We start from the raw sequence: 72089 nt of genomic DNA, 5'->3' as shown, positions 1-72089 counted from the left end.
TAGAAGGCATCGCGTCGTGGATCCACTACACCCACGTCAAGCCGGTGGAACCCAGCCTTCGACCTTCTCGGACCCGTCAGATAGCGACTGAAGCACCGACCACGTGGACTGTGGACAAAGCTAAGAACAACCCCTTAAAACTCACCTTGCGCCGGCAGCATAGCTCCTACAAACATGCAGCTAGGTAGTCTAACCCTAATGTTAGTCGCCCTAATGGCCGTGGGGGCTAACACAAACCAGTTTCTAATCCCTTTGTTTGGAGATTCTGGCTTTATGAAAACCAAACCCACCCAGGGCAACCTCATAAGCCCAGGAAATTACTGGCCAGTGCTGATTGTCCCTCCTCAGGGTGCAGTGCCCCAATTTTGCTGAATTTTACTGCTTTTCAGATAGCCAACCAGTGGCACCAATGATATGCTTTGAGTTTGATCAGACTAAACACATTGTAAACACTATTGGTGGCACCAAAACGCAGGCTGCCCCTACAATTACTGTAAGATGCACTCAGTCAGAGGGTGGAACAAGCAATCCGGGTGGAATTTTTACCAACAGGGTAGAGGCGGTATCTATACTTGGATAGTTAAGGACCCTTGGGACCCCCGCTGGACCACGCCTCAACATGGGGCTGTATACTATCCTCTTCCTCCACATGGCCTAGTAGTCACCTCTATCTGTGGCGTGGCCTAGTTCAAATACTGCCCCTAGTCCATGGGGATATCCAGCGACAGGAAGACAGACTAACACAAGAATTACGCCCTTTCTCCTGGCTGGAAGTATTACAAGAAGGATTAGAGCTTGCCAACCTTACGGGACTTCACAGCTTGTCTGGCTGCTTTCTGTGTGCCACCCTAGGGCATCCACCACTAACCGCTGTCCCCTGCCCTGGAATCCTCCACCCAACTAGGACTTTCAGAATCTCACGGACCCCCCATTCTTAATGTGCCACTATACCAAAACCCTAGTCAGGAAAGTTTCCCTACTGTTTTTCAGGCACTAACTCCAGCCTCTGTAGCATCACTGTGCCCCCCTAGTGCCTCCCTAAGAGCCCCGCCGGCATATTTCTTTTGGTGCAATGGACATTATCTAAGAATCTACCTAGTCCCTCTGTTGCCAGCCTACTGTGTCTTCCTGTCACACTAGTTCCCCGACTAACTCTACTAACTGCCAGCAAGTTCCTGGGGTACACCCGTAACTGGACTAGTACTGCCATTCACCCAATCCCTAAACTGAGACCTACATGAGCAATATTTCTCCCCCATTGTAGGAATCTCCCTCACATCATCCCTCATTGCGGCGGGACTGGCAGGGGGAGCCCTAGGTCACACCCTCATAGAAAGCAACAAATTGTACCAACAATTTGCCATGGCTATGGAGGAATCAGCTGAGTCCCTTGCCTCCCTTCAATGACAGCTCACATCCCTAGCTCAGGTGACCTTACAGAATCGGATGGCCCTAGACCTACTCACTGCTGAAAAAGGTGGTACATGTATGTTCCTGAAAGAGACTGTTGCTGTCTACGTAAATGAATCAGGGCTTGTAGAGAACAGGGTCCAACAGCTACGCAGTTAAGCACAGAAATGAGAAAACAGCAGTTTGCCTCAGCTGCAAATCAATGGTGGAATTCTTACATGTTTTCTCTGTTGGCCCCCTTCATTGGACCTCTACTAAGTCTACTATTTCTGTTTACTGTAGGACCTTGTGTTGTTAACAGAATTTGCAGTTTGTCAGAGAGAGGTTTGACACCATACAGCTCATGGTCCTCAGAGCCCAATACCAACCTGTAGACGCTGCTGAAACAGAATCAGACTTATAAGACCCAAGATGGGCTCTAGAGTACTTGAGAAAGGGAGGAGAAAGAGACCAAATGAAATCTACAGGCAGGCAGCCCGGGCAGCGCCTTGAGCCTAGTTAGAAGTTGACCCTACAGGCAGACAGCCCGGGCGGCGCCTTGAGCCTAGTTAAAAGTTGACGCCGGACCTAACCCATAATGTTATCTATAGATTTCAGATGTTGTATAGACAAGCAATGTGAAAGTCCCTGTCTTGTCTTTTTTGTTCTAATTACTAGTGCTTGTCATATATCTCTCAACTTCCTGAGCCCAGTATAAACATATCCCACCATATGTCTCCCCTTCATATATCCCTCAACTTCCTGGGCTCATCCCACCATATGTCTCCCTACCATATATCTTTCAATTCAAAGACTACCATATATCTCAACTTTGAAGGACACCACCTGGAAAATCCCCGATAAGAACACAGCCGTTTGTGAGAGTGCGGGAACCAATAAAAAACTGCTAAATGTATAAACTTAAAATGTTAACCAATTGTAATGCTGTAACCTAGAGAATTCCCTCGTTCCTCTGCAACTTTACAAGTCCTGTTTACATTAGGCTATAAAAGGCAAGCGCACGCATTGTTCATGGCCCTCCTGTATGTTGTGGAACGGAGGGACCAAGTTCAAACTTGCATTAAGATCCTTGCCGCTTGGCTTTGACTCTGGACTCTGGTGGTCTTTTTCGGGGAACAACGGTCTGGGCATAACAGCAGCTGTCTATAGAACTCCCCCCAAGAATGCATTCCTTTCCCAGGGTATTAATATTCCTTGCTAGGAAAAGAATTTAGCAATATCTCTCCTATTTGCATGTCCATTTATAGGTTCTCTGCAAGAAGAAAAATTTGGCTGTTTTTGCCTGATCCCACAGGCAGTCAGACCTTATTGTGGTCTTCCCTTGTTCCCTAAAAACTGTTGTTTTTCTGATCTTTTTCAAGGTGCACTGATTTCATATTGTTCAAACACAAGTTTTACAATCAATTTGTATAGTTAACACAATTATCACAGTGGTCCTGAGGTGATGTACAGCCTCAACTTATGAAGATAACAGGATTAAGAGATTAAAGACAGACATGAGAAATTATAAAAGCATTATTTGTGAACTCATAAATGTCCATGAAATCTTCACAATTTATGTTCCTCTGCTGCAGCTCCAGCTTGTCCCTCTGCTCAGGGTCCCTGACTTCCTGCAACACCTATAACCATCTGATCTTTGACAAAGTCAACATGAACAAGCAATAAGCAAAAATCTCCAAACCCATCTCTACTAAAAGTACAAAGAAGAAGAAGAAAAAAAAAATTAGACAGGTGTGGTGATACATCCCTGTAATCCCAGCTACTTGGGAGGCTGAGGCAGGAGCTACTTGGAGGCTGAGCCAGGAATTAGAGGTTGTGGTAAGCTGAGATTGCACCACTGCACTCCAATCTGGGCAACAAGAGTGAAATCCCATCTCAAAAAAAAAAAAAAAAAAGGAAGAAGAAGGAGGAGGAGAGGGGGAGGAAGGGGAAGAAGAAGGAGAAGGGGAAGGAGAAGGAGAAGGGGAAGGAGAAGGAGAAGGGGAAGGAGAAGGGGAAGAAGGGGAGGAAGGAGAAGAAGAAAGAAGAAGAAGAAGAAGGAGGAGGAGGAGGAGGAGGGGGGAGGAGGGGGGAGGAGGGAGGAGGGAGAAAGGAGAAGAAGAAAGAAGAGGAGGAGGAGAGGAGGAGGGGGGAGGAGGGGGGGAGGGAGGAGGGAGAAAGGAGGAAAGAAGAAGAAGAAGGGGAGGAGGAGGAGGAGGAGGAGGAGGAGGAGGAGGAGGAGGAGGACGGAAGGAAGGAAGGAAGGAAGGAAGGAAGGAAGGAAAAAAAAGAAAGAGAAAGAAAGAAAGAAAGAAAGAAAGAAAGAAAGAAAGAAAGAAAGAAAGAAGAAAAGAAAAAGAAATTAACTTACAGAAAACAATCCCATCAAAAATGGGCTAAGGACATACACAGTCACTTCTAAAAAGAATACATACATGCAGCCAACCAGCATATAAAAATGCTCAACCATTAATTAGAGAATTACAAATCAAAACACATGAGAGCAATTTCACACAAGTCAGAATGGCTATTACTAACATGCCAAGAAATAACAGATGCTGGTGAGGTCTTGGAGAAAAAGGAACACTTATACACTGCTACTGATTATGTAAATTATATCAGGCATTCTGGAAATTAGTTTGACGATTTCCCAAGTAACTTAAAACACAACTACCTTTGACTCAGCAAACCCATTGCTCAGGATATACTCAAAGAAATTGAATTTGTGGATCATAAAAAACATACATACACACATATGTTTATTACAGCACTATTTATACTAACAAAGACATCAAATTAGCTGAGGTGCCCATTAGCAGTAAATTGAATTTAAAAAGTACATATATAAAAATAAATATATACACAATGCAATATGAGACAGCATAAAAAAAGAATAAAATTATATCCTTTCCAGCAATATGGATGCAGCTGGAAGGCATTATCCTGAGCAAATTAATGCAGGAAGTGAGAAACAAATACTGCATGTTCTCACTTATAAGTTTAAAACTGAGTACACTTGGAAACAAGACAATAATGTATACCAGGATCTACTTCAGGGTGGAGGGTCAGAAGAGGCTGAGCAAAAGGAAAGAAAACTACTTACAGCATACTGTGCTCATTATTTGGGTAACAAAATAACCTGTTCACCAAATCTACACAACTTGCAGTTTATCCATGTAACAAACCTGCATCTGCATCCCCTGAACCTAAACTAAATGCTTGAAATCTAAAAAGTCAAAAACAGAAATGAACAACAAGTCATCTGAAGTTATAAAACTCAATGTTAGTAGTAAACACACAAGTATAAATAATGTTACAATTGTGTTGTCCAAACCACTCATATCTTTACTAGAAAGACTAAAGAAGCAGTATGTTAAAACTGATGATTACATTTAAGAGACAGGTAATATACAACACAAGACAACAAAAAGATATAAAGCAGAGAGAATATAAAGTGTAGAGATTTTTAGTTTTCTATGTTTTAAAATTTGATTACACTTGTTTTTATTTAAAATAATTGGTTATAACATGTATATGTAAGCAAACCAGTAAGCATATACCAAAAACCTATACTTGATAAACAATACATAAAAACAAAAAAATTAAACCCTAGAAGCAGAAAAAAAAAATCACATATATAAAATGACAGGAAGACAAGAAAAAAATGACTAATAAAAAACACAAATAAATGTCAGTAGTAAGTCCCTGCTCATCTACATAATGAATGTAAATAAACTTAAAATGTTTAACCAAAGATGTAGAGTAGGTGAATAAATGAAAAAGGGAGGGCGACTACATTCTGTCTACAAGATAACATGTCACCTTGTAAGGACACAAATATGTGGCAATGGAAACCAGAATAGTGGGGCAGTAGCTATACTTATATCAGATAAAACAGATTTTGAGACAAAAAAATGATGATTTAATTAATGTTTTAAATCATAATTAAATGATAGGGGATCAATTCAGCAAAAAGATATCACATTTTAAAATTTACATGCACTCAATGCTGGAGAATCAAAATTTAGAAAGCAAAGATTATTAAGCTAATAAGAGAGATAGACCCCAATACAATAATAACTGTTGACTTCAAAACCCCACTTTAGGCATTTAATGGATCATCTAAATAAATACTTAAGCAACAATAACAGCATGAGTAACAAGCGGCTAAGTGAACCTCCCCTAACTAACACAGAGAAGTGTTGAGTGAATGTACATCCTGGGAAATAATGCTTGATGCCTCCCCTAAGGATCTCTGTAACACTCCAGTTAAGAGATCCTCTCCCGATTCCACTTCACCGAGGCCTTGAGTTTCACCTAAAAAGCTGTGTGAAGTCTTGGCAGAATAGCTGCTTAGGCACACACAAAGTATCAGGAGAGGTTTGCATGCTTTCAGTTCAGGATCACCAGCAAGGTAGATGCAACTCACCTGAAGGTAAGAGGTGAAATTTTTGTACATAACCTTAAGAAGACAGCTGAATCAAGAAGTTAAGCAGCACCCTTCTATGCGCCCCACTTTCATGGCACCTCACAGGATAAGACTCACCAGCTTGGAATTCCAGCCAGCCCCTGGCAACAGTGTTGTGCCAAGCTTGAATGGGGTAGAGTTCTTAGGGGAAAGGGCAGGTTGTCATCCTTGCCGTTTGGATGGCTCAGCTGTTCCAGTCTGCAGGTATAGGAGAGTCCAAACAAAACTCACCAGGGGATGAAAGGGACTCCCTGGCACACCACAGCTGCTCTACCAAAATGTGGCTAGACTGCTTCTTTAAGTGGGGCATTGATCTGCTTCTTATCTCTGGGGAGGGGCCTCCCAACTGGGGCCTCTAGTCACCCCCACCTATATTCTCCAACAGAGTTTTGATTTCTCCCTAGGATGGAGGGCCCAGGGAGGGGGTAGAAAATGATCTTTGTTGTTGGGAAAACTCAGCCCTTCCAGCCTGCTGTCTTAGCAGAGTACAAACCATGCAGGGGCAGACAGTACCCCAGTACAGCACAGTATCTGTATAAAAGCATGGCCAGAATTCTTCTTTAAGCAAGTTTTGGTATGTTCCTCCTACTTGGCGGGACTTCCCACCCAGGGCCTCTAATCACTCCCACTGATGTTATCTGGACAAAAGAGGTTTGAAAACTTCCTGGGAGAGACTTCCCAGAGAAAGGAGAAATCGGCTCTCTTTGCTTTTTTGTCAACTTAGCAGTTCTGACCTGCAGGCTTCACAGAGCCCAGCCTGATGGATTCTGCAGAACTCTGCATCAAAACAGAACATACCTTCTTTCATTGTCACATAGCACTCATCTAAAATTGATAAGATAATTGGAAATAAAATACTCCTTAGCAAATTCAAAACAACTGAAAAATAAAAACAGTCTGTTAGATTACAGCACAAATTAGAACTCAAGACTAAAAAACTCACTCAAAACCATACAATTGCATGGACATTGAATGGCCTGCTTCTGCATGACTTTTAGGTAAATAATGAAATTAAGGCAGAAATAAAAAATTATTTTAAATCATGACAACAAAGATACAATGCGACAGAATCTTTGGGATGCAGCAAAGGCAGTGTTAAGAGGGAAATTTATAGCACTAAATGCCCACTTCAAAAAAGAAAAAAAAAGAAAAGGCCCTCAAGTTAACAACCTAACTTCATAATAAAGGAACCAGATAACCAAGAGCCAACAAATCCCAAAATTTGCAGAAGACAAGAACTAACCAAAATCAGAGCTGAATTAAAGCAGACACACACACACCACACACACACACACACACACAACATGCAAAAGGTAAACAGATACAGAAATTGCTTTTTTGAAAAAAATTAATAAAAGACTGCTAGCTAGAATAATAAAGAAAAAAAGAGAAGAATCAAATAAACACAGTCAGAAATAATAATGAGAATATTATCATTGATCCCACAGAAATACAAACAACCATGAAAGAATACTTTAAACACCTCTATGCACATGCATTACAAAACTTAAAAAAAATAGATACATTCCTGGTCACATAAACCCTCCCAAGACTGAATCAGAAGGAAGCTGAATCCGGAACAGACCAAATAATGAGCTCTCAAACTGCAGCAGTAATAAATGGGTTACCAAGAAAAAAATTCTCAGGACCAGATGGATTAATAGCTAAATTCTATCAGAGGTACAAAGAAGAGCTGGTGCCGTTTCTACTGAACTATTTTTTAAAATTGGAAAAAAGAAACCCTTCCTAACCATTCCATGAGACCAGCATCATCACGATACCAAAATCAGGCAGAGACACAACCACCACCACCACCACCTCAGGCAATATCTTTGATGAACATCTACACAAAAATCCCAAACAAAATACTGACAAACCAAATCCAGCAATATGCCAAAAAACTTACCTACCACGATCAAGTAGGGTTCAGGCCCAGGATGCAAGGTTGGTTTAACATATGGAAATCAATAAATGTGTTTCATTGCATAAACAGAACTAAAGACTCAAACTACATCAATAGATGCTGAAAAGACCAAAGCAGATAGAGACACAAAAAAATTCAGTATCACTTCATGCTAAAAACTCTCAATAAACTAGTTATGGAAGGAATGTTGTAGGAGTTATTAAAAAATTACTTTAAGCAGATAGAGAGGGAAAGGGTCCTTGAGAAGTTTCGTTTCTATTAAGGCAGCTCCAGAAATGTTTCTTGTCTACCTGGATAGCCCCTGCTCAGAGAGGCCGGCAGCAAGCTATGATATGCAAATGCTGGCCATCAGAAACTGGGTCCACCCAAACATAACGATTCCCACCCTTTTCTTCCTTGCCCCTATATGTGCCTAGCAAAATGGCCTCCCCTACATACCCCACATGGGTAGAACATCATGGCACCCTACATTTTCATATTAAAAGGCTAGGGTGGAAGGACCAGGATTTTTCTGGGCTATATGAATGGCATGCCTGGTCAAACCAATCCCCTGAGTCCTATGCAAATCAGACACCACCTCCTCCAGCCTTCCCATATAAGCAGCCACTTTTCTCCACACACAGGATTTTCTTTGTTGGAATCCCCCTCCCCAACCCCATCTCTGTAAGGGGACCTGTTTGATTCTTCCTTGCTTCTTTCTTGACTATTAAAGTATCCACTCCTTAAAACCACTCACATGTGTCCATGTCATTTTATCCATTCAGTGCAAGACCAGGGATCCTAGTGCTACTCAACTCATTGGGGTCATATCAGGAACATATCTCAAAATAATGTAATAAAACTCATGTACAACAAACCCACTTCAAACATCATACTGACTAGGCAAAAGCTGGAATCCTTTTCCTTGAAAACTGGTACAAGACAAAGATATCCTCTGTCACCACTTGTATCCAATACAATATTGAAACTTCTGGGCAATCAGGCCAGAGAAAGGAACAAAGGACATTGAAATAGGAAGAGGGGAAGTCAAATTATCCCTGTTTGCAAACAATATGATCCTATATGTACACAAATCCATCATTTCAGCCCCAAAGCTTTTTAAGCTGATAAACAACTCGAGCAAAATCTCAAGATACAAAATCAATGTGCAAAAATCATTAGCATTCTTATACACCATCAATAGTAAAGCCAAGAGCCAAGTCATGAACAAAGTCTCATTCACAATAGCCACAAAAAGAATAAAATACCTACAAGTACAGCTAACTAGGGAAGTGAAAGACCTGTATAGGAAGAAGTATTAATACAAATCACTGCTCAAATAATTAAGAGATGACATAAACAAATGGAAAACATTCCATGCTCACAGATAGGTGGAATCAATATCACTAAATGGCCACTCTGCCCAAAGCAACTTATAGATCCAATGCTATACCCATTAAATTACCATTAACATTCTTCACAGAACAGAAAAATCTATTTTAAAATTCATGTGAAACCAAAAAAGAGCCTGTATATCCAAGCCAATTTTGAGCAACATAATCAATACTAAATGCATCATGCTACCCAACTTCAAACTATACTACAGAACCACAATAACCCAAACAGCATGGTGCTGATAAAAGTACAGACATATAGACCAAAGGAATAGAATAGAAAACCCAGAAATAAGACTACACACTTACAAGTATCTGATTTTGAAGAAAATTGGCAAAAGCAAGCAATGGCAAAAAGACGTCATATTTAATAAACGGTGCTGATAACTAGCTAGCTATATACAGAAAATTGAAACTGGAAATTTTTATTATACCATATGCAAAAATTAACTCAAGATGGATTAAAGATTTAAATATAAAATCCAAAACTGTAAGAATCCTAGAAAGAAATCTAGGCAAAACCATTCAGAACATAGGCACAAGTAAAGACTTCTTGAAGATGTCAAAAGTAATTGTGACAAAAGAAAAAATTGACAAATGACATCTAATTAAACTAAAGAGCTTCTGCACTAGCAAATAAACCATCAACAAATTAAACAGACAACATACAGAATGGGAAAAAACTGTAAACTATGCATCTGACAAAGGTCTAACATCTATCAGCCACAAGGAACTTAAACAAATTTACAAGAAAGAAACAAAAGAACCTCATTAAAAAGTGGGCAAAGGATATGAACAGACAATTCTTTTTTTTTTTTTTTTTTTTTTTGAGACAGAGTCTTGCTCTGCCACCGAGGCTGGAGTGCAGTGGCCAGATCTCAGCTCACTGCAAGCTCCGCCTCCCGGGTTTACGCCATTCTTCTGCCTCAGCCTCCCGAGTAGCTGGGACTACAGGCGCCCGCCTCGTCGCCCGGCTAGTTTTTTTGTATTTTTAAGTAGAGACAGGGTTTCACCGTATTAGCCAGGATGGTCTCAATCTCCTGACCTCGTGATCCGCCCGTCTCGGCCTCCCAAAGTGCTGGGATTACAGGCTTGAGCCACCGTGCCCAGCATGAACAGACAATTCTTAAAAGAAGACATACACATGTAGGCAACAAACATTCTAAAAACCTCAACATCAGTGATCCTTACAGAAATGTGCATCAAAACCAAAAATGAGATACTATCCCAAAGCTGTCAGAATACCTATTATTAAAAAGTCAAAAAGTAACAGATTCAGGTGAGGTTTTGGAAAAATAGGAATTCTTTTACACTGTTGGTGGGAGTGTAAATTAGTTCACTATTATGGAAGACAGTATGGCAATTCCTCAAAGACCTAAAGATAGAATTATCATTCAACCCCACCAATCCCATTACTGGGTATATAATTCATTCTATTATAAAGAAATATACATATGTATGTTCACTGCAGGTATTCATAATAGCATATGTATGTTCACTGCAGCTATTCACAAAAGTGAAGACATGGAATCACCCCAAATGCTCATCAGTGATAGACTGGATAAAGAAAATGTGGTAAATATACACCATAGAATACTATGCAGCCATAAAAAAAGAACAGATCATGTCTCTGCAAGAACACAGCTGGGGACCATTACCCTTAGCAAACAAATGCCAGAACTGAAAACCAAATACTGCATGCTTTCATTTATAAGTGGGTGGGTGGTGTCATGTGCGTCCGTGTGAAGAGACCACCAAACAGGCTTTGTGTGAGCAACAAGGCTGTTTATTTCACCTGGGTGCAGGCGGACTGAGTACAAAAAGAGAGTCAGTGAAGGGAGATGGGGTGGGGCCATTTTAAAGGAATTGGGTAGGTAAAGGAAAATTACAGTCAAAGGCCATTTGTCTCTGGAGGGCAGGGGTGGGGCCATGAGGGGCTCAGCGGGGAAGCTTTTGAATCAGGATGAGCCAGGAAAAGGAATTTCACAAGGTAATGTCATCACTTAAGGCAGGAACAGGCCACTTTCACTTCTTTTGTGGTGGAATGTCATCATTTAAGGCAGGAACCAGCCATCTGGATGTGTATATGAAGGTCACGGGATATGATGGCTTAGCTTTGGCTCAGAGGCCTGACATTTCTGTTTTCTTATATTAATAAGAAAAATAAAACAATATGGTGTTGAAGTGTTGGACGGCAAAAATGGGGGGGCGTGTAGTATGGAGAAATAGTAGGCGATGTTTCTCAGGGCTGCTTCGAGCAGGATTAGGGGTCGTATGGGAACCTAGAGTTGGAAAGATTAAGCTGAAGGAAGATTTTGTGGTAAGGGGTGATACTGTCGTTTGTTAGATGAAACATTTATCATACAGAATTATTGGTGATGACCTGTATACAGTTTTGTATCAATTGAAAAACTAAATGGAATAAGAGGAGAAAAACAGGTATTAAAGGACTACGAATTGGGAGGACCCAGGACATCTAATTAGTGTCTAAGGAGGTTCACCATAGCCCTGCCAGCAAAGATTATTTATTTACTTTAAGAGGGAGTTAAGAGTGGCAGTTTGGGATAGCACCAGGAGATATTAGCTGTGATGTCTTGGAGAAACAGTGTAAACCGGCAATGTAAATAAGGCAGAACATTTATGAGTAGTTGAGAACAGTAAATAGGAGTATGACTAGAACAGAAGACAGCAGGGCTAAGTTTTTTGAGGCACAGTCCAAGTTGGTCTGGTTTCAGAATGAGGCTGGGGCCTAATAAAAAGGAGCGTCTATACAGGAACTTAAATGGGCTCTACCCTGTAGCATTCTGAGGACAGGTTTGGATTCTGAGAAGACAAGTGGTCAAAGTCTTGTCTAGTTCTTTTTAAGTTGGTAGCTGGGCTTGGTGAGGTGTGTTTTTAAAAGACTGTTAGTCTATTCTACTTTTCTTGAAGATTAAAAACTGTAAGGGGTATGAAAGTTTTACTGAATACTAAGAGCCTGAGAAACTTCTTGGGTGATTTATCTAGTAAAGGCTGGTCTGTTACCAGACTGTAGGGAGGTGGGAAGGCCAATCCAAGGAGTTATGTCCTATAAAGGAAGAAATGACCACAGTGATCTTCTCAGACCCTGTGGGAAAGGCCTCTACCCATCCAGTGAAAGTGTCTACCTAGACTAAGAGGTATTTTAGTTTTCTGACTCAATTTGTCAGTCCTGGGCTTGAAATGTAGGAAAGGGAAGAGGCCTGAACAATCCCTGAGAGGTAGTAGAATAGCAGATGGAACATTGAAAAGTGATTTCCTTGAGGATAGATTTCCAGGATGGAAAGAAAATGAGAGGTTCTAAGAGATGGGCTAGTGGCTCGTAACCCACATGGAAGAGGTTATGACATGACGACAGAATGGAATGGGCCTGTGAGGCTGGAAGGAGATATTTTCTTTGGTCTAAGAACCATTTGCTTTGTGTGGGAAGAGATTGATAGGTGGAAGTTTCAGTGGGGTAGTAGGTGGGAGTGACCAATGAGAAGGAGAAAAACTGGCCATGAAGGCACAGAAATTGGAATGCTAGCTCCTTGTCTAGACACTTTATCAGCATAAGCATTACCTAGAGCAATGGGATCTCATGCCTTTTGATGACCCTTGCAGTGAATGACTCCAGCTTCCTTTGGAAGTAAAGCAGCCTTGAGAAGAGTTTTTTTTTTTGAGACGGAGTCTCGCGCTGTTACCCAGGCTGGAGTGCTGTGGCCGGATCTCAGCTCACTGCAAGCTCCGCCTCCGGGTTCCCGCCATTCTCCTGCCTCAGCCTCCGAGTAGCTGGGACTACAGGCGCCGCCACCTCGCCCGGCTAGTTTTTTGTAGTTTTTAGTAGAGACGGGGTTCACCGTGTTAGTCAGGATGGTCTCGATCTCCTGACCTCGTGATCCGCCCGTCTCGGCCTCCCAAAGTGCTAGGATTACAGGCTTGAGCCACCGCGCCTGGCCTGAGAAGAGTTTTTATTAAAGAGGCATTAATGATGGAGGATCCTTGCATAGTGAGGAAATCTCTTTCAGCCTATGTAACAGCATGGTGGTGCATTGTGATGGTCAAATCAGTAAGTCATGTAACTACAGTATTAGTGAGGACATGGAGAAATTAGAACGGTCTTCCACTTTTGATGGGAATAAATGATACAGATGCTTCGGAGAAAAAAGTTTAAACCCAAATTTCCCATATAACCCGATTCTACTTGTAGGTGTATATACACAAGAAATGAAACTAAGCATGCACACAAAAATCAGTACGCAAATGTTAATACCAACATTATTATAACAGCTAAAAGTAGAAATTGAAATATCTACTTACTGATGAATAAATATAAATGTTCATAATGAATTATTTTGAATAGTGAAAAAATAGATATAATCATTTGAAATAATAATACAGGATAAATTATAACTAATTTTATTAAATAGAAAAAAGTATATAGATAAAACTGGTAAAATGAGAGCAGAAAATTAAGTAATGTAACTTTCGAAACAGGAATATACATGTAATGTAGCATTATAAAGTAATGAAGCCGATAATCTACATGAAATGGATAAACTGTTAAAAAAGAAAAAAAGGAAATGCTAAGAATTATACAATACGAAACAATGATCAAACTGTCAAACGTTAAAGCATTTCCGGCGATGCCCTTCAAAATGAGATCCACCAGATAATTTTTAAAAGTTACCATTTGCATATTTTTAAAAAATACACAGAGAACAACAAGATACTACAATAGTGAATTGATTCTTAAAAAAATAGAATGGCAATGTAGGGTGATTTTTGCTCAACAGGGGTGTAAAATATTGTAAATAAAATTAGAGGCAACGAAGTATAACATCTTGTTTTGATAAACCTCGCAATAAATTGTAACTTCCCTAAAAACAGCATAGATAATTCCACATCAAAAAACAGACCATTAGCGGTGTATTTCTTTTAATTTATGGTACGCGTGTTCAGTGATGTTGAAGGTTTACTGTCATCTGTCCAGTCTTTGCGACCATTTTAAAATTTAGGGAGCTCCTAGGCATATTTAGAATCAATGTAAACATTGATGTGTAGTCCTTTGCAAGAGTGATGGCCTGAGTTAAGGCGATTAGTTCGGCTTGCTGAGAGGTAATGGAGGGTGGCAGAAGGGCAGCCTCAATAACAGGTGTGGAAGATACTATAGCATAGTCTGCCTTTGCTGGTGAGTGGGGATTAGGCCTGGTGGAACTGCCATCAATGAACTAAGTGTGTTCAGGGTGAGGAACATGAAAAAATATGGAGTGAATGTCAGCTGGATCATAGAGATATAGTCATGGGGGTCAGGTGTGGTATCAGGAATAATGTGGGAGGCTAGATTGAAGTCCGGGCCAGGAACAATGGGAATTGTACGAGACTTAACCAGTGAAGGAGCTGGTGAGCAGAAAGCACAGGTGTCAGGTGGGAAGAAAATAGATTTTGGAAGTTATGAGAACTGTAGAGAGTGAGTTTAGCACTGTTTGTGATTTTTAGGGCCTCTAAAAGTATTAAGGCAGCAGCAGCTGCTGCACACAGACATGAGGGCTAGGCTAAAATAGTAAAGTCAAGCTGTTTGGACAGAAAGGCTACAGGACATGGTCTTGGCTCTTGTGTAAGATTTCTGACCTTACTAACCATGCCTAGGAAGGAAAGGAGTTGTTGTTTTGTAGAAGGTATTGGGGTTTGGAAGATTCGCCAGACAAAATCAGCAGGCAGAGCATGTGTTTTCATAGAATTATATCAAGATAGGTAACAGATGAGGAAGAAATTTGGACTTGACTGAAGTAACGGGGGCTGTGAAGCCTTGCAGCACTACAGCCCAGGTAATTTGCTGAGCCTGATGGGTGTCAGAGTCAGTCCAAGTGAAAATGAAAAGAGGCTGGGATGAAGCATGTAAAGGAATAGTAAAGAAAGTATGTTGAGATCCAGAACAGAATAATGGGTTGTGGAGGGAGGTACAGAGGATAGGAGCATATACAGGTTTGGCACCACAGGGTAGATTGGCAAAACAATTTGGTTGACAAGGCACACATCCTGAACTAACCTGTAAGCCTTGTCTGGTTTTTGGACAGGTAAAATGGGGGAATTGTAAGGGGAATGTATAGGCTTTAAAAGGCCATGCTGTAGCAGGCTAGTGATAACAGGCTTTAATCGTTTCAAAGTGTGCTGTGGGATGGATATTGGCATTGAGTGGGGTAAGGGTGACTAGGTTTTAAGGGGATGGTAAGGGGTGCATGATTGTCACTAAGGAGGGAGTAGAGGTATCCTATAGTTGTGGGTTAAGGTGGGGAGATACAAGGGAAGGATGTGAAGGAGGCTTTGAACGGGGGGAAAAGACAGCAATGAGGTGTGGCTGTAGCCCAGGAATAGTCAGGGAAGCATATAATTTAGTTAAAATGTCTCAGCCTAATAAGGGAACTGGGCAGCTGGGCATAACTAAAAAGGAGTGCTTAAAAGAGTACTGTATAAGTTGGCACCAGAGTTGGGAAGTTTTAAGAGGTTTAGAAGCCTGGCTATCAATACTTACAACAGTTATGGAGGCAAGGGAAACAGGCCCTTGAAAAGAAGGTAATGTGGAATGGGTAGCCTCTGTATTGATTAAGAAGGGGACGGACTTACCTTCCACTATGAGAGTTATCCAAAGCGTCTGTGATGGTCCTGTAGGCTTCCAAGACGACTGGGCAGTGTCAGTCTTCAGCCACTAAGCTGAGAAGATCTGGAAAGGAGTCAGTCAGACTTGGGCCAGAGTTCCAGGGGCTCTGGGAGTGGCTGCGGGGGCAGTTGAACAGTTTGACTCTTCGTCAGGTCCCGCAGAGATGGGACAAGGCTTAGGAGGAATCCAGGGCTGCAGGCATTCCTTGGCCTAGTGGCCAGATTTCCAATACTTGAAGCAAGTTCCTGGAACACCTTGCTGCTGGGGTTCAGGCATTTGGAAGTTCTTGTGCACTGGAGATGTGACTGGGGTTTGTCTTAGAAATATGTTGCTACAGCCGGGCGCGGTGGCTCAAGCCTAAAATCCCAGCATTTTGGGAGGCCGAGACGGGCGGATCACCAGGTCAGGAGATCCAGACCATCCTGGCTAACACAGTGAAACCCCGTCTCTACTAAAAAATACAAAAAACTAGCGGGCGTGGTGGCGGGCACCTGTAGTCCCAGCTACTCGGGAGGCTGAGGCAGGAGAATGGCGTTAACCAGGAGGCGGAGCTTGCAGTGAGCTGAGATCCGGCCACTGCACTCCAGCCTGGGCAACAGAGCGAGACTCCGTCTCAAAAAAAAAAAAAAAAAAAAAAAAAGGAATATGTTGCTACTTGGCTGCCTTTACTCTATTATTACACACCTTGAAGACAAGGTTAATAAGTCCTGTTATGGGGTTTGAGGACCAGAATCTAATTTTTGGAGTTTTATTAATGTTGAGAGTAGATTGGGTAATAAAATGTATATTGAGAATAAGACGACCTTTGACCTTTTCGGGCTGAGAGCTGTAAAGCATTTCAGAGTTGCTGCCAAATGAGCCAGGAACTTGGCTTGGTTTTTCATATTGATGAAAAAGAGCCTAAACTAAATGCTAACTAATTTGTGAAAGATCAGATAAAGAAAAAGGAGCATAAACCTTGACTATGTCTTTAGCTCTAGTCACCTTTTTAAGAGGAAATTGCTGGGCAGGTGGGGGAGGGCTCGTCACAGAAGGAAACTGCAAGCCAGACCAGGTGTGAGGAGGGGAGGTGATAAAAGGATTATAGGGTGAGGGAGCAGAGGCTGAGAAAAATTGGGACCTAGCTCGGCCTGGTAAGGAGCAGCCTGGAAGGAGGACGGAGGTAAGATGGTTCTGTAGAAAAGGAAGATTTTTAGAAAGACTCAGCAATGCTTGGGGTTGGGACTGAAGGGACAGGTGGGAGGGAAAGAAGGAAGATTTGGGACAAGTTGCATTGAGAACAGAGACTAGAGAGAGACCCATGTGTTAAAGAATGCCTGGACATCAGGCACCTCAGACTAAGTTTGCCCATTTTACGACAAGAATTATTTAGATCTTGCAGCATGGAAAAATTGAAAGTGACGTTTTCTGGCTATTGGAATCTCTGTCGAGTTTGTACTGGGGTCAAGCAGCACTGTAGAAGAAAATAAGGCATTTAGGTTTTAGGTCAGGTGTGAGTTAAAGAGGTTTTAAGTTCTTGAGAACACAGGCTAAGGGAGAAGAGGGAGGAATGGCGGATGTAAGGTTGCCCATAGTGAAGGAGGCAAGCCTAAAGAAAAGAGAGGGTAGCAACACGGAGAGAAAGGGTCAGTGAGTTCTTGCCCTTCAGAAAAGCGGAGAAGGGGTAGAGACATGGAGAGAAGGGGTCAGGCGTTCTTGCACCCCAGAGAAGCGGAGAAAGGGTAGAGACACAGAGAGAAGGGGTAGAGGGTTCTAGCACCCTAGAGAAGCAAAGAAGGGGTAGAGACACGGAGAGAACGGGTCGGGGGGTTCTTGCCCCCCAGAAAAGAGGAGAAGGGGTAGAGACATGGAGAGAAGGGGTCGGGGGGTTCTTGACCCCTAGAAAAGAGGAGAAAGGGTAGAGACACAGAGAGAAGGGAGTGGGGCATTGGATGTATATTTGCAGGACACGGGATAAGATGGCTTAGCTTTGGCTCAGAAGCCTGACAGGTGCAGCATAGGAGGAGGGAGAGAAGCAAGACATATAACTAATAGATATTAGGCTTAATACTTTGGTGATGAAATAATCTGTACAACCAACCCTATGATATAGTCTAACTTATAAAATAAACATCATATCCTGTACATGTACCTCTGAACTTAAAAAGGTGGCAGAACACAAGATAAACATACAAAAATCAATCATATTTCTGTATATCACTAACAAACACTTAACAGGAGAAATATTTAAAACCTTTCATTCATAGTAGCATAAATAGAATAAAATAATCTGAAGTAAATTAATCTCAAATATATATATATATATATACATACTAAATACTAATATATATAATATACTACAAACTATAAAACTTCATTGCAGGAAACCAAAGACCTAAATAATTGAAATACATGCTTTGTCCATGTATAGGAAACTAGATGGAAATATTTCCTAAACTTGTCATGGATTCAACATTTCTGTCTCAATCCCAGCTTGCTACTCTGTAGAAACCCCAGCTTATTCTCTGTAGAAATAGGCAAGCTAATAAAAACACAGGAAACAAATAATAGCAGTCTCAAAAAAAAAAAAAAAAAAAAAAGCAAGAACAAAGTTGGATTACTCACTTCTCCCAATTCAAATCTTCTACAAACTACAGCAATAAAAACAATATGGCATTAGAATTTATACATACATAAAAATACAGAATGGAATTGAAAGCCCAAGAATAAACTCATACATTTATGGCCAATGGAAAGTTATCAGAAGTGCCAAGAATAATTAATGAAGCAATAATAATGTTTCCAACAAATTCTGGGACAACTAGATGGCAACAGGCAAAAATACTGAGTTGGCTCATTACTTCACAGTGTTTACAAAAGTTAACCCAAAATGTATCAAAGACGTTAATGTAAAAGCTAATAATATAAAGGTCCCAGAATAGAGTATAAGAGTACATCTTTGTGATTTTGGGTTAGACAAAAATCCCCTCAGAGGCAACACTGAAAGTACAAGTGACAATACAAAAAAGTAAACTGGATAAACATCAAACTAAAAACCTTTCTGTTTAAAGTTTACTACTAGGAAAGAGAGAAGCCAGCTGACAGAATTAATTATTTTCAAATCAAACATCTGATAAGAGAATCAGATAAGAATAATTATAACCAAACACAAAAGGACAAACCAATGTGAAAAGAGCCAAAAATCTTGAATAGACATTTCTCTAAAGAAGGTATATAAAGCACATGAACAAGCCAACAAGCTTACAAAAAGATGCTCAACACTATTGTGTCATTAGTAATTCAGGAAGTACAACTCAAACCTCAATAAGACCTCATACACATTGTGATGGTCAAATCAGTAAGTCATGTAACTACAGTATTAGTGAGGACATGGAGAAATTAGAACGGTCTTCCACTTTTGATGGGAATTAAATGATACAGATGCTTCGGAGAAAAAAGTTTAAACCCAAATTTCCCATATAACCCGATTCTACTTGTAGGTGTATATACACAAGAAATGAAACTAAGCATGCACACAAAAATCAGTACGCAAATGTTAATACCAACATTATTTATAACAGCTAAAAGTAGAAATTGAAATATCTACTTACTGATGAATAAAATATAAATGTTTCATAATGAATTATTTTGAATAGTGAAAAAATAGATATAATCATTTGAAATAATAATACAGGATAAATTATAACTAATTTTATTAAATAGAAAAAAGTATATAGATAAAACTGGTAAAATGAGAGCAGAAAATTAAGTAATGTAACTTTCGAAACAGGAATATACATGTAATGTAGCATTATAAAGTAATGAAGCCGATAATCTACATGAAATGGATAAACTGTTAAAAAAGAAAAAAAGGAAATGCTAAGAATTATACAATACGAAACAATGATCAAACTGTCAAACGTTAAAGCATTTCCGGCGATGCCCTTCAAAATGAGATCCACCAGATAATTTTTAAAAGTTACCATTTGCATATTTTTAAAAAATACACAGAGAACAACAAGATACTACAATAGTGAATTGATTCTTAAAAAATAGAATGGCAATGTAGGGTGATTTTTGCTCAACAGGGGTGTAAAATATTGTAAATAAAATTAGAGGCAACGAAGTATAACATCTTGTTTTGATAAACCTCGCAATAAATTGTAACTTCCCTAAAAACAGCATAGATAATTCCACATCAAAAAACAGACCATTAGCGGTGTATTTCTTTTAATTTATGGTACGCGTGTTCAGTGATGTTGAAGGTTACTGTCATCTGTCCAGGTCTTTGCGACCATTTTAAAATTTAGGGAGCTCCTAGGTAATTTTTAAGGGATGTTTATCATATGTGGTAAAGGTTTTATTTAAAAACATTTAGCACTTCTTTACCACGTCCTAAAATCCAAGCTCGAGTTCGTAAAAAAATCCAACGACAAATGTGTCCATTTGAAGTGACTGTTAACGCCAAGTTTACGAGAACATAAATATATCGTACCGGGGTCCTGCCTCCTAAACGTCTTGCGATAGGAAAGTTCTCCAGCCGAGAACCCAGTGAGTCTTCAGAAAGTGTTAGTAAATTCTTTCACATTAACAGAGATCGCCGGCGGTTTGTATCGGCAGAGAAAAAAAGATGCGTTTCCACCGACATTTCCGCAAAGGATGAATATTCTCTGAGAAATCCTTCGTTGAACTTCACCAGACCCTTTTACAGTCCTTCCCTGTAATACGCAGGCGTAACTTGCGCAGTGGTCCCATTTTAAAAAAAGATCCGGCTATACTATTTTTATCTTGCTCTTTCGTTCCGTCGGAGTAATGTTTAATATCAGTCCAGCTACTGGTCTGTGGCTGTTTCCCACTGGTAAAATCGCTCTTGCGTCCTCAGCTTTTATCTAAGGAACAGAAGGTATCACAGGTTTGGAAATAGCCCCGGAAAAATCGATCCGCGGAGTGAGACGGTTCGTACCACACACAGCAGGGCTCACAGGTCAAGATGGTGGTTGCAACACTAGGGGCCGTGGAGATTGGTAAGCGGCTACGGGATTGAAGTAACCCTGAAATTCTAAAGAAAATGAAATTTCCCTAGGCCTTTTAGGAGGAGGAACCAGTTCGTCGTTAAAGACAATGTGATTCTTATTTTCAGCTTAGCATTAAGGCCCGACATGGAACCGGGGTGTGACGAATTCCTGCCGCCGCCGGAGTGTCCGTTTTTGAGCCTAGCTGGACTGAATTCCAAGACCCGCTAGGCTACATTGCGAAAATAAGGCCTATAGCTGAAAAGGCTGGTATCTGCAAAATCCGCCCACCTGCGGTAAGTCTTTGAAACAAAACTAGGAGTAGGCAGACTTGGGTTTGAAGGTTGGGGCAGTTTACCCCTTGGCGAGGCTTTATTTACGTTTATGACCAGAAACCCTTGGCACCAAATTTCTCATTTCACTTTTCTGACCAGAACAAGTTGGCGTCAGAAAATGGTGTCAGATCGCCACGTTCCACGGGATTCTAAAGATTTGACTGCTGTAGGGACAAAAATGTACGATTCATGTATTTTTACGTTGTGCTGTTACTAAATATAGTTTAGGCATACACAAGCTTTTATTATACTTAACCGCAAAAAAAAATTAGCTTAATCAGAAGTGCTTGATCTGTGACAGGAGCAAATTATATAAACTTGTGGTGTTAACCACTTGGACTGAGTTTTAGTTCTTTGATATGACCTTGGATGTATGTAACAAATATAGCAAAGAATGGGAGTGATGTGGTATCCTTTGCCATCAATTAAATTTATGTTAGTAAACGTAGACCGTCTTGGTTTGCTATACTGAAAACTACTGAATGAACCTGGTAGAAGTTTGTCTGAATTAAGAACGTATACTGAAATGAGCCTGTGCTGTCGTCGTAAACAACTAGCAAAATACTCAGAGAAGTCAAAATTTTCTCAGCGAATACAGCTTTTTTCTCATATATTGAGCCAGGTTGCAACGTTGTTTTTAGTTAGATGTTTGCACTTCTCAGCATTCGCAGTGAAACTTTTTCATACTGCTGTGAGTGGGAGGAGATAATGGCTTAGGTTCGAAAAGAGGAAACAGTTTTTTATCTGCTTTACATTTATCTTCATTTTAGTAAGGACTCATAACCCAAATAGCATAGTGTTTGTTCAGATGTGCGTCATTCCTTGGAAGTCGTTTTCTAGGCTTGAGATTATAGAGGTTTCTTTTTTTTTTTTGTCTGTTGCGAAGGACAGATATCAAGGAGAGTTGTGGATTTGCAATTTTTCCTTTTTTTTTTTTTTCAGTTAATCTTGATGATGAAGAAGGAATCATTTGAGGCTCTTGTGTACAAAAAATGGTTACCAGAAGACTTTTTAAAAGAGTGGGAACAAATTATTGTAGTTTTCACTATCTTCATCCTTAACTGTGCCATAGTTACGAGGTTCTTACACTTTCTTCTAGGACTGGCAGCCTCCCTTTGCAGTAGAAGTTGACAATTTCAGATTTACTCCTCGCATCCAAAGACTAAATGAACTGGAGGTAAGATTGGGAGGCACACTTTTGTTAAAGGAGTCTGATCGCTAATCTTACCATTGTAGTTTCATAACAATGTATAGGTTAGGTTTTGAAATCTAATGTGTTAAATTTGAATCCGAGCTCCACCATTTTCCAGAATATTGATCTTGGAGAAGGTTTTCTATAAAGTACATAGTTTATGTCCACTAAAATGCTGGAACACAAAAAAGGCTTTAAATTTCTGAGGATGAATGATGCATTATTTTGTTGTACAATAGTTTCAGGTTAGAACTATCAAAATGGCAGTACCTTTCCCATTTTGTCTTCTCATATTTGCATACTTAATGACTGAATTTTTTTTTTTTTTTGAGGCTGAATTTCACCGTCTCCCAGGCTGCAGTGCAGTGGTGTGATCTCGACTCACTGCAGCCTCCACCTTCTGGGCTCAGCCTCCTAAGTGCCTGAGATTACAGGTGCACACCAGCATGCCCTGCTAATTTTTGTATTTTTAGTAGAGATAGAGTTTCACCGTTTTGGCCATTCTGGTCTCCAACTCCTGACATTAGCTGATCTGCCCGCCTTGGTCTCCCAAAGTGCTGGGTTTACAAGCATGAGCCACTGCATCCAGTGTGACTAAACTTTTTTTAGTTCTTTAACAGAAGCAGGGTTCAGAGAAGAAATAGGATCTTTTAAATATCCAGCAACAGGCTTATGGTATTACATATGTTCTGCTTTAATAAAATGTCAGAGGCAGAGCTTGCTTTTTAAAGCAGTCAACTCAGTCTTCAAAGTTTAGTATTCAATATAGAAAGTATATGAATGATTTGTCATTTTGTTTTACTATTAGAATTTTGACTATGATCAGTAGCTAGAAGCTGCATGTGGGTTAGGGTAAGAAAGCAATAATTCAGAAACTGGTTTCATGTCCAAATTTTTGACATGAACTAGAAAAATATTTTACTTCTTTCTGTTATGTATCAGTACATTCTAAGTTTACATTAAGACTAATGGTGACTTGGAGCCTACATATTTTTGGTCAAGCCACCTTTAAGTCCAAGAATAATTCCTTAAATTTAGATATGATTTTGATTCTAAGACAGCACATTCTTAGCTCCTTGTAGATTAAAGAATCAGCGAACTTTTTGTGGACACCATTGGTGAGATAAGACAGGAAAGCTGGGGCTCCGGCACATTAGTAGAGAAGTGTGGATAGCATAGAATAATACTTGTTCATTTACTTCATACTCAGTGAATTCTGATTAAGGAGTATGCCAGTCTTATAAGGCCTTCTCTTTCCCAGGCCCAGACTAGAGTGAAATTGAACTATTTGGATCAGATTGCAAAATTCTGGGAAATTCAAGGCTCCTCATTAAAGATTCCCAATGTGGAGCGGAGGATCTTGGACCTTTACAGCCTTAGTAAGGTAAGAGTAATCTACTTTCTAAAGGAGAAACAAATAAAAAGCCTTGCATCAAAGATCATCTGTGGTAGAAACACTAGGCAGGAAGGAAAGAACACAGAGCCTGACAGCATTTCTTGACATAATCTTTGAGTCTTAGAATGATTGGTGTTGGGGGAAGGGCACAGCCCCCCATAGTCAAGTTTCATTGCTGTGTTTTTAGCCCTTTCCAGCCTATTCACAGTTCATCCATGTTGTTTCTTATACTTTCAGATTGTGATGGAGGAAGGTGGGTATGAAGCCATTTGCAAGGATCGTCGGTGGGCTCGAGTTGCCCAGCGTCTCCACTATCCACCAGGCAGAAACATTGGTTCCCTGCTACGATCACATTATGAACGCATTATTTACCCCTATGAAATGTTTCAGTCTGGAGCCAACCATGTGGTGAGGGCCCTTAAACTGGTTCGTGGCCTGATGTCATTTTGTTTTCTCTTGTTATTTTCTCTTTGGATTGGACTTTTCTCCTGAGTAGTCAGGGTCTATAGATTATCAATCTCTAGAGTGAAGATGTTCCAGGAATTGGCCTTGGAACATATTTTACAGCTTCTTTATGTGGCATAGTTTTATTTGTGCTATACATAAGTAAGAACTAGAATGACCTTTCTATTTTATGGTTCCCAAGATCTTTTTATGGAGATCTTAAACTAGAAGTTAGAGAAAACCATTTCCTACCTTTAAGTATCTTACATAAAAAAAGATCTTTTTTTTTTTTGAAACGGAGTCTCGCTCTGTTGCCCAGGCACAATCTCGGCTCACTGCAAGCTCCTCCCGGGTTCACGCCATTCTCCTTCCTCAACCTCCCCAGTAGCTGGAACTGCAGGTGCTTGCCACCACGCCTGGCTCATTTTTTTGTATTTTTAGTAAAGACAGGGTTTCACCGTGTTAGCCAGGATGGTCTTGATCTCCTGACCTCATGATCTGCCTGCCTTGGCCTCCAAAAGTGCTGAGATTACAGGCATGAGCCACCATGCCTGGCCGAAAAAGATAATCTTAATGAAGTTCCTAAGCGATAATCTTAATGAAGTTCCTAAGCTTTCATGAGGCTGGGTAGCTTAAAGACAGTTTAGGTTAAAAGCTTGGTACGACTTGGATTTAACTCAGGGTAGGGGAACTGATTTAGCAGGGTATTTTTACGTAGTAAGTTTTTAATTTTTTTTTTTTGAGGCAGCGTCTCACTCGCCAGGTGGTAGTGCGATCTCAGCTCATTGCAACCTCCACCTCCTGGGTTCAAGTGATTCTCCTGCCTCAGCCTCCCAAGTAGTTGGGAGTACAGACGGGTGACCATGCCCAGCTAATTTTTGTGTTTTTCATAGAGGTGGTGTTTGTCCATGTTAGCCAGGATGGTCTTGATCCTTTGACTTCGTGATCCGCCTGCCTCAGCCTCCCACAATGTTGGGATTACAGGCGTGTGCCACCACGACTGGCCAGTTTTTAGGTTTTATTATCCATAAAACTTTAAAATATTTTATAAAAACTGTGTATTTATGTTTATAAACATGTTTCACTTAGTGTACATAATTCTGTTAAAGATTGTATTTTGAGACAGTGTCTCGCTCTGTCACCCAGGCTCTACTAACTTTTGTGTTTTACTGAGATAGGGATTCACCATTTGACCAGAATGGTCTTGGTCTCTTGACCCCATGATCCACTTGCCTCAACTTCCCAGAGTTCTGGGATTACAGGTTTGAGCTACCACACCCAGCCAGATTGAGTATTTTTGTTACTCATTTTTCATCCAGGAGATTGAAGCACAAAGAGAAGTTCAGTATGTTTGCTGAAAGCACACAAAGAATAAGTCTTAAAACCCAGATTGATATCAAGACAGTCCAAAAACCATGTTCTTTCGTGTTCTGTGCTGCTCATTCCTAAGCAAAGGCATGGGAATTTTCAGGGTATGTGTTCTATCCAAAGAACCAGAGTGGACCTGTGTAATTTAGAAAGAACTACAGCTTTATTTGCTGGAGTTGTAATTGAAGGAATGACTAATTACAGTCAATTTCTGATTCTACATTTTTTTCTCTCTAGCAGTGTAACACACACCCGTTTGAAAATGAGATAAAAGATAAGGAATACAAGCCCCACAGCATCCCCCTTAGACAGTCTGTGCAACCTTCAAAGTTCAGCAGCTATAGTCGACGGGCAAAAAGACTACAGACTGATGTGAGTGACTGTTATTTCTCTTATTCTTTCTGTAGCTGAGAAGGTTCATCTAGACCTTGATATTGGGGAAAATTCATTACTAAAAGCATTGTTTTATATATGCCTGGTTCAAGATAAACTTAATTGAAATGAATTGTGGTTATTTTATTCAGAGGTACGGTTTATAATATATTGTCTTTGTAGTTTTGCTTTTATACGCTTTGAAAGACAATGTATTCCTATTGTTTTAAGCGATGCGGTCTTGCCATGTTGCCAGGCTGGTCTTGAACTTCCAGGTTTAAATGATTCTGCCTCCACAGCCTTTGGAGTAACTGGGGTTATAGAAGTTAGCCACTATGCCTGCTTATAAGGTATTATTAATTTCTATGAACCTTAGAATGATTTTTGCAAAGCACACCGTACAAGTTAGTTATTGTTAACTGTTCGTTTTATTCTATGGTCTTCAATGTGGTCAGTAGCTATGACCACAGAGACTCAGGAAAGCAAAGTTTATTATCATCACAGGCCTTAGCGAGGTAGTCACTATATGCTACGCAGTGGTAGAGGGGAAAACCCATCTTGGACATGCAGAAGGAGCAGGAACAAGGAAAGAACCTAGGCCATAGCCTATATTGGGTTTACCAAGGGAAAGGCAAGACAGAGCAGGATAAGCAGTTTAGGACTGGCTAGTTTAAATACTTTTGGCAGGCTTTAGGCTACAGCAGTATTCCCTAGTTGCCTGACTCTAGAATTAAGGCGGAGGAACTTTGCCTTCTGAATTGTATGGGCTGAATTGATGAAGATTAGCTTTGGATTTGTCAGTGAATATATTAAAGGCACATTAAGGCATACTCCTGGGTGAGCCATTTGGTATTTGCAGGAGTAGCTAACCCTGGGAGGGCAGTCCCTCCTAGCCAGAAATGTTTAAGATATTAAAACATCATAATATTCAGAAAATGAAAAATATAAACTATATTTTTAATAACTTCTATGTAAATCTGTTTTCACTGCTCCATATACAACATTTTCATAAGATTTGGATATTTTTATTTCTGAAATACCTTAAAATAAATTAAGACAATGTTGTGTACCCTTAGGTGCTTTCTGGATAATTCTTAACAATATTTAAATTTTGAGATATTGTAATATTAGATATTAGACTGAAGTGAGAAATTTTATCTAGTTAAGATTATTGAAATGCAGACGGATTCTGTATTAGTACTTTAGTTCTTTATAGTAAGAACTATGTCTGGAAAAAACTGAATAAGAAAAATGAACATGTAATAACTAGGAAACTGGTAAAATTTGTTTCAAATTGAAAGTACCAGCAAAGGGTCTAAAAATTTTTCCAGATAAAATGGATCCTTAGACACTTTTTTGGTAGGGGGAGTTCATTGTCCACTTTGCAGGAAAGGTTTTAAAAATTGTTGGGCCAGGCACAGTGGCTCATGCCTATAATCACAGAATTTTGGAAGGCTGGGGTGGGTGGATTACCTGAGGTCTGCAGTTCGAGACCAGACTGGCCAATGTGGTGAAACCCCATCTCTACTAAAAATAGGAAAATTAGGTGGGTGTGGTGGCAGACAATTGTAATCTTAGCTTCTCGGGAGACTGAGACATGAGAATAACTTGAGCCTGGAAGACAGAGTTTGGAGTGAGCCAGAATCATGCCACTGCACTCCAGCCTGGGTGACTGAGCAAGACTCTCTCAAAAACAAAAGCAAAACAAACAGAACATTGAAAATTGTATGGTTTACAAAAATTGATAGTATTTCCAAAATATAAAGAAAAAAAGTTACAAATTCTGCATAAAGCAAGGAAGGAGACATGAGGACTAACACATCTTTTCCATTTAATGCGTGTTTGTAATTCAAGAACGGGTAGTAGACTGTCCGAAATGTACAGTAGTGTGGTATTACTTTATTCTAAAACAAGCAAATATTAATTCTTTTAAAAAGTATTTAATGGTTAGAAATAATTTATGTAGCATTAATGTAAAATATATAATGTATATTGGCTCTTTGAAAAAGTATTTGATGGGCCGGGTGCGGTGGCTCAAGCCTGTAATCCCAGCACTTTGGGAGGCCGAGACGGGCGGATCACGAGGTCAGGAGATCCAGACCATCCTGGCTAACATGGCGAAATCCCATCTCTACTAAAAATACAAAAAACTAGCCGGGCAAGGTGGCGGGCGCCTGTAGTCCCAGCTACTTGGGAGGCTGAGGCAGGAGAATGGTGTAAACCCGGGAGGCAGAGCTTGCAGTGAGCCGAGATTGCGCCACTGCACTCCAGTCTGGGCGACAGAGCGAGACTCTGCCTCAAAAAAAAAAAAAAAAAAAAGGAAAAGTATTTGATGGTTAGAAATTATGTAACTTTAATGTAAAATATATAATGTACATAATGTTTTGTGTGTAAACTTATATATTGCATCTAAAAGTTATAGAAGTACAAAACTGATAGAATCTTTATTTTTTATCAGAGCTTATTTTCAAGTTTCCTTTTCTAGCAGCCATGATGAATAATAAATCAAAAGTGTTTCACCTCTCTTACAAATTGAAAATATACGAAGTAACCACATATCCCTTTCACATAACTGGTTAGGAAAAGGTCAAAATGTGTCAAGGATATGAGGAACTAGGCATTGTGTGCACTGTTTGTAGTAGTTAAGAGTTGTATTAAAATTAAAATTGAAGTTACTAAAATTTTAAATGTTTATGTCCTCCTGCTTAATTTCTGTTAATAATCTTTTGAGAAGAATAATGCAGCAAGTACCTGGGTACTAATGATTTGTGTCTGAGTCTTAATTTATAGACGTGATTCAGTAATGATGAGATGGAGAGGTCAGTGCTAAAAGTTTAATGTTGCTGACTGTTTCTTTCCAAATGAGATGTATGGCATACCACACAGAGCCACAGTAGTCAGTCAGGAGGTAAAAGGTAATTTGAAAGGCACAGATCACAGCCTTTATTTGTATTTCTGTGAGGCAGGCAAGGCAGAGCAGTGTAAATGTCAGAACTGGCTAGTTGACTGGAATAATTCCAGTGCTCTCTGGGGCACACCGGATGCCAGTAGGTTTCTGGTACATGGCTCTGAGTTGGTTTACAGCAGGGGCAGTACTGGCTGTATATGATACTTAAAGCAAATAGTTAAAGGTTTGGACTTGGGGTAGTTTGGTGTGTATGGTAAAGTTACGGTTTAGTTTAGCCAGCTCTGAAAGAGCTGGTCTCCCTAGCCAACAATGTCCCCCAGAAATGTCAAAACAATGTAAGCTATACAAAATAAAAGTTCGATTAATACAGTTAGTTACTTAGCTCCTCAGGATGTCAAAAAGTTGGAAGTGGCCTCAATGTATAATTAAATGATTTCTGTAACAGTATTTTAATAAGCTATGTGTACGCATAGACATTATACAATATACGTTTTTGCTTGCAGAAATTGCTGTAGGAATAAAAGAAAAGCATAAAATATGTTACTGTGTCTCTGTGTGTTTGTATGTGTGTGTGTTTATATAAATAGAAAACTAATCTCTATATAAAAGAAAATTTGTAAGAATAAAGCTTTAAAATAAATGGAAAATATAATTGAGCCCAATTTCAAAGTATAACAAATTATTTTAAACATTCATAAAACATATTTTACAGTGTCATTTAAAAAAATGCTGAAAATGGTATATAATATATATGGCATATGATTTGTATTTTGATACTGGGTTTCCATTTTCCCAGGTTTGTGATTATATTGTGGTCTGAAAGCCATTATGGTTCTAATGATATCAGTCTAAATAGAATAGATTTTTCCCATCTTACTGTTTGCATCTTCAGCTCAATTGGAGAGGGGGGCTTATTTATGATTACAAAAGTCTTTACTATAAGATATAAACTTCTGACATTTAAGCTTCACTAGCCTTGCAAGCCCAGGAGTAGTCATTTTTTTCCTACCATGAAAAAAGTTGAGAAACTTCATTACTTTCTAGATTTATCCATTTGCTCCTACCTGACCATACCATACTCAATAAAAATGTGATTAATAACCATTCAAAATTGGATAAAAGCTGTTAGTTGATTTTAGTCCATGTGACTTGTCTAGACCTTTCCTATAAAGTATTTATGCCTGTATAGGTAAAGCTGACTTCATTGTTTGAATCTTCTTTGAACAGCTAGAGCCTACAGAGGAGGACATTGAGAAGAATCCAGAGCTAAAGAAGTTACAGATCTATGGGCCAGGTCCCAAAATGATGGGCTTGGCCTTATGGCTAAGGATAAGGATAAGACTATGCGTAAGAAAGGTGAGGAACTTTAATAGGCTGGGGGAGTGAGAGGGGTAAAATAGCAAAGTTTCATGTGAGAAGTAGTTTGGTAATCTTGATGCAGGAGAGGATTGTTTTCAGAGTTGTTTTTCACTTCTTTAGTCACATGCACCCCGGCTGTTACGGTGAAGGACCAGCGAAGTAGAGATGGGAATGTGTCATCAGCATTGCTTAAGCAGCACTATAGCCTAGAGCCCTGCACTAAGACGACCATGCAGCTACGAAAGAATCACAGCAGTGCCCAGTTTGTAAGGACTCATGATTTTGTAATACTCTACTTTGAACTGTCAAGATTAGATTGAACCTAAAATTATTTCATCATACTTTTCTTTTTTCTTTCCTTCTTTCTGCTTTTTTATGAGCCCTTTTATCTGAAGAGACAAGTGACTAGAAAAGGGAGGAAACTTATTCAAGATACTAAAGTCAAAAGCAAATTTTTTATGTCTTTTTAGATAAAACTTTTCACAAAACTATTCTGTTTTTCAATTCTATCAGCATTTTCTGAACTTCTACAGCTTAATATAGGAGATAACGTGATCGGATATAAATTATGTCAAAGAGCTGTTTGTTTTTGGCAAATTCTTCCAGAGTCTCAAAGCATCACATTTCATACGGTAGTGACAGTTTTCTATTATCTTGTTTTACTTTTGTCCCTTGTATGTTTACATCTTCTTTTACTCTTCCTACATCTCACTTGGAAGATTTTTATAATGTCTTACATATTTAGGTCTGCACTACAAGAAAAAAAAAAAGACAAAATTTCCTGCCTTCCTCCTTACTCTTTAACTAATTTCACCGTTTTGATAATTTTTGTTTGCTTTTCCTTTATGTAAATGCTGGTTTCAGAAATTTTGTTCTCAGACTTCTGTTTGGAGCTGCAAATTCTTGTGTTTCTTAGTCTTTTCCACCTAATGCTTGGGAATTTCCACCTAATTTACCACCCCTGTCCTGTTCCTACTTGTCTCACTAGTTTTCATTTTATGGACACAAGGTAGACCTGTCATCAAGATTGAAGTCTGGGAGTGAGTCATTGATCACTACTTTCTTATCCCTACAGCTAGTTGTTCACTTAGTTCTATTGCTTTTGTTTTTATTTTGGTATATCACGCATACACAAAAATATCTGGATTAGTTTTACTTGTTTGTGTACTTCTAATTAATCACCCCTTTTATATTGACTTCTTCGTTCAGTGGTTCAAAAAATCGTTTATGTGGTTCTATTAAAACTCTTGTGTTCTACTAAGTGTAATTTTGTTAGGCATAGCTTTTTTTCCATCTGTTTTACCATTCAACTTTTAGTAGTTACCAATTTTTGGCTATTTCAAATAATTCTATGAATATTAAAGTATATGTTTCTAGGTAGCATATGTAGACATTTCTGTTAACTAGATATACAGGATTGAATTGCTGTGATTGAGACTGTGTATTTTCAGTATTGGATTATTGTCAGACTATTTTTAAAAATAGTTGACTAGTTTATCAGCTAGTATTGGATACCAGTTCTTGTTACATGTCCTCACTAACACTTAGAATTGACAGTTTTGTTTTCATTTCAGCCATTCTGGAAGATGTATAGTATTTCATTGTAATTTTTATTTGCATTTCCTTGGTTTACAATTTTTGATATTGAGCATCTTTCATAAGTTTCAAAGTTTTTTATTTTATGAAATCTTTTCCTGATAATTCTGTTGAATTTTCTTTTTTTTTTTCTTTTTTTTTTTTTGAGACGAAATCTCACCATCACCCAGGCTGAAGTGCACTGGCACGCTCTCAGCTCACTGCAATCTCCGCCTCCAGGTTCAAGCAATTCTCCTGCCTCAGCCTCCCAAGTAACTGGGACTATAGGTGCACACCGGCACACACTGCTAATTTTTTATTTTTATTTTAGTAGAGATGAGGTTTGACCTTGTTGCCCAGGGTGGTCGTGAACTCCTGAGCTCAGGCAATCCTCCTGCCTTGGCCTCCCAAAGTTCTGAGATTACAAATCTGAGCCACCCCACCTGGCCTCTTATATTTATAAGTATTCTGATTTGTAATATGCATGTTTGTAGATGCATGCATATATATGTGTATATATGCATGTATATATACACATATATAATTTGTGTGTGTATGTTTATGTGTGTGTATATTTAAAAATATACTTTCACACAGTTTCTTCTGCTTTTGAGTTATCTTTATTTTCTCTTTATTAATCAATTTACTTCTAGATTCTTGTAGAAAAGCCCATCCTACTTGTTGGAGGTAATCTTTTCAAAATATGACTGTATCCTGCTAAAAACTTTATCACTGCATTTTCTTTTTGAACTGGTAATTGTTACTAGATTTTTTTTCAATTGTATCTAAGAATCAAGTTATTTAGCCTTTGCTTCATGTTTCTCTTCTGTGACATGCTATGTGAATGACTATTTAATTCATCACCTAATCTGAGATACTGTTTAGAATGAAAGTAGACATCTCCCAAACTTTTCACAAGAGGAACAAGTGTAACTGGACAGTCGGTCAGTTGGCCTTTTTATGTTCCAGTTGCCCTCTGTGCCAGTTAAATTTTTAACTATATGTAATCTCTGAATAATCAATGCTGCTTTATACCTTTATGATTTTTGATTATGCCATTGAACCTCTATAAAAAGTCTACTTTGCACCCATGGTTTCTTTGTTAACTTACTGTATTACACTATAATTGTTTCCTGTCATAGTTTGCACTAGGTAGTAAACTCATAAATACAACATTGTATGGTTACTGACTAATGATAGGTGTTCATGAATGGTCTGGAAACCTGGGATAAGGTATCATGGAACAAGCAACTAATTTTTTTACTTTGCTATTTTTTTTGTAGATTGACTCGTATATTTGCCAAATATGCTCCCGTGGGGATGAAGATGATAAGCTGCTTTTCTGTGATGGCTGTGATGACAATTACCACATCTTCTGCTTGTTGCCACCCCTTCCTGAAATCCCCAGAGGCATCTGGAGGTGCCCAAAATGTATCTTGGCGGTAAGATCTGTCTATCACAGATGCTTTATTTTTGGTTCTTGGTGATTTTCTGTAATCTAACCTTCTGGATTTTAGGGAGGTAGTTTCTGCCCTTTTAGAAGTTAATACTTTTGTTAGGTTTTGATTAAGCTATCAGTGAGCTACTATGCAAGAATGATTGGACACACTAACTGTAGAATAATAGAGACCTGAGTGAACCAGAGGCAAGGGGACATAATCCAAATGGCATGAAATATATTAGGAAAGATTAGGAAATAATGTTTAATACCTACTGATGAAACAAACCTATCTGGAAACAGGAAAATGAAGAATTATCACGTGAGATACTGAATATAACATGAAAAATTTATCTCTCTTTAGCTTTCCTGTTTTTTTGGATCTTCATTCCCTTTGACTTGCTGAAATATATTTTATTTCAGGAGTGTAAACAGCCTCCTGAAGCTTTTGGATTTGAACAGGCTACCCAGGAGTACACTTTGCAGAGTTTTGGTGAAATGGCTGATTCCTTCAAGTCCGACTATTTCAACATGCCTGTACATGTATGTGATCTGAGGGCTAGACTGTAATGATTCTCTTGTGGTGCTCTTAGTTCTCTGGCTCTTGGAGACATGGGTCCAACATATAGGGGACTGTGATACACTTGTTTTCACAGATGGTGCCTACAGAACTTGTAGAGAAGGAATTCTGGAGGCTGGTGAGCAGCATTGATGAAGATGTGACAGTTGAATATGGTGCTGATATTCATTCCAAAGAATTTGGCAGTGGCTTTCCTGTCAGCAATAGCAAACGAAATTTATCTCCTGAGGAGAAGGTAATACTGTTGGTAGTTCATGTTAACATTAACTAGGGAAATACATTTTGGCATGTAAAATTACTTTCAGAGGTTCTCCCACACAGTGTTGTCTTCACATATTTGGGATAATGATGAGGTTTGATGATACTGAATGATCTGTCAGTGAACCAGAATATGGACAGTCATCATTTTTTTTTTTCCTTAAAACTCTGATGGTGATAAATAAAAGGAACAGTGGAAATCTTTATGCTATCAATGAAGAGCTATAGTGTTCCTTTGCCTTTCCTTAAGTCTAAATATTGGAAGCTTACCACCTTTATACGAAAAACAAACACTATGACCAGCTTATTTTGAAATATTTGGAAGGGCAGAAAGAGGTGCCTTTGTTAAGTGTATCAGTTTGTGTTCATGTCGAACACATGGAGCAATGCAGAAACCACTGATTTCATTCTGTATTACATGGTAGTTTCTTGTATTAATCTAAGAAACCCATATAGCCATCCTAAATTCTGGCTCATCACATTTGCATTTCTCCCATAGTGGAGACCAAAACAAATAATGCCTGAAGTAACATAATTTGGGGAGATGTAACCATCTAAAAGCTAAAGTATAACCATCCTTATGCATTATTTGAACATTTGAGAAATTAATCCTATTATAACTTGCTGTTTTACCATGTTGGCCAGAACCAAAAGAATTAGTATTTGGCATTGTATATAGATTAGTCTAACAACAAGGTTGATCTAGACAGAAAAAAAAAGTGGTTTGAGGGTAAACTTAGCTAATAACTGTGACTAACATTTTTAGGAAGCCTTACTTTGATTTTTATGTATGTATACTGTATTTATGGAGATGTCTGTATCCATATAACTGCTATTACATAGTCGGTCGTATGCTGCATAACAGTTTGAGTTTAAAAAAGGAGCAATACTGTACTTTCACTATATCTTTTCTATGTTTAAAGGCATAGATACTTAAACCATTGTGTTACGTGGCCTACAATATTCAGTACAATAATGTCGCACTAATTTGTAACCTAGGAGCAATAGTTATATACTATATAGCATACGTATATAACTACAGTGGATTGTTTCTTCTTGGTTTGTGTGCGTATACTCTATGATGTTCACATAAGGACAAAATTGCCTAAGGACATGTTTTTCAGAATATGTACTTTTGTTAAGAGATGTGTACCTGAGCATGATAGTACTTAAAAGTCTTTGTTACAGATACTTTGTTTATCGTTCTTAAAATAGAGGTAAGTTAAAATTACTGAGGATTGAAACTATAAATCAAGTATTAGAAAGGAATCACCTATAGCATCCATTGTTGACATTGGTCTTTTTCTAATTCCCTTTTTGAAACAACTCAAAAAAACTGCGGTATTTTGAAGCCACAGACAAGTCCTGTTGTCAGTATAAAGCATGGTATTGAGTAATATCCATGAACTAACTTTTGAACAGAAGAACTGAAGTTTTGTGATATAATATCTCTCTACAGGCTTTTCCGCTAGTCATACCTCCTTCTTTCTCTCCACTAACACCCAAATGTTCCACTGTCATGGGTTTGTCATAATAAAAAAAAAAGAGTTTAGTGTTTGATTACATATGTATTTTTACAAAAGGTATTAATTTTCAAGCTTTAATGTTGTGTGCGCTCTGATTTTTTTGTCAGTATTGTGTTATGAAAATTCATGTATGTTGTTGCTCATAGCTTTAAATTATCTGTTTTTTCACTATTATGTAACATTGCATGCTGGTATTGCATCTCATTTATCTTTCTGTTGGATTGCTTCTGGTATTTAGCTATTACTAATAGTGTATGAGCATTATTTTACAGGTGGTCTGAGGCAACAATTTCTAGGTTTTATGTTTAGAAGTGGAATTGAAAGATACTCTGAATTGTTTTACAAAAGGATTCTGCTGACAGGTTACACTGAAACTAATGAGGGAACTAGTCGTCCATATATATAGCAAAGCACTTCATACTGTTACCTAATTTTATGGATATGATATATTTTCACGTAGCATTACTTTATATACCTTGGTCTCTCTATCCTGCCTGTTGGTCTCATTCCTGCTAGTTTCCTTTGGCTCCTAGATTTAGTTTATCTTTCTGTATATATAGACTTTAAATGTTTAACTTGTAAATAATGCACAATTTTTTTAATCCTGTGAGTTTTTATTTTTTAATTTTCATTTATTATAACTGATGATTGCATCCATTTTTTTGCTATCTTGTTTTGAACTTAGTTTCTGCTGCCTTTTCTGTTTTCCCTTTTTTTTTGCCTCTTATTCCATTTTAGCCACTTCTAAGTTTAGCAACTTTTATATGCTAGTTTTAATATTTTGTTTTAAAGATAAGCTAACATTTACTTTTGTTTACTTCTCTCAAGTAATATTAGAGTATATAACTGTTACTCTTCTGTTCAGTTCTCTTGTGACCCATGAAATTTTTGTGCATGTTTTTAAAGATTTTTTATCAACAAAATGTATATTATTTTTGTTTTCATACTGACTACAGATTATCCACACTTCATTTTTTCTTTTGATTGTTTGCCATTCTTGCAACCATTTTTCTTTGTTTCTGAAGTAAATTTTTTAGAAATTTCTTAAATAGGCCGGGCACAGTGGCTCATGCCTGTAATCTCAGCACTTTAGGAAGTCAAGGCAGGTGGCTCATGAGGTCAGGAGATTGAGCCCATCCTGGCTAACACGGTGAAACCCCGTCTCTATTAAAAATATACAAAATTAGCCGGGCATCGTGGCGGGCGCCTGTAGTCCCAGCTACTCGGGAGGCTGAGGTGGAAGAATGGCATGAACCTGGGAAGCGGAGCTTACGGTGAGCTGAGATTGCACCGCTGCATTCCAGCCTGGGTGACACAGGGAGTCTCTGCCAAGAAAAAAAAAAAAATTTTTTTAAACAGAGGCATTTGTAAATTTTTCTTTGACTTGTTAAATATGTGTTTTACCTTTATTCTTATAAAGGTATTTCTCTGTATATATACAAATGTGGTTTGAGAATTGCTTTTCTCAGTACGTTAAAAATCTGTTTTGGCTTTTCAGAAGTCAATTCTGAATCTTACATTAGTTTGTAGTAGTGTATTCTGTTTTTTTCTTTTTGACTGCTATAATATCTCTTTGTTTTAGTGTATTGCAGATTTTCTTGATGTATGAAATGTGACCTTTTTACTTAATATTTCTGGGAATACATAGGAATTCTCAAACTTGAGAATTCAGCTTTTACCAGTTCCAAAAAATTCTTGGTCATCAACTTTTACAGTCTATAATTTGTTTATCCTGTTAACTAGAACCTTATTAGTCTCTTCTGTATGTTTTTCCACCTATCTTTCAATTTTTTTTATTCTTTTGCTGCTATTGTTTTTTTTTTTTTCTTTCTTTTTTTCTTTTTTTTTTTTTTTTTTTTTTTTTGAGACGGAGTCTCACTCTGTCGCCCAGGCTGGAGTGCAGTGGCCGGATCTCAGCTCACTGCAAGCTCCGCCTCCCGGGTTTACGCCATTCTCTCGCCTCAGCCTCCCGAGTAGCTGGGACTACAGGCGCCCGCCATCTCGCCCGGCTAATTTTTTGTATATTTTAGTAGAGACGGGGTTTCACCGTGTTAGCCAGGATGGTCTCGATCTCCTGACCTCGTGATCCGCCCGTCTCGGCCTCCCAAAGTGCTGGGATTACAGGCTTGAGCCACCGCGCCCGGCCGCTGCTATTGTTTTTTAAGTAACGTACTTAAAACAACTTAAAAATGCACCATTTTTAAAATACCTAATCTACTAAACCACTTAGTTTATAATTTTTAATGTTACATTTTTATCTTTAGAATTTCTGATTATTTTTCAGACTTTCCTAATGTTGAAAACCTTTTTCTTCACATTTCTTTTATCCTCTTATTAAATTAAACTGATTTTACCTTCAATACCTCGTTATTATAGCATATTCTGAGAACTAATTACAGCTTGTTTTCTCAGCAAATTTTTACTCATTTTACAACTCCCCTTCCATATTTTATGGCTTGATTTAATTAATGTTTTTGTTGTTGTTTTTGTTTTTTGATGAGCTTGTGTTTCTTTGAACCATATATATGGGAATTTTTTCATAAACCTAGATTTTAATGTCAAGCTAAAGAATAGACTGTTTCTGTTAAACGTCAAGGATTCTCCCAAGACTATATAAAAAATTATTAGCTTTGCATTTTCAAGTGAAAATGAATACTTGTGTTTTCAAGTAACTATGAATTCTTGTGTGGATGGCTGACAGGTAAGAACTCTTAGGAGTATCTTTCCTTTTCTTCTTGTGGAAGCAGTACCAAGATAGGGAAAGTATTTAATACCTATTTCTTCAGGATGTTTTCCACCTCCTTCAATTTTACAGCTCAACGGATAATAGAACTGTTTTATGTTAAAGACCCTAATATGACCTTCTTTGGAAGCTCCAAGTTTTGTCTTTTATGGTTGACCCAGATGTCATCAGTTTCAGAACTGTTATTTGTACATGTTATTTCTTAGTTTTATCCTCTGAGGATTTTCCTTATTTTCTAAGCAGCTGAACCAAAACATTTAAAAAATAGGTTTTCTTATCTAGCATGTTGAGGTACTTTGTGATTCCTCAACATCTAACCACAATGTAGTTGAAAAGTGAAGTTGTATGTATTAAACTTGTAATTCAGAAGTTTTTGAAACTGTATTGTTTTATAATACTGCAGATAAGTATAATATAATTTTCTTAGCTTATATATTTAGCTTTTTTTTTTGGATTTTTTTCAAATATATTCCTGGGTCATGTTAATTATTTCAAATAATAAACATATTGAACTTATGATACTTTTATTAAGAGAAATATAATCTGGCCTTTTATTTGACTAGAAATTCTCCTATTATTCTGTAGTTTATTTACGTTTTAATTATACTATTAAGTTCTGGGTACATGTGCAGAACGTGCAGGTTTGTTAAATAGGTATACGCATGCCATGGTGGTTTCCTGCACCTGTAAATCCATGATCTACCTACCTTAAGTATTGTCCCTGTTGCTATCCTTCCCCTAGCCCCCCAGCTCTGACAGGCCTGAGTGTGTGATGTTCCCTGCCCTGTGTCCATGTGTTCTTATTGTTTAACTCCCACTTAGGAGTGAGAACATGTGGTGTTTGGCCTTCTGTTCTTGTGTTAGTTTGCAGAGAATGCTGTTCCCGGCTTCATCCATGTCCCTGCAAAGGTCATGGACTCATCCTTTTTTATGACTGCATAGTATTCCATGGTGTGTATGTGCCACATTTTTTTAATCCAGTCTATCACTGATGGGCATTTGGGTTCATTCCAAGTCTTTGCTATTGTGAATAGTGCTGCATTAGACATGCGTTTGCATGTGTCTTTATAGTAGGATGATTTATAATCCTCTGGGTGTATACCCAGTAATGGGATTGCTTGATTAAATGGTATTTCTAGTTCTAGATCCTTGAGGAATCGTCATACTGTCTTCCACAATAGTTGAACTAATTTATACGCTCACCAACAGTGTCAAAGTGATCCGGTTTCTCCACATCCTGTCCTGCATCTGTTGTTTTTGATTGTAATGATTGCCATTCTAACTGGCATGAGATAGTATCTCATAATGGTTTTGATTTGCATTTCTCTAATGACCAGTGATGATGACTTTCTAAAAATATATTTGTTGGCTTCATAAATGTCTTCTTTTGAGAAGTGTCTGTTCATAACTTTTGGTCACTTTTTGATGGGGTTGTTTTTGTCTTATAAATTTGTTTAAGTTCTTTGTAGATTCTGTATATTAGCCCTTAGTCACATGGACAGATTGCAAACATTTTCTCCCATTCTGTAGGTTGCCTTTTCACTCTAATGATAGTTTCTTTTGCTGTGCAGAAGCTCTTTAGTTCAATTAGATCCCATTTATCAATTTTGGCTTTTGTTGCCATTGCTTTGGTGTTTTATTCCTGAAGTCTTTGTCCTTGCCTGTCTCCTAAATGGTATCGTCTAGGTTTTCTTCTAGGGTTTTTATAGTTTTAGGTCTCATGTTTAGTCTTTAATCCATCTTGAGTTAATTTTTGGATAAGTGTAAGGAAGGGATCCAGTTTTAGCTTTCTGCATATGGCCAGTCAGTTTTCCCAGCATCGTTTATTAAATAGGGACTCCTTTCCCCATTGCTTGTTTGTGTCAGATGTATTAAAGATCAGATGGTTGTAGATGGGTGGTGTTATTTCTGAGGCCTCTGTTCTGTTCAGTTGGTCTGTATATCTGTTTTGGTACCAGTACCATGCTGTTTATCTTACTGTAGCCTAGTTGTATAGTTTAAAGTCAGGTAGCGTGATGCCTCAAACTTCATTCCTTTTGCTTAGTATTGTCTCTTTGCTACACACGGGCTCTTTTTTGGTTCTCTATGAAACTGAAAGTAGTTTTTTCCAGTTTTGTGAAGAAAGTCAGTAGTAGCTTGATGGGTATAGCATTGAATCTGTAAGTTACTTTGGGTGGTATGGCCATTTTGATGATATTGTTTCTTCCTGTTCATCAGCATGGAATGTTTTTCCATTTGTTTGTGTCCTCTGATTACCTTGAGCAGTGGCTTGTAGTCCTCCGTGAGTAGGTCCTTCACATCCCTTGTAAGTTGGAATCCTAGGTATTTTATTGTCTTTGTAGCAATTGTGAATGGGAGTTCACTCATGATTTGGCTCTCTGTCTGTTATTGGTGTATAGGGATGCTTGTGATTTTTTTCACATTGATTTTGTATCCTGATAAAGTTGCTTATCAGCTTAAGGAAATTTTGGGCTGAGACGATGGGGTTTTCTAAATCTACAAGCATGGCATCTGCAAACACAGACAATTTGAATTCCTGTTTTCCTAATTGAATACCCTTTATTTCTTTCTCTTACCTGACTCCCCTGGCCAGACCTTTCAATACTATGTTGAATAAGAGTGGTGAAAGAGGGCATCCTTGACTTGTGCTGGTTTTCAAAGGGAATGCTTCCAGTTTTTGCCCATTCAGTATGACATTGACTGTGGGTTTGTTATATTAGCTGTTATTATTTTGAGATACGTTCCATCACTACCTGGTTAATTGAGAGTTTTAGCATGAAGGGGTGTTGAATTTTGTTGAAGGCCTTTTCTGAATTTATTGAGATAATCTTGTGGTTTTTGTCATTAGTTCTGCTTCTGTGATGGATTGTGTTTATTGGTTTGGTTATGTTGAACCAGCTGTGTATCCCAGGGATGAAACTGACTTGACCATGGTGGATAAGCTTTTAAGTTCAGGGGTACAAGTGTAGTTTTATTACACAGGTAAACTTGTGTCATGGGGATTTGTTGTACAGATTATTTTATTACTCAGGTATTAAGTCTAGAACCCATTAGTTATTTTTCTTGATCCTGTCCCTCTCCCCACCTCCCAACCTCGAAAAATCCCAGTGTCTGTTGTTCCCCTCTATGTCTACGTATTCTCTCATCATTTAGTGCCTACTCGTAAGAGAGAACATACAGAGAGGGCGGAGCAAGATGGCTGAATAGGAACAGCTCCAGTCTCCAACTCCCAGCGCGAGCGACACAGAAGATCGGTGATTTCTGCATTTTGAACTGAGGTACTGGGGTCATCTCACTAGGGAGTTCCGGACAATCGGTGCTGGTCAGCTGCTGCAGCCCGATCAGCAAGAGCTGAAGCAGGGTGAGGCATCGCCTCACCTTGGAACCGCAAGGGGGAAGGGAATCCCTTTTCCTAGCCAGGGGAACTGAGACACACAACACCTGGAAAATCGGGTAACTCCCACCCCACTATTGCGATTTAAGCAAACGGGCACCCAGGAGAATATATCCCACACCTGGCCGGAGGGTCCCATGCCCACGGATCCTCCCTCATTGCTAACACAGCAGTCTGCGATCTAACCACAAGGCAGCAGCGAGGCTGGGGGAGGGGCGCCCGCCATTGCTGAGGCTTAAGTAGGTAAACAAAGCCTCTGGGAAGCTCGAACTGGGTGGAGCTCACAGCATGTTAAGGAAACCTGCCTGTCTCTGTAGACTCCACCTCTGGGGACAGGGCACAGCTAAAAAACAAACAACAACAAAAATGCAGCAGAACCTCTGCAGACGGAAACGACTCTGTCTGACAGCTTTGAAGAGAGCAGTGGATCTCCCAACACGGAGGTTGAGATCTGAGAATGGACAGACTGCCTGCTCTAGTGGGTCCCTGACCCCTGAGTAGCCTAAATGAGAGACATCCCCCACAGTCTGACACCCCACACCTCACAGGGTGGAGTACACCCCTGAGAGGAAGCTTCCAAAGTAAGAATCAGACAGGTACACACGCTGTACAGCAATTTTCTATCTTCTGCAACCTCTGCTGCTGATACCCAAGCAAACAGGGTCTGGAGTGGACCTCAAGCAATCCCTAACAGACCTACAGCTGAGGGTCCTGACTGTCAGAGGGAAAACTATCAAACAGGAAGGACACCTATACCAAAACCCCATCAGTACGTCACCATCATCAAAGACCAGAGACAGATAAAACCACAAAGATGGGGAAAAAGCAGGGCAGAAAAGCTGGAAATTCAAAAAATAAGAGCACATCTCCCCCTGCAAAGGAGCACAGCCCATTGCCAGCAACGGATCAAAGCTGGTCAGAGAATGACTTTGATGAGATTAGAGAAGAAGGCTTCAGTCCATCAAACTTCTCAGAGCTAAAGGAGGAATTACGTACCCAGCGCAAAGAAACTAAAAATCTTGAAAAAAGAGTGGAAGAAGTGACAGCTAGAATAATTAATGCAGAGAAGGTCATAAATGACAGAGATGAAATCCATGACACGAGAAATACATGACAAATGCACAAGCTTCAGTAACCGATTCGATCAACTGGAAGAAAGAGTATCAGCGATTGAGGATCAGATGAATGAAATGAAGCAAGAAGAGAAACCAAAAGAAAAAAGAAGAAAAAGAAATGAATAAAGCCTGCAAGAAGTATGGGATTATGTAAAAAGACCAAATCTAAGTCAGATTGGGGTGCCTGAAAGTGAGGGGGAAAATGGAACCAAGTTGGAAAACACTCTTCAGGATATCATCCAGGAGACCTTCCCCAACCTAGTAGGGCAGGCCAACATTCAGATTCAGGAAATACAGAGAACGCCACAAAGATACTCCTCGAGAAAAGAGCAACTCCAAGACACATAATTGCCAGATTCACCAAAGTTGAAATGAAGGAAAAAATCTTCAGGGCAGCCAGAGAGAAAGGTCGGGTTACTCACAAACGGAAGCCCATCAGACTAACAGCACATCTCTCGGCAGAAACTCTGCAAGCCAGAAGAGAGTGGGGGCCAATATTCAACGTTCTTAAAGAAAAGAATTTTCAACCCAGAATTTCATATCCAGCCAAATTGTTTCATAAGCGAAGGAGAAATAAAATCCTTTACAGATAAGCAAATGCTTAGAGATTTTGTCACCACCAGGCCTGCCTTACAAGAGAACCTGAAGGAAGCCCTAAACATGGAAAGGAACAACTGATACCAGCCATTGCAAAAACATGCCAAAATGTAAAGACCATCGAGGCTAGGAAGAAACTGCATCAACTAACGAGCAAAATAACCAGTTAATATCATAATGGCAGGATCAAGTTCACACATAACAATATTAACCTTAAATGTCAATGGACTAAATGCTCCAATTAAAAGACACAGACTGGCAAACTGGATAAAGAGTCAAGACCCATCAGTCTGCTGTATTCAGGAGACCCATCTCACATGCAGAAACATACATAGGCTCAAAATAAAGGGATGGAGGAAGATCTACCAAGCAAATGGAGAACAAAAAAAAGCAGGGGTTGCAATCCTAGTCTCTGATAAAACAGACTTTAAAGCATCAAAGATCAAAAGAGACAAGGCCATTACATAATGGTAAAGGGATCAATTCCACAGGAAGAGCTAACTATCCTAAATATATATGCACCCAATACAGGAGCACCCGGATTCATAAAGCAAGTCCTTAGAGACTTACAAAAAGACTTAGACTCCCATACAATAATAATGGGAGACTTGAACACTCCATTGTCAACATTAGACAGATCAACGAGACAGAAAGTTAACAAGGATATCCAGGAATAGAACTCATCTCTGCACCAAGCAGACCTAAAAGATATCTATAGAACTCTCCACCCCGGCCGGGCGCGGTGGCTCAAGCCTGTAATCCCAGCACTTTGGGAGGCCGAGACGGGCGGATCACGAGGTCAGGAGATCGAGACCATCCTGGCTAACACGGTGAAACCCCGTCTCTACTAAAAATACAAAAACTAGCTGGGCGAGGTGGCGGGCGCCTGTAGTCCCAGCTACTCGGGAGGCTGAGGCAGGAGAATGGCGTAAACCCGGGAGGCGGAGCTTGCAGTGAGCTGAGATCCGGCCACTGCACTCCAGTCCGGGAGACAGAGCGAGACTCCGCCTCAAAAAAAAAAAAAAAAAAAGAACTCTCCACCCCAAATCAACAGAATATACATTCTTCTTAGCACCACATCACACTTATTCCAAAATTGACCACATAATTGGAAGTAAAGCACTCCTCAACAAATGTAAATGAACAGAAATTATAACAAACAGTCTCTCAGACCACACTGCAATCAAACTAGAACTCAGGACTAAGAAACTCAATCAAAACCGCTCAACTACATGGAAACTGAACAACCTGCTCCTGAATGACTACTGGGTACATAACGAAATGAAGGCAGAAATAAAGATGTTCTTTGAAACCAATGAGAACAAAGATAAAACGTACCAGAATCTCTGGGACACATTTAAAGCAGTGTGTAGAGGGAAATGTATAGCACTAAATGCCCACAAGAGAAAGCAGGAAAGATCTAAAATTGACACTCTAACATCACAATTAAAAGAACTAGAGAGGCAAGAGCAAACACATTCAAAAGCTAGCAGAAGGCAAGAAATAACTAAGATCAGAGCAGAACTGAAGGAGATAGAGACACAAAAAACCCTCCAAAAAATCAGTGAATGCAGGAGTTGGTTTTTTGAAAAGATCAACAAAATTGACAGACCGCTAGCAAGACTAATAAAGAAGAAAAGAGAGAGGAATCAAATAGATGCAATAAAAAATGATAAAGGGGATATCACCACTGACCCCACAGAAATACAAACTACCATCAGAGAATACTATAAACACCTCTACGCAAATCAACTAGAAAATCTAGAAGAATGGATAATTTCCTGGACACTTACACTCTCCCAAGACTAAACCAGGAAGAAGTTGAATCCCTGAATAGACCAATAGCAGGCTCTGAAATTGAGGCAATAATTAATAGCCTACCCACCAAAAAAAGTCCAGGACCAGATGGATTCACAGCTGAATTCTACCAGAGGTACAAGGAGGAGCTGGTACCATTCCTTCTGAAACTATTGCAATCAATAGTAAAAGAGGGAATCCTCCCTAACTCATTTTATGAGGCCAACATCATCCTGATACCAAAGCCTGGCAGAGACACAACAAAAAAGAGAATTTTAGACCAATATCCCTGATGAACATCGATGCAAAAATTCTCAGTAAATTACTGGCAAACCGGCTTCAGCAGCACATCAAAAAGCTTATCCACCATGATCAAGTGGGCTTCATCCCTGGGATGCAAGGCTGGTTCAACATTCACAAATCAATAAACGTAATCCAGCATATAAACAGAACCAAAGACAAGAACCACATGATTATCTCAATAGATGCAGAAAAGGCTTTTGACAAAATTCAACAGCCCTTCATGCTAAAAACGCTCAATATATTTGGTATTGATGGAACGTACCTCAAAATAATAAGAGCTATTTATGACAAACTCACAGCTAATATCATACTGAATGGGCAAAAACTGGAAACATTCCCTTTGAAAACTGGCACAAGACAGAGATGCCCTCTCTCACCACTCCTATTCAACATAGTGTTGGAAGTTCTGGCTGTGGCAATCAGGCAAGAGAAAGAAATCAAGGGTATCCAGTTAGGAAAAGAAGAAGTCAAATTGTCCCTGTTTGCAGATGACATGATTGTATATTTAGAAAACCCCATTGTCTCAGCCCAAAATCTCTTAAGCTGATAAGCAACTTCAGCAAAGTCTCAGGATATAAAATTAATGTGCAAAAATCACAAGCATTCTTATACACCAGTAACAGACAAACAGAGAGGCAAATCATGAATGAGCTTCCATTCACAATTGCTTCAAAGAGAATAAAATACCTAGGAATCCAACTTACAAGGGGTGTAAAGGACCTCTTCAAGGAGAACTACAAACCACTGCTCAGTGAAATCAAAGAGGACACAAACAAATGGAAGAACATACCATGCTCATGGATAGGAAGAATCAATATCGTGAAAATGGCCATACTGCCCAAGGTGATTTATAGATTCAATGCCATCCCCATCAAGCTACCAATGACTTTCTTCACAGAATTGGAAAAAACAGCTTTAAAGTTCATATGGAAGCAAAAAAGAGCCCGCATTGCCAAGACAATCCTAAGTCAAAAGGACAAAGCTGGAGGCGTCACGCTACCTTTCTTCAAACTATCCCACAAGGCTACACTAACCAAAACAGCATGGTACTGGTACCAAAACAGAATGGAACAGAACAGAGTCCTCAGAAATAATACCACACATCTACAGCCATCTGATCTTTGACAAACCTGAGAGAAACAAGAAATGGGGAAAGGATTCCCTATTTCATAAATGGTGCTGGGAAGATTGGCTAGCCATAAGTAGAAAGCTGAAACTGGATCCTTTCCTTACTCCTTATACGGATTAATTCTAGATGGATTAGAGACTTAAATGTTAGACCTAATACCATAAAAACCCTAGAAGAAAATCTAGGTGGTACCATTCAGGACATAGGCATGAGCAAGGACTTCGTGTCTAAAACACCAAAAGCAACAGCAGCAAAAGCAAAAATTGACAAATGGGATCTAATTAAACTAAAGAGCTTCTGCACAGCAAAAGAAACTACCACCAGAGTGAACAGGCAAACTACAGAATGGGAGAAAATTTCTGCAATCTACTCATCTGTCAAAGGGCTAATATCCAGAATCTACAAAGAACTCAAACAAATATACAAGAAAAAAACAAATAACCCCATCAAAAAGTGGGCAAAGGATATGAACAGACATTTCTCCAAAGAAGACATTCATACAGCCAATAGACACATGAAAAAATGCTCATCATCACTCGCCATCAGAGAAATGCAAATCAAAACCACAATGAGATACCATCTCACACCAGTTAGAATGGCAATCATTAAAAAGTCAGGAAACAACGGGTGTTGGTGAGGATGTGGAGAAATAGGAACACTTTTACACTGTTGGTGGGATTGTAAACTAGTTCAACCATTATTGAAAACAGTATGGCAATTCCTCAAGGATCTAGAACTTGATGTGTACCATATGACCCAGCCATCTCACTACTGGTTATATACCCAAAGGATTATAAATTATTCTACTACAAAGACACATGCACACGTATGTTTATTGCGGCACTATTCACAATAGCAAAGACTTGGAATCAACCCAAATGTCCATCAGTGACAGACTGGATTAAGAAAATGTGGCACATATACACCATGGAATACTATGCAGCCATGAAAAAGGATGAGTTTGTGTCCTTTGTAGGGACATGGATGCAGCTGGAAACCATCATTCTTAGCAACTATCACAAGAAGAGAAAACCAAACACCACATGTTCTCACTCATAGGTGGGAACTGAACAATGAGATCACTTGGACTCGGGAAGGGGAACATCACACACCGGGGCCTATCATGGGGAGGGGAGAGTGGGGAGGGATTGCATTGAGAGTTATACATGATATAAATGATGAATTGATGGGTGCTGACGAATTCATGGGTGCAGCACACCAACATGGCACAAGTATACATATGTAACAAACTTGCACGTTATGCACATGTACCCTAGAACTTAAAGTATAATAAAAAAAATAAATAAATACATAAAAGAGAGAACATACAGTTTTTGGTTTTCTGTTCCTGTGTTAACTTGCTAAGGATTATGGCCTCCAGATCTGTCCATGTCTTAGCAAAGGACGTGATCTTTTTATATGCTTCTTGGCCACTTGTATGTATTCTTAAGATGAGTGTCTGCTGATGTCCTTTGCCCATTTTTAATGGGGTGATTTTTTTGTTTGTTTGTTAATTGTATAAGTTTGCTATGGATTGTGATAGGCTTTTATCAGATGTATAGCAAATATCTTCTTCATTCTGTAGTGTTTATTCTGTTGACAGTTTCTTTTGCTGTCATGATGTTGGTAGTTTGATAGAAATAGCATTGAATCTGTAAATTGCTTTGAGTGGTATCGCCATTTTAATGATACTGGTTCTTTCAATATATGGGTGTGGTATGGTTTTCTATTTATTTGTGTTATCTCTGATCTTTTTTAGCAGTGTTTTCTGGATTTCCTTGTAGAATTTTTCACCTACTTGGTTAGCTGTATTTCACGGTATTTCGTTTTCTTTATCTTCTGCTCATTTTTAGGTTTTTTTTTTTTTTTTTTTTTTTCTGTGTAGTCAGTTTCTTACTTTTTGGATATTGACCTTTTATCGGACCCATAGTTTGCAAATATGAATATATTTCATATATAATATGAATATATTGTAGGTCGTTTCTTTATTCTGTTGATGTTTCCTTCATTGTGCAGAAGCTTTTTAGCTTAATGTAATACCATTTGTCTGTTTTTACTTTTATTGCTTATGCTTTTGAGGTCTTAATTCAGAAAATTCTTGCCAAGATTAATGTCATGGAGCTTTCCTCTTATGTCTTCTTTCAGTAGTTTCATAATTTTGGATTTTACATTTAAGTTTTTACTTCCTTTGGTGGTTGATTTTTGTACATGGTGAAAGACGGGTAAAGTTTCATCCTTCTCTGCATGTGGATATCCAGGTTTTCCAACAATAGATGCTGAAGAGACTGTCCTTTCCTCTGTGTTCTTGGTGTCTTTGTGGAACTTCTTTCGACTAAAAACGCAGAGATTTATTTCTGGGCTTACTTTCCTTGTATCTGTGTGTTTTGTTTTTATTGGCAGTACTAAGCCCTTTTAGTTACCATAGCTTTGTGATATAAAATTAATGTGAATACTCTCAGCTTTTTTGTTTATTGTTTTGTTTCACATATTTCTTTGGATATTTTGAGTCTTTTGGGTTCCATATCACTTGCTTTTTCTAAAATTTCTGTGAAGGATGCTGTTGTTTTTTGACAGGGATTAAATTGAATTTCTAGATCAGTTTGGATATTATGGACATTTTAGCAATATTAATTCTTCTAGTCTGTGAGGACAAGGTATCTTAAAATTTATTTGTGTCTTCGGTTTCTTTCATCATCATTTGTATAGTTTTCACTGTAGTGATTTTTTTACCTCTTCAAATTTATTGTTAGGAATTTTTTTTCAGCTGTTACAAATGGAGCTTTTATTTTTCTTTCAGATAATTCTCTACCAATGTATAGAAACACAACTGATTTTTATATTGATTTTGTATCCTGCAAATTTACTGAATTTGTTAGTTCTAACAGCGTTTTCATGGAGGCCTTAGCATCCTCTTAAAAAGAAATGTTTTCTTTAAGACTTTCTTATAAATCTTCAAACAGGAATAACATAACTTTTTCTTTTCCAATTTGAATGCTTTTTAAATTTCTTTTCCTGCCTCATTGCTCTGGCTAGGACCTCTGGCACTTTGTTAGTTGACAGTGGCAAAACAGGGCATTATATCTGAATTACAACATAGACCTCTTGAATGATCAGGCATACCAGTAGGCAGCATGCTGTAAGATGCAGTTGTCTTCTTATTTTGCTCAGTTTGCCTTTCCTCACCCTATCCTACTCCCTACTCACTCTGGCAAATCTCTGACCCAACAGGAATATGCGACCAGTGGTTGGAACCTCAATGTGATGCCGGTGCTAGATCAGTCTGTTCTCTGTCACATCAATGCAGACATCTCAGGCATGAAGGTGCCCTGGCTGTATGTGGGCATGGTTTTCTCAGCATTTTGTTGGCATATTGAGGATCACTGGAGTTACTCTATTAACTATCTGCACTGGTGAGCATAACCCCAAAGACTGGGATGGATATCAAGACTGCCTTCATATGCAAGGATGTGTATAGACTTGATGTGTTTTCTCTCTGTCTGAGCAGGGGTGAACCGAAGACCTGGTATGGTGTACCCTCCCTGGCTGCAGAGCATTTGGAAGAGGTGATGAAGAGGCTGACACCTGAGCTGTTTGATAGCCAGCCTGACCTCCTACACCAGCTTGTCACTCTCATGAATCCCAACACTTTGATGTCCCATGGTGTGCCAGTGAGTACCGAGGATCAAAAGAATTTTAATTTTCTTCACTGAGGTGAGAAGGGAATGAGAGAGAACTTAGTTCTGGAAGAAGAAAAACCATATCCATTTTGCTGTGGAGATTAGGCCTAGCATCACACCTCTTTGCCTTCCCTTGCTTACATCAAGTTGCAGATCGGTACTGTTAGCTGGGACACCTAAGAGAACAAGTAAAAGGGAGATTAGATAATTACTTAATAGGATAGAAATTAAAACTTGGATCCTGGCCTTTTTATCTGCCTCCTAATCGAGGATTGGTATTCTCTTAATGTTTCTGAATATAATTCTTATTTTGCAAAACCCACGTAAGGATGAAGGGCTGGTTTCAGAGTTTTGAGTGTTTCTAGGATTGAATTATATCAGCTCCTTTTGCTAAAAAGTAAGTAGGCAATATGTACATGGTACACGGACTGGGTCACTATCTTGTAACATTCTGTGCCTTTTTTCCTTTGAAATTCTGTAAGCTTTGAGTTAACTCTTTATAAGCTTTTATAACTTTTTTGGCCATCTTCCTCAGTTTTCTCATCTGAACAAAATGCACTTTGTGTCTCCAGAAGCCCTCTTCCTTTCCTTACATTTTATACATTTTATGAATTCTAACTTGTACCTTTTTTTTTCTAGTATTCCTCTTGTCTCACAAGAAAAAGATATTGATAAGAGCTCATCAAGCAATCTAATTACACGATTTGTCTTGCTTTCTGATTCTAGTTCTGAACTATATTTTTTGGTCTCTCATGTGCTATATATGTAATACTGACTTTTATATTTTTTATGGGTGCCTTTCCCAGGCGTATTGCTTTCTTTATAAAGCTCTGAATTACTCAGTAATATCCTTTCATGTCAGCCTGAAAGAGTCCTTCTGTATTCCCTGTAGGCATGTCTTTTGGAGACATACTTCCATAATTTTTATTCGCTTATCAATTTATTTATTTATTTCTCCCATTACATGACTTTAAACATGTCATCCAACTGGCCTCTGGCCTCCGTTACTACTTATGAGAAATCTGTTGATAATTCTGTTAAGCATCCATTATATGTGAAGAATCATGTCTGTCATGCTGCTTTCAAACTCCATCTTGGTGTCTTACCTTTTGTTGGTTTGACTATATTGTGTTTCCTAGAGTTTATCTAGTTGGAGTTTATCTAGTTTATGAAGCCCTGAGCTTCTTGGTGATAGACTTTCCGGGCTTTCCACAAATTTGGAAATTGTTTAACCGTTTTTGTTTCAACTGTTAGACCTTTTTCTTTTTCTCTTCTTATGAAACTCCCATTCTGCATATATTGGGTGCACTTGATGGTGTTACACAGGTCTCTTAGGATCTGATTAATATTCTTCTCTTTTTGCCCCCTGCTGATTTAATTATTTCAATTGATATGTCTTAGAGTTTTCTGATTCTTTCTTTTGCCTGCTCAAAGCTCCTGTTGAAAACATCTTGTGAGTTTTTCACTTTTTCTATGGGACTGGGAGCTTCAGAATTTTGACTTGTTTCATTTTTGTAATTTTAACACCTTTCTTGGAACTCTTATTTGGAGGGACATTATTCTCCTGATACCCGTTAGTCCTTTGTGCATTGCTTCTTAAGCCATTTAAGCCTGTTTAAGAGAGTTGATAGACGTTAGTAAGTACGTAAGCCTGGGCTATCTCAGAGCTTTTTTCTTTTAACTGAAGGGCTATGCTTTCTGGTTTCTTTGTATGCCTCCTATGTTTTAAACTGAACACTTTTGGTATTGCTTCAACTCTGAAAATCATGTTATCCCCTTGTCTTTTCAAAAAATTTTTTGTCATTGTTGCTTTTATGTACAATAGTAGTTGTTTTATTACTGAATTTTCTGAACTATTATTTTTGGGGCATATGTTTTAAAGGCGAAATTCACATAATACAAAACGAACCATCTTAAATTGAACAATTTGGTCTCATTTAGTACATTCACAGTGTTGTGCATCCACCATGTCTATTAAATTCTAAAATATTTTTATTACTCCAGAAAAGTCTCAAAACAATTACATTATTTCTTATTCATCCCTGTTTCTCTCCTTGGACCACAATTTTACTTTCTGTTTCTATGAATTTATTCTGCATATTTCCTATAAATGGAATCATACAGCATGTGATCTTTTGTATCAGATTTCTCAAAGTTCATCTGTGCTATGTCATGTGTCAGAGTTTCATTCCTTTTCCATGGCTGAATAATACTGCATTGTATGAACAGACCACATTGTGCTTATGCATGCATCTGTTAAAGCACGTTTATGTTGTTTCCACCACTTAGCTATTGTGAATATTTCTGCTGTGAACATTTGTGTGCAAATATTTGTTCAGGTTCTTTCAGAGTTTTGGATATATACTCACAAGTAATATTGGACAGTCATATGGTAGTTCTCTGTTTTAATTTTTTGAGGAAATTAGTTACTGTTTTCCATAGCAGTTTTCATGGCCGTTTTGCATTCTTACCAGCCATGCACAAGGGTTCCAATATGTCTGCATTCTTGCCAACTGTGTTATTTTCCACCTCTTTTTGTATGGCAAGAAATAGTATCTTGTGTGGCAAGAAATAGTATCTTGTGGTTTTGATTGCATTTTCCTAACAACTAAAGATGGTGAGCAACTCTTTGCATACTTGAGTAATCTTTTAATTTTATATTCTTTTTCTGCTATCTATTAGCCTGGTGGTCATCTACCAACCTAACAAACCCTTTCTTAAGCCAAAATAATAATGCTAATAACTAATAATAATATTAACCACCCAGTCTTTGCAGATTGTGTCTGATTGGGGAAACTTCTTCAAGGCTGTTTTAAAAACTGTTTTAGACTCCACCTTCTGCTTAGGAAGCGCATGAAAGTCAGACAGAGGTGAGCTTAGAGTCTTAGATCTTTTCTGAGCATGCATCTTGCCCCGGACGTTAATGTGGCTTTGTCAGTTCTCAAGTACTATGTGGAAGCTTTTTTTGAGTCCCTCTTTCCCCAAATATCTCTTTCTCTAGAATTTTCCTCCCAGGCAGTTAAAATTATCTGTTTTTCTAGTCTCTCTCTCTCTGTCTCTCTGTCTCTGTATCTCCTCCCTATCACCACCACCCCATTTTAAAGCCAGAGGTGGATGTGGCTAATACCTTTGCTTTTTTATACTTGCAAAAAACACAGCCTAGGAAGTCTTCTCTCTTCTGAGCAAACTGTCAGGCAGGTGAAAGAAATCCAGGCCCTTGAGGTAGTCCTCCACCAGACAGGTCAAAACACACCACCTTAGTTTTCTGGGAAAAAGGTTCACATCATGGTTCCTAGCACCAGCCAGCTGCACCAGCATCTCAGGTTGCTTTCCCAAGGTAGTTGCTGAGATAGGAGTTGGGTCAAGTGTGTATGAAGGGACGTTACTAGTTACTACATTATGACACTCTTGTACCGAATTTTAGAAGCTTTTAAAAATTGATTAAGTGTTCTCCTGATGTGTTTTTTTTTTTTTTAATTTTATTACACTGCTCTGAAAATTTCAGCACTAGATTATTGTTTGGGTAGAGGGAGAAAATTGTGGAGTTTCTAATTCCATCGTTTTTGGTGACTGAACTCCATGACTTTAAAAATTTACATTTCTTTGATTATAGAAGCAAAGAATCTTTTACTTGTTTGTGGAACCCTCTGTATTTGTTTTTTGAATTACACATTTCTTTGAGTACTTTTCTCTGAATACCACTTTTAAACATCACAATGTTATTTTTCTTTTAGGGCACGTACTTGATGATAGAGCCTTTCCACTCTTCCTACATCCATTACAGCATCTAGAGACATTTTTGAGTTCACGTCTTACCCATTAGTTATAACCCACACCTCTTTCTGTTTTTCTTGTCCTTTTTAGGTTGTCCGCACAAACCAATGTGCAGGGGAATTTGTCATCACTTTTCCTCGTGCTTACCACAGTGGTTTTAACCAAGGATACAATTTTGCTGAAGCTGTCAACTTTTGCACTGCTGACTGGGTGAGTGGGCATGCAGGGGGCCTGCAGTAGAAAGTATAAAGAATATGGATAAGGATTATTGTGGATAAGCTAAGCATTGTGGTCTCCAGATAGCCACACACAGTCTTGAATGCACTTGCAGCTACCTGCTGGACGCCAGTGCATTGAACACTACCGCCGGCTCCGGCGCTATTGTGTCTTCTCCCATGAGGAGCTCATCTGCAAGATGGCTGCCTTCCCAGAGACGTTGGATCTCAATCTAGCAGTGGCTGTGCACAAGGAGATGTTCATTATGGTTCAGGAGGAGCGACGTCTACGAAAGGCCCTTTTGGAGAAGGTGGGTGGTCAAGACCAGGGCTTAGGGATTTAGTAACATATACCACATTACAGAGACACAGACCAACATTGAGTAACCACTGTGTGCCTAAACTTTAAGTCATGCATTTTGAAATGGAAAGACAGAGCCTGTATGTGTTTATATTTTTTCTTCCAATTTCTCTGCAGCTATCCTTACAAGGTTGAGTCCACATCAGGGCTCAGTGTTGGCTGAGGTGGGGTGTCCACAGCCCTACTCCTAGTCTTTACAGTATATGTGGGTTGAACACCCCCAGGGCGTCACGGAGGCTGAACGAGAGGCTTTTGAGCTGCTCCCAGATGATGAACGCCAGTGCATCAAGTGCAAGACCACATGCTTCTTGTCAGCCCTGGCGTGCTACGACTGCCCAGATGGCCTTGTATGCCTTTCCCACATCAATGACCTCTGCAAGTGCTCTAGTAGCCGACAGTACCTACGGTGAGCATGGGAACACTGTGGGGACGTGGAGGAGGTTACAGAGCTGGGCCAGATGTGTACCCTTCCTGGCTTTCTTCCTCTAGGTATCGGTACACCTTGGATGAGCTCCCCACCATGCTGCATAAGCTGAAGATTCGGGCTGAGTCTTTTGACACCTGGGCCAACAAAGTGCGAGTAGCCTTGGAGGTGGAGGATGGCCGTAAGCGCAGTGAGTGACGGGAAACTGAAGGAACCCTTGTGTAAGCCTTATATCTTTTGGGTATTCACAACCTTCCTTTTCTGCTAACACTGCCTACCTGTTGCAACTTATACTGTCTCTAGGCTTTGAAGAGCTAAGGGCACTGGAGTCTGAGGCTCGTGAGAGGAGGTTTCCTAATAGTGAGCTGCTTCAGCGACTGAAGAACTGCCTTAGTCAGGTGGAGGCATGTATATCTCAAGTCCTGGGGCTGGTCAGTGGTCAGGTGGCCAGGTATGTGAAAGGAGAAGGCAAATAACTGTGTGAGTATGTGAAAATGAATAACAAAAATAGATAGACTATAAACACACAATCCCATTTGAGACTGAGGCAGGAGAATTGTTTGAACCCAAGAGGTGGAAGTTGCAGTGAGCCGGGATGGTGTCATTGCACTCCAGCCTGGGCAGCAAGAGCATAACTCCATCTCAAAACAACAACAACAACAAAAGAAAAGCACAGACTCAGCACTTGTCAAGTTTTACTGAGAAAGGGTAGATAACACATGGACAAAAAACAGTATAATATGAACTAGAAGTTACTGAAGTAAACAGTTTCTAACAAAATAATGTGGCAATAAATAAATATATACTAGCAAAATTGCAATCTTTTCCTACTTCTTAGGAAATCTCATAACATTATGCAGACATCAGAATTTCCACAAAATTTACTTTTGGCTGTGTAGTTACTTAAAACTTTAGAGGTTAAAATAATCCTAGGTATTTATTTAACTGTTAGTTTCCAAATGTATATGACAATAGGTACATATACTTTTTACATTGAAAAATCAAGTAAATGATTATGTACAGTCAGGCATCACTTAATGATGGAGACGTGTTTGGAGAAAACTGTCATTAGGCAGTTCTGTCATGTTGCACATGCACCGTCTACTTACATAACCTGGATGATGTGACCTCCTACACACCTAGGTTGTGTGGTAGAGCGTGTTGTTCCTAGGCTGCAAACCGGCACAGCGTGATACTGTACTGAATATTGTTGGCAGTTGTAACACAGTGGTGAGTATTTGTGTATCAAAATATCCAAACATATAATAAATACAATAAACTAACTGTGGAAGACATAAAATATGGGGCACTTACCATGAATGAAACTTGCAGGACAGGAAGTTTCTTGGGGTGAGGAACTGACTGATAAGAGAATGTGAAGATCTTGGGTATGACTGTACACTACTGTAGACCTAATAAACACTTTACACTTTGACTATGTTAAATTTATGTAAAGGTATCTTTCTTTAGTGGCAAATTAGCCACAGCTACTGTATATTTTCTTTTAAACTTTTTTTCAGGGTACATGTGTGGGTTTGTTACATAGGTACACTTGTGTCATGGGAGTTTGTTAACACAGTTTATCACCCAGGTATTAAGTCCAGTACCCCTTAGTTATTTCTCCTGGTCCTCTCCCTCCTCCCACCCTCCACCTTCTGATAGTCCCCCGTATGTGCTGTTCCTTCTGTGCATATATCAGTATGTTCTCATCATTTAGCTTCCACAGTGAGAACATGTGGTATTTGATTTTCTCTCCCCAGGTTAGTTTGCTAAGGATAATGGCCTCCAGCTTCATCCATGTTTCTTCAAAGGTCATGATCCTGTTTTTATAATTTCTGCATGGAAATTCCATGGTGGATATGTACCACTTTTTTTTATCCCGTCTATCATTAATGGCCATTTAGATTGATTTCATGTCTTTGCTGTTGTGAATCATGCTGCAGTGAACATAACACCTGCCTATGTCTTCGTGATAGAACAATTTATATACCTTTGGGTATATACCCAGTAATTGAATAGCTGAGTCAAATGGTATTTCTGCCTCTAGATCTTTGAGGAATTGCCACACTGTCTTCCACAGTGGTTGAACTAATTTTACACTCCCAGCAACCCTGTGTAGGAGTTAACTTTTTCTCTGCAACCTGGCCAACACCTACTATTTCCTGACTTTTTCATAATTGCCGTTCTGAATGGTCTTGTCAGGCGGTACCTCGCTGTGGTTTTGTTTTGCATTTCTTTGATGATCACTGATACTGAGTCTTTTTTCATATATCTGTTGTCTGCATGTATGTCTCCATTTGAAAAGTGTCTGCTTATGTCCTTTGCCCACTTTGTAATGGGGTTGTTTTCTTCTTGTAAATTTGGTTAGGTTCCTTCATAGATGCTGGATATTAGACCCTCGTCAGATGCATAGTTTGGAAAAACTGTCTGCCATTCTGTAGGTTGTCCGTTTACCCTGTGTGTAGACAGTTCTTTGTGCCGGAGCTCTTTAATTCGGACTTGTCAATTTTTGCTATTGTTGCAGTTGCTTTTGGCATCTTCATAATGAAATCTTTCCCCATGGCTATCTCTGGAATGGCATTGCCCAGATTGTCTTCCAGGGCATTTATGGTTTCAGGTTTTAAATTTATGTCTTTAATCCATCTTGAACTGATATTTGTATAAGGCAGGGGTCCTATTGCAGTTTTCTGCATATGACTCAGCCAGTTACCTCAACAGGATTTACTGAATAGGGAGTCCCTTCCCCATTACTTGTTTTTGTCAGCTTTGTCAAAGATCAGATGGTGTAGGTGTGCAGCTCATTTCTGGGCTTTCTATCTGTTTCATTGGTCTTTGAGTCTGTTTTGTAAATTGTTTATTTCATAAACATTTAATTTCTATTTGAATGTTTTACTCTTTTCTAATAACAGCTTAAAACAGAAATGCATCGTAGAGTTGTACAAAAATACTGCCTTTCCTCACGTTGTTCTGTAACAATTTTTAGGTTTGTTTTCCATTTTTAAGCATTTTTGCTAAAATCTAAGATGTAAAGATACACATTGGGCTACGCCTTAACGGAGTCAGATTCTAAATATCACCGTCTTCTCCCATCTGTATCTTATTCTAGTGGAAGATCTTCAGGGTACTGACACATGTAGAAGGTATCTGTTATGATAACCGTGCCTCCTCCTGGAATACTTCCTTAAGTATCTTTGGGGCTGCCTGACCATTATTTCAGATATTCTTAAATAGTCCTACTTGTTCTTAACCTCTTTTCTCATTGCTGCCCTTCTTTAAACCATGGAAACTTAAAATTTTAGAGGAAATTTCACTTTTATGGATAACTCCTTTCCCTACTCAGGTTCAAGAGAGATAAGACTTTTCCAGATTGAATCCATGATACCCATATAATATGCCTTGGGTTTCCATTTTAATCTGTCTCAAGTTTTCCTCATGCATTTAAACTTCCTGGCCTCTTCAGTTTTCTTTGTGTTGTAGACAGTTGGAACCAAAGAGTAAGTCTTAAAAGTTCTTATCATGTGGTACTGTTTCGCTTCTAATGTAATGAACTCTCATTTGTTGTCTAGAGTAGATTTATTACTCTGACCATTCTTATCATCACTTAGCCCACCTTTCTTCCTAACCCTTCCATTGCATTTGTACTTCAGTTTCTGGCTTAATAGATGTTTTATGTCACTGTGAAACCTACTACTTCTGAATCCTATTGGCTATTTCTTTTTACATCTCTTCTTCATTCTTTAACTCTTAACTGGATGACTAATGAAAATGTAACTTATGTGGGGACCATTCAAATGTCTGTTTTCTTTTACCACCTATTTGTATTTATTTATATTCTTCTATCAAATAGTGCTAGTCATCTAGTAACATAGTGGCATGGTATTAAGTAGCCATAGTGTTAGCAGATTATTACTGTTACATTTTCTCAGGAAGCTGGACTCTCTCACTTTGATATCTGTAGTTAGTCTATATTATTGCTGTCAAAAGCCTACAGGTGTTTTTTCAAATCTTAACTTACTGGTCAATATCACTGAACTTAGAAAAAAACCTTTGTGGATATTAATGAAATACAAAAGGGAAGGAAGTATGTTAAAATTCTGTAATTTTTTGAAATGTGGCCTTACGAGGTGTTCCTTCTGGTTCCTACAGGATGGACACTCCACCGCTGACCTTGACTGAACTCCGGGTCCTTCTTGAGCAGATGGGCAGCCTGCCCTGTGCCATGCATCAGATTGGAGATGTCAAGGTGAGGAGGGGCCTGACAAGATGGAATTTTTGTTAACAGCAAATACTCAGGAAGTCTGACGTGTCAGAAAAGCTTGAGAACCTAGGTATTCTAGACAAGTTTCTCATAATAACAGGTTCTTTCCTGGAAGTGGTGGAGATGAATGTTCCCATACCATCTCTGTCTTTACAGCATGTAAGGAAATACCCTTCCAGACTGAAATAATTAAAAACTTTAAACAGGAGCCTACGTAAGACTCTGGCTCTTGGGAATGGGATGGAGAGGACTGATTGACTGCTTGATTTCCCTCCACACAGTAGAGTCTTAGAAAGCTTACTAGAGGGATAAGATTGTATTAAAGTGGGCTTGGAAAAAGAAATTTTAGGTAATTAAAGGAGAAAAGTGTCATTCTAGGTAAACAGAGGGCCTTTGTTATTATCAAGTAGATCATGTTTTAGGATGTGATTGAGAATAAGTGTTAAGCAACAGGAAATGCCTATAAGAGGAGATGAGAAGTGGAGCAAATCTAGGTTGTGGAGTATTTATGTGGCTAAACAGTCTGCATTTTATCCTATGTCTTTGCAGGATGTCTTGGAACAGGTGGAGGCCTACCAAGCCGAGGCTCGTGAGGCTCTGGCCACACTGCCATCTAGTCCAGGGCTATTGCAGTCCCTGTTGGAGAGGGGGCAGCAGCTGGGTGTAGAGGTGCCTGAAGCCCATCAGCTTCAGCAACAGGTGGAGCAGGCGCAATGGCTCGATGAAGTGAAGCAGGCTCTGGCCCCTTCAGCCCACAGGGGCTCTCTGGTCATCATGCAGGGGCTTTTGGTTATGGGTGCCAAGATAGCCTCCAGCCCTTCTGTGGACAAGGCCCGGGCTGAACTGCAAGAACTGCTGACCATTGCAGAGCGCTGGGAAGAAAAGGCCCATTTCTGCCTGGAGGCCAGGTGGGGTGTAGTCTCTCCCTGTCTGTATTTTGACTGTAATCCTCTGAGTTTTGGGGTGACCCTAAGTGTTTCTATAGGTGCCCTTAGGCAGCAGACTCCCAGTTGGGCATCTACTAAACTCTAAAGGACTGGCATGACATACCATCTCGTCCCATCTATATGACATGTCATGTTGATGTTTCACTGTTGTAAAGGCAACAATTGGGGAAATATTCCTTGGGTGACTTAGTTAGGTGAATGGATACAGCCTGTGATTTACAAGAGACCTACATGCCCCCTGCACTGTTACAGAGTTCCTCAGTGTGGCTCCCTTACTCTGTCACACTTTTTGTTTCTTGGGTTTTTAGCAAGGAAACATAGGACTTAAAAAAGGGGCATGTATACCTGTAACATGTAGTGATAGATTGCTGTTTTTCAAAAAAATTTTAGGCAAAAGCATCCACCAGCCACACTGGAAGCCATAATTCGTGAGACAGAAAACATCCCTGTTCACCTGCCTAACATCCAGACTCTCAAAGAAGCTCTGACTAAGGCACAAGCTTGGATTGCTGATGTGGACGAGATCCAAGTGAGGATCACTATTTTTGCTTTGCTATGTCAGGCCAGCAGTTAGAAGAGACACAGTATACCTTACAGTTTTTACTTGGTTGGGTTGTGCTGGAAAGTGAAGTTGGGAAGTTGGAGGATTCCTTGAGAGACCTGAGCATATCAGAATAGGAATGGAGGGAAGAGAAGTATGAATATGGGTGTAGAGCTAAGCAGAGACCATTGATACATAGAAGTGGACAGAAGAAGCAGGCTACAACAGAGTTACTTGCCCATGTGTAATTTTTGATCAGAGCCAATGAAAGTAGGAGTTCTGAGAGAAAAGAGTTTCTATCCCATTTTTCCCTTGCAGAAAACTTCTACAGATTTTCGGCCCTGTGATTATGCAGCACAATACCCAGTATTACTCAGGACAAATTTAGACACAATATTATTGACATAATTTAAATAAACTTTCTTTTTCTCCTATCCCAGAATGGTGACCACTACCCCTGTCTGGATGACTTGGAGGGCCTGGTGGCCGTGGGCCGGGACCTGCCTGTGGGGCTGGAAGAACTGAGACATTTAGAGCTGCAGGTATTGACAGCACATTCCTGGAGAGAGAAGGCCTCCAAGACCTTCCTCAAGAAGAATTCTTGCTACACACTGTTGGAGGTGAGGTCTGGGACCCTGACCCCACAGCCCTCTTCTGCATCTGGCTTGGCTGCTGTGAGATGGCGCATATGATGAGAACATAAGTTTTTTTAGGGGGCACCTGGGTAGGAAGGAGAGGGTGTGGGAGGTGAGGGAAGCCTGGGCATTTCCTCTCTGTCTGTCTGCCTACCTGCCTTACCTCTCTGTCTGTCTGCCTACCTGCCTTAGGTGCTCTGCCCATGTGCAGACGCTGGCTCAGATAGCACCAAGCGTAGCCGGTGGATGGAGAAGGCGCTGGGGTTGTACCAGTGTGACACAGAGCTGCTGGGGCTGTCTGCTCAGGACCTCAGAGACCCAGGCTCTGTGGTAAGCAGCATGGCCCAAATGGGGAAAAGATGGGTTCTAGGTATCTCCTTGAAAAGAGGAGAGCCAGTGATGATAGGGTGTCTGAGCCCTGTTACAGTTCTGGTTTGGGAGCCGGGCATTAGGATGCCAGACAAGGGCGAGGGTGGACTGCTGACCTACTTTACCCCTCTTCTGGATGTGATAGATTGTGGCCTTCAAGGAAGGGGAACAGAAGGAGAAGGAAGGTATCCTGCAGCTGCGTCGCACCAACTCAGCCAAGCCCAGTCCACTGACACCATCCCTCATGGCCTCCTCTGCGACTTCTGTGTGTGTGTGTGGGCAGGTGCCAGCTGGGGTGGGAGCTCTGCAGTGTGACCTCTGTCAGGACTGGTTCCATGGGCAATGTGTGTCAGTGCCCCATCTCCTCACCTCTCCAAGGCCCAGTCTCACCTCATCTCCACTGCTGGCCTGGTGGGAATGGGACACAAAATTCCTGTGTCCACTGTGTATGCGCTCAAGACGGCCACGCTTAGAGACAATCCTAGCCTTGCTGGTTGCCCTGCAGAGACTGCCTGTGCGGCTTCCTGAAGGTGAGGCTCTTCAGTGTCTCACAGAGAGGGCCATTGGCTGGCAAGACCGTGCCAGAAAGGCTCTGGCCTCTGAGGATGTGACTGCTCTGTTACGACAGCTGGCTGAGCTTCGCCAACAGCTACAGGCCAAACCTAGATCAGAGGAGGCCTCGGTCTACACTTTAGCCACTGCCTGTGACCCTATCAGAGGAGGCATTGGCAACACTGTTTCTAAGGTGAGCTTTCCAGGCTGGCCATTGTCCTCACATTTAGGTCTTCTAGCCCCTGTCCTCCTCTTGGCTCCAGTTTTGTCCCTGTTCCTTGATTTTCAGTCTCCTTTGGCCTAGCCTCTTTGCCCCATTCTAAACCTATCCAGATGCCTAACCCTACTCCCTGTTGGAAGCATGGGTCTACAATCCTTCAGGTGGTAGAGGCTCCCAAGTTTTGGGGTTGTGGGAGGAAAGATAGGACCTGATCCATCAGCTCATTTATCGTTACCCATTCTTTTTTCCCGGATAGGTCCAAGGGCTGCTGGAGAATGGAGACAGTGTGACCACTCCTGAGAACATAGCTCCAGCAAAGGGCTCTGGTAAGACTGGTGTGGTTTGGGTAGGCTCTTGGGTACACATAACTGAGTGACCCATGTATTTGTCAGCTCTGTTGTGGCCATGGAGGATAAGACCAAGAGTGACCTCTAACCCAGTCTGTCCCTGCACCCCTAACCCCATCGCCTTCCGCCCAGACCTGGAGCTACTGTCCTCACTGTTGCCGCAGTTGACTGGCCCTGTGTTGAAGCTGCCTGAGGCAATCCAGGTTTCCCTGGAGGAGCTCATGATGGAAGGGGACCTGCTTGAGGTGACTCTGGATGAAAACCATAGCATCTGGCAGCTGCTGCAAGCTGGACAGCCTCCAGACCTGGACAGAATTCGCACACTTCTGGAGGTAGGAAGGGGTCATGGACAGGGCAGGAGATTAGGTTCCAGCAGACAGGGATCCCAGTACTGACCTTTTTCTGCTTCTGTGGGTATGATTGCAGCTGGAAAAGCTTGAACATCAAGGGAGTCAGACAAGGAGCCGGGCTCTGGAGAGGCGACGGCGGCGGCAGAAGGTGGATCAGGGTGGAAAGGTTGAGGATCTTGTTCAACAGGAGCTGCAGTCAAAAAGGGCTCGGAGCTCAGGGATTACGTCTCAGGAGGGCCAAAAAAAAGAACATTTTCAGGAGAAAGCCGACTGTGAAAATATATTCCTGACACCTTCCACAGACAACAGCTCTTTCTTGAAAAGAAACCGAAATGACTTACAACACAAGGATTCAGGCTCCTCAGCTGTTTGTCCTTCTTTAATGCCTTTGCTACAACTCTCCTGCCATGATGAGCAAGAGTTGTGACAGTGGCACCAAAGGTCATTTGTGGTAGTTTTTGTTTGTTTCGTAAGTCTTAACTGTCTTCTGGCCTGGACCTCAAAAGGAGCTTCTTGCCTGTTGATGATTTTTCACTTGCCTGTTGACAATATTTGATATCTTCACTCCTAGAGAGTTACTGTTTAAAGGTTGGTTATTAAAGTCCAGACCCTGATGCTCAGAAATGTCTTGCCAGCAACATTCCTGCTAGCATACAGGAGTGATTTTGTAAGCCAGTTTCATTCTAATCTGAATAGGGACAAACAAATCTTGAGGAAGCCCAGCTGCACCCCTTTTATTTTTTTCCCCACCACTCTTTCTGTACTTCAATTTTTGTTTGTTTTTTGTTTTTTTGTCCCTGTCGTAAAATATTTTGGTGCTTCAAAACATACTTTCATCGTACCTCCTTTTCTTTTCTCTCCTTGGGTCTTATTGTAAAAGAAAACAGTGTATGGTATAATTACTTCTAAAGACTGGCAAGAATAGAGAAAAAAGAATTTCATGACTCTACCTGTGGTCTATTTTTAATTTGATTTCTTAAAAATAAAACATTAAGTGTGTTCGGAGACTGTGAATATGATTTGAACTTCTCAAAGTGTAAGACTGAAGGACTGAGGTTAGGAAACACAGTAGCATGGGTCAACATAATTTTTAATAGTGGGGAAGAGTAGATTTTACTTAGAAAACATACATGGGCCAAAGTTAATGTTTTTTCAAAGGATGTCCAGTTGACCCAACTCCAGCAATAGAAAACTTACCTGTTCTACACTTCATTGCTTTGTGCTTTTTATTGAAAATCTGTTTGCTGGACTTGAGTGTGCCAGTATCCGAGTTATTTGTTGTGTTACATCGTTGAACTGTGTGTCTATTCCCTGTGACCAGATCACAATGTCTTGGTTGCAGTCACTTTATAGTAAGTCTTGCAATAGAGTAGACAGATTTGTCTCAGTTTATTCTTTTTCTGATTGTTTTAGCAAATTAAGTTCCCAGCTCTCTTTTTCAGTATGTAGTTGCTTTTGTGTCCTAAATCTGATAGACTTGCACTGACAAAAGTTATGTCCCTCAGTATTTTCTCTTCTTTCATATGGTGAATGTAATAGCTAATCTAAATCATTTGTTGTAAGAATTCAGTGGGATTGATACGTAAATATTTCAGGTGAAACCACTATATCACTATACCACTAAATCAATTCATGGTTCTTGTGTCTCTCTTGATAATCGAATAATATAGACTGTATTATACTTCTCTTAACCCCTTTTAGTGAACACATTCTGTCATCCTGGATTGAATCTCTTGCTTTTCCACCTGTTCCTTCTGATCTCAGTCAGTGTAGATGACATGATTTCCCATAGCAATTTCTCATGCCTATAATCATACCTACCTTCCTTATTGTCTACTCTTTTCACCTCTTTCTTTGATACTGTCATAGGTAACTGTAATTAGCTTTCCCAGTAACAAAGCTATGCTTGATGATGACCTAGTAGAGTAGAAATTTCTTCACCTGTCTAAACAGAATGTGCTAATTGTTCACATACTTCGCAGTGAGCAGGCAATCCAAAGTTAGGACAGTTGTACACCTTTCTTAGGTTGCCTCCACTAATTGAGGCTGTATTTGAGTTGAGGGGCCAATTCTGACACTTTTGAAACCATACACAAGGATGCAGCACAAAGTTTTTGCACATAGGCTAGAATTTACCTTGTGATTAGAGGTTAGTTACATGTTCATTAAGAAACATCATCAAATCTGCAACAAAAACAATTTCACAGGGCATAGAGTATTCTCTGAGATAATTCTAATTCAGAAAAAAAGAATTAATCTTGGTCTAAAAAAGTTGTAATAAAACTTTACCACTGGTAAGCCAGCTGTGTTAGGCTCTTCTGTGAGAAAAAATATCTGACTGGGCAATTTATAAATTTAATGTATTGCTCAAAGTTCACATCGTAAATATATACAGCACAAACCTGTGCCATACCTGGGCCCATTTCAGCCACAGTTGACAGAGCCAAAGAGTGCTGCTCCAAAATTCAGGAAATCAAGGTTTGGGGTAGTACTTCACAGTGAGCCCCAGGTCCAAGGGCACCCTGGGCCTCCCCTTTAAAACTCACTGCTTTCAAGATACTAACACTCTGGGCCTGTGATGGGTATGACATTATCAAAGAACTCCAAAATGTCTTACGATAATTCTTGTTATGAAGAATAGCATCTGACTCCCTTCTATCTGCTAATCTTACGAAATGTTCCCGTGGACACACACCTGTTTTCTCCTGAACACACCTTTTTGTTCTTAACATGGCCCAGCTGAGAATTTTCCAAATCTAAATTACAAATTTCATCTTTAATTTGTTTCTCCTCATATTTTACTGTAAGCAATCAAGAGAACCATGCCACACCCTTAACTGTTTGCTTAGTTATTCTTCCACGTCTTAGTTTCATCACTGTTCATTTCTGCCTTTCAGAAACACTAGGACAGAAAACTCAGCCAAGTTCATTGACACTTTATAACAAGTTTGGCCTTTCTCCAGTTTCCAATAAGATAATCTTTATTAATCTAACTGGCTGTCAGATTTTTTTCTTCATCCAGTTTTTTTTATTTTGAAAAGTTTCAAGATTTCATAATTTGAACAGGACAGTGAACATCCCTCTGTCCTTCACATAGATATACCAGTTAATATTCTGTGCCACATTGACTGTCTCCTTTCTCTATATATCTCTTGCATGCACACACACACGCACACACACACACACACACACGCGCACACACACACACACACATACATATACACACGCATTTTTTTATAAACCCTTTGTAAGGAAGTTCCAAAGCCAATGTAATTCACTCCTAACTTCTTAATTATTTCCTAAGAAGGACATTCTCCTACCTATTTTCATTCATCCTTAAGATAATGATGTTCATCTCTCAGTTGTTATGATTCTCATAAGCCAGTGAGAAAAATGGTGCCTGTTTTCCCTGTAACATAGGATTCACTCAATGGAATGGATAAATTCTACTCTACCTACTTCACAAGGTGCATTGCCAGAGGTATGCTCTCTGTAAGCCTCTCAAAGAATAGGAAGTATTGCTGCCCTCCAAAAGTTTACAGTGCTGTAGCAAATGTTGGCAAATCCGATACAATAATACATATGCAAGTACTTAAATTTTATCAACTTATAGTGCCATGATATACATGGAAGATACTATTTTTCTCTCTTTGTTAATTATTTTTTTCAAAGAAAATGGGATTTAGGAAAACGGGAAAGCGTGAAAAAACACCAAAGGGACTGTAGTAGCATTTGGAAAACAATGACAGTTTTTTAAAGATTTTGAAGAAATAGTGACTATGTCTTAAAACTATTTTTTTTTCTTATCAGAGAAATATATTATGATTGTACTGCCTTGTAATTTCAAGTATTGTGCACCCTATTAACTGGTTTTCTTTAAAAAAAAAAAAATCTGCATATAACCTTCCATTTTTCCTTCAACTTTTAAGTTCTAGGGTACACGCGCAGGATGTGCACGTTTGTTACATAGGTAAACCTGTGCCATGGTGGTTTGCAGCACACATAATTCCATCACCTAGGTATTAAAGCCTGCATGCATTAGCCATTCTTCCTGATGCTCTCCCTCCCTGATGCCAGAACCCATTGCCACTGACAGGTCCCCATGCATGTTATTCCCCCCTCTCCGCCCATGTGTTCTTACCATTCACCTCCCACTTGTGAGAACATGCAGTGTTTGGTTTTCTGTTCCTGCATTCATTTTGCTGAGGAAAACGGCTTCCAAATCTATCCATGTCCCTGTAAAGGATGTGATCTGGTACTTTTTATGGCTGCATTGTATTCCATAGTGTATATGTTTTTTTTTTTTTATTTAGTCTATCATTGATGGGCTTTTGGGTTACCATGTCTTTGCTATTGTGAACAGTGCTGCAATGAACATACATGTACATGTATCTGTATAAAAGAGTAATTTATATTCCTTGGGGTATATGCCCAGTAAGAATCATGGTACTGACTCTTCCAATCCATGAGCATGGAATGTTTTTCCATTTGTTTGTGTCCTCTCTGATTTCCTTGAGCAGTGGCTTGTGTTCTCCTTGAAGAGGTCCTTCATTTCTCTTGTTAGCCATTTTCCTAGACATTTCACTCTCTTTTTAGCATTTGTGAATGGGAGCTCATTAATGATTTGACTCTAGGTTTGCCTGTTGTTGGTGTATAGGAACGCTTGTGATTTTCACATTGATTTTGTATCCTGAGACTTTGCTGAAGTTACTTATCAGTTTAAGTAACTTTTAGCCTGAGACTGTGGGACAATTTGAATTCCAGACTCTTCCTAATTGAACACTCTTCATTTATTTCTCTTGCCTGATTGCTCTGGCCAGAACTTCCCAAATTGTTAAATAGGAGTGGTGAGAAAGGGCATCCTCGCCTTGTACAGGTTTTCAAACTTTGATACTGGCTGTGGAATTGTCTTAAATGGTTATTACTGTTTTGAGGTATGTTTCTTCAATATCTACGTTATTGAGTTTTTAATATGAAAGGATGTTGAATTTTATTGAAGGCCTTTTCTGTGTTGAGGTAATCCTGTGTTTTTTGCCTTTGATTCTATTTATGTGATGAATTACATTTTTGATTTGCATATGTTGAATCAACCTGGGATCCTGGGAATGAAGCTGACTTGGTTGTGGTGGTTAAGCCTTTTGATATGCTGCTGTATTTGGTTTACCAATATTTTATTGAGGATTTTTGTATCTATGTTCATCAGGGATGTTGGCCTGAGTTTTTTTATTGTACTTCTGACAGGATTTGGTATCAGCATGATACCAAATAGTCACTGGCTGTATTTCTACCAGACTTGCAGTCACAACCATTTACATAATGTGTAAGAAGTCGGAGGCTGTGTCTACAGCTCTCTTTTTCTGAGTCCTCATGAGAGTCATCCTCATGGTCTGTTCATGACAAAATAGGCTTTCTGCAACATGTTCCTTTATATTTTTCCAGTCTCTTCCCCATAATTCCTTTTGAAGATATTTCCGTATTTTCAGGCATTTCATATAGCAGCACTTCACTCTGCTTACCAATATCTGCCTACGTCTCTTCCTGCTGCTATAACAAATTGCCTTACACACAGTCATCTATAAACAGCATAAATTTAATAGTGACAGGTGAGACTGGAAAGTCCAAGATCAAGGCACAACAGCTGGTTGGTCTGGTGAAGGGTGCTCTCTCCTTTCTCAACAGTATGTTGAATGCTGTGTCCTCACCTGGCTGGTGGATGGACGAGGACTAGCAAGTTTGTTCCCTTCACCCCTTGCATGAGGTGGTTAATACTTTTATGAAGGCTCCACTCTGATGACCTGGTCATCTACCACTTAATATTGTCATGCTGAGTTTCGAGTCTCAAAATGAATGCTATCAAACTGTATGGTAGGGTAAGTGGGATATTTCAACTGCTATTTTGATGAAATTTTATGGAATGGATAATGTTTAGGTTGATAAAAGTGAGTAAAGTTCACAGTTAATGCTATTGTTACAGAAACATGTTATGTTCAAATATTTTCTGCATAGTACCTGCAGATAACTGAAATACAGTGAACAACTATTGACTTTAAACATCACATATTTGCACACGGGTTGTAAAATGTCTGTGTTGTACACCTATTTTTGCTACAATTTCTAGCTTAGCTTAGCATACTCAACTCCAGATTGTGCTGAATTTGTTTTCTCAGCTTCTTTAAAAATATTATCTCCTGCTATAGATTAAATTTATGTCCCCCCAAAATTCATATGCTGAAGCCTAATCCTTAATTTGATGGCATTCTGGTAGTGGGATCATTGGGAGGTGGTGAAGTCATAAGGGCAGAGCCCTTGTGAATGGAATTTGTACCCTTATAAAGATACCCCAGAGAGTTCCCTGTACCTTCCACTGTGTGAGAACACAGCAAGATCCACTGTGAACCAGGAAGTTCAAACTCCACAGATAACCAAGTTCATCACCTCCTTGTGGTTGCCAGCATTTGGAGCTATGAGAAATAAATGCAGTATCTACAACTGTAAAAAATAAATGTCTTTTGCTTGTAGCCCACATTGTCTAAGGTAAGTTTTTATAACAGCCCAAATGGTCTAGCATGTTGCCTATTAATGTTTCATACAAAGCATACAAGACTAATTCTATAGTTACTTCCAGCTTTACAGTGGTTCCTAAAATGCAAAAATGAGCACTACTACTAATGTCTGTCAACTTAAGAGTGAAGGAAATTCATTTGCCATTATTTATTTTGTGTTCATTGCATTTCTCAGTGTTTTCAACTCTTCAATCTACTGTTTTTTCCAAAACACTAATTGTCTTTATTTTCTCGAGACACAGTTCCTAAGCTGCTGCAATCAAACACAGTGTAATTCAATATTAGTAAATTTCCATGCCTCCTTGGCCACCATGTTGACTATTTGGAAACATACTTTTAATTCCATCCTAATACCATTTTTTATTTTTGTGAATAAGTTCTGCTGTGATGAGATACAAATTTTCTGCTCTTTCTAACCACAGCTTTCCTATGAATTGAAAATATGAATGTTTAGTTAGTGCCCTCTTTTCTTATTTTGAGTGCTTCTCTTTTATTTCTTTCCTTTTTTTTTTTTTTTTTTTTTTTGCCCTACCTACTATACTTGCATTCCTGTATTTACAGTATCTTATTTATTACAATTCCCATGTTGAACAAAGGTTACTAAAACTAAAGGCATCTGTTTAAAACTTTGTCCCACATTGATCAACATATTTCTTTTTTCATACTCCCCCTCCACCCACCCTTTGCCCTCTGGTAACCATCAATCAGCTCTTTACTTATATGAGTTAAACTTTCTTAGATTTCATGTATAAGTGAGATATTGTGACATTGGTTTTTCTGTGTCTGGCTTATTTCACTTAACATAACATCCTCCAGGTTTATTCTCGTCCCAAATGAGAGAATCTGCCTCTGCCCCCTATTTTAAGGGTAACTAATAATTTCATTGCAATTGCTATTACATAATATTATTCCATTACTATTAGGAATACATAAGTGTCCACCATCAGATGAATGGTTTTCTAACGGTGGACACTTATAGTAACCTCCCTATCTTAGCTATTGTAAATAGTGCAACAATGAACATGGGAGCAGAGATGTATCTCCAACATAACCAATCATTGTTTTCACATATACCCAGAAATGGCATTGCTGAACTATTTGGTAATCCTATTTTTAATTTTTAGGAACTTTAATGATGTTTTTTATAGTGGCTATATTAACTTCCATTCCCACAAATAGCACACAAAAGTTCCCTTTGCTCCACACCTTCACCAACACTTCTTATCTTTTGTCTTTTTTATAATAACCATTCTATCAGGGATGTACGGTAATAACCCTCTGTGGTTTTGACTTACATTTTTGTAACAATTAGTTACGATGAGCATTCTGTCATATACCTGTTGGCCATTTCTATGGCTTTGTGGAGAAGTGTCCATTTTTGTCCTTTGCCCATATTTTGACTGGCTTATTTTCTTGGCATTAAAGATGTTTCAGTTTTTTTTGCATTTTGGATACCAGCCTCATATCAGATGTATGGCTTGGAAATATTTTCTTTCAGTTGACAGGTGGTCTCTTTAGCCTGTTGTTTTCTTTACTGTGCAGAAGCCATTTTGTTTGTTTATTTTTGCTTTTGTTCTCTGTGCTTTGAGGTCATCTCCAAGAAATGCTTTCCCAGAGCAATTGTTGTGGAGCATTTCTTCTCTGTTTTCCTTCAGTGCTTTCACGGTTTCATGTCTTACATTTAAAAGCCTTTAATACATGTTCCATTGATTTTTCTGTATGGTATGAGATAAGCATCCAGTGCCAGTCTTCTGCTCATGGGAATCAAGTTCTCCCAACACAGTTTCTTTAAGAGACAGTGCTTTTCTCATTTTTTGGTCTTGACATGTCAAAAATCACTCCATCATAAATGCTTGGGTTTATTTCTGGACTCTACATGTGTCTGTATTATACCAATACCTTGAGGTTTAGTTAATCATTCCTTTGTAATCATTTTTGAAATCAGGTGGTGTGATTCCTCCAGCTTGCTGTTTTTGCTATTGATCATTTTTACTGAGGTCTTCTGTTGTTCCATACAAATTTGGGGCTTATTTTATTCTATCTCTACAAATAAAGACATTGGAATTTTGATAGGGGTTGCATTGTGTCTGAAGACCTGTCAGGATACTAGGGACATGTTTCTTCTTCTTTCTTTCTTTCTTTTTTTTTTTTTTTTTTTTTTTTTTTGAGATGGAGTTTCACTCTTGTTGCCCAGTCTGGAGTGCAGTGGTGCAATCATGGCTCACTA

General features: G+C 39.3%; 1 protein-coding gene across 1 annotated transcript; it reads left to right on the top strand.

The window, feature by feature from the left end:
- Positions 1 to 20947: 20947 nt before the first annotated feature.
- LOC117090613 (lysine-specific demethylase 5D-like) lies at positions 20948 to 64313 on the top strand. The gene is given in 28 exon segments (XM_033223055.1): positions 20948 to 20990; positions 20993 to 21096; positions 22235 to 22312; positions 23589 to 23711; positions 23961 to 24149; positions 25773 to 25907; positions 30043 to 30124; positions 30127 to 30171; positions 30295 to 30440; positions 33033 to 33191; positions 33611 to 33730; positions 33844 to 34002; positions 49858 to 50039; positions 50135 to 50297; positions 54171 to 54290; positions 54412 to 54606; positions 54881 to 55062; positions 55146 to 55270; positions 55384 to 55531; positions 59227 to 59323; positions 59888 to 60246; positions 60676 to 60814; positions 61267 to 61446; positions 61654 to 61791; positions 61976 to 62575; positions 62859 to 62928; positions 63082 to 63281; positions 63376 to 64313. Coding segments are annotated over 28 exon segments (4632 nt in total). The 3' UTR covers positions 63727 to 64313.
- Positions 64314 to 72089: the final 7776 nt, after the last annotated feature.

Source organism: Trachypithecus francoisi, unplaced genomic scaffold (assembly GCF_009764315.1).
Source record: "Trachypithecus francoisi isolate TF-2019V2 unplaced genomic scaffold, Tfra_2.0 Contig00084, whole genome shotgun sequence".
NCBI lineage: Eukaryota > Metazoa > Chordata > Mammalia > Primates > Cercopithecidae > Trachypithecus > Trachypithecus francoisi.
This window is presented reverse-complemented; position numbering and strand designations above follow the sequence as displayed.